This window comes from Xylocopa sonorina, chromosome 12 (assembly GCF_050948175.1).
Source record: "Xylocopa sonorina isolate GNS202 chromosome 12, iyXylSono1_principal, whole genome shotgun sequence".
Taxonomy (NCBI): Eukaryota; Metazoa; Arthropoda; class Insecta; order Hymenoptera; family Apidae; genus Xylocopa; species Xylocopa sonorina.
The window spans coordinates 6,239,225-6,308,872 of NC_135204.1; the positions used below are offsets into that span (position 1 = coordinate 6,239,225).

The 69,648-nt window shown below is 43.6% G+C and overlaps 1 protein-coding gene across 3 annotated transcripts; it reads left to right on the top strand.

Annotated features, from left to right (window-relative positions):
• Positions 1 to 32,401: 32,401 nt before the first annotated feature.
• Positions 32,402 to 60,279, top strand: LOC143429997 (uncharacterized). Of its 3 annotated transcripts, none has more exons than XM_076905925.1 (3): positions 32,402 to 32,600; positions 57,091 to 57,227; positions 57,691 to 60,279. In XM_076905925.1, exons 1-3 carry the CDS (start codon positions 32,426 to 32,428, stop codon positions 60,172 to 60,174), a joined length of 2,796 nt encoding a protein of 931 aa, XP_076762040.1. In that variant the 5' UTR covers positions 32,402 to 32,425; the 3' UTR covers positions 60,175 to 60,279. The 3 variants fall into 3 exon arrangements, with proteins under 3 accessions (XP_076762040.1, XP_076762041.1, XP_076762042.1); XM_076905926.1 differs by lacking the exon at positions 32,402 to 32,600 and adding an exon at positions 41,094 to 41,193; XM_076905927.1 differs by lacking the exon at positions 32,402 to 32,600 and adding an exon at positions 44,366 to 44,522.
• Positions 60,280 to 69,648: the final 9,369 nt, after the last annotated feature.

The following is a 69,648-nucleotide window of genomic DNA, read 5'->3' on the forward strand; positions in this document are numbered from 1 at the left end:
GGTGAAGAGGAATGGGAACGGAAGTGCTTTCCATATGCACGCTGAAGCAGTTGTCAGTGAAACTGAATTAGAAGTCTTTTTTTTTTATAACTGAATGGAATAGTTTTTCTATCGTGAATATTTTGAATAAAGCAATGATATTCCAAGAAAAGAATAATAATAATAATCACACAGAACTGGGAAATCTATATCAAATTTTAGAGGATTGAAAGATACAAATGTGAGGGTTTGTGGATGAAAAATAAAGATGTAAGTATTGAATTTAAAAATCTTCGTACATAGAACAGCATAGCATAAAAAAAATGTCTTTGAATAAATTAAATTTCTGTCACACCTAATTCATAGGTGAAAAGATCAGAAAACGAAAGAGCGAGAAAAGAAGAGGGCAGTCCGCGTATTTCAATAATCCTCGACTCGAGGAAACTTCGTTCCATCGTCACGGCTCCTCTTTTTTTCTGGGGGACGGAAAAATCTCGGTTTATTATTATCACGCTGTCAGGAGACGTGACGATTCCCGTGAAATATTCATCGACACTGGTCGATAAATCCGTCGTCGGCGCAACAGGTTAAACGGTAGAACCTTCTACCCCCTCGGCCAGCCACGTTTTACCCTCTTTCTATCTGAGCGGACGTGACGATAAATAATTAAGCCGCGCCCAGAATCGACGTCCGATCGCGTGAAATAATGATCAGGGGTCAGTTACGTGAAACTGAGACGCGTTTCCGGAATAAAAATCGCGAACGTATCCTCCCCAGAATTTCTTTTTAAAGTCAGTCAGCTGCGATGTTTCGTCGATACTTTTCACGTGGAAGTTAAATTCGTAGACATTTAATAATTTACCTTAATACGCAAAGAAATTACATTTTAAATAATTACTTATATCGATTAATAAAATATAAAATCGTAATGCTTACACAAACAGCAAAGAAACAATGGAATAAAAATCGCTAACGTACCCTCTTCAGAATTTCTTTTTAAAGTCAGTCAGCTGCGATGTTTCATCGATACTTTTCACGTGGAAGTGAAATTCGTGGACATTTAATAATTTACCTTGATACGCAAAGAAATTGCAAAAAATTCAATAGCAAAGAAACAAATAGATAAAGAGGATGGAGAAATCTCGACTTTCTGTTTCGAGCAGAAAACAAGTGTTCCTTTGCTCGAAAAGTACGTTTCCGCGCCTAGTAGATCGAGGGTGGCGCGTTCAAAAAACGCTCGAAAATAAATCTCTGCGTGGAGCGGCGCTCGTTGGGATCCCAGTTCGCGGAAGATAAACTCGATACGATAAAAGGAACGAAGTTCGCCAGCGGAGTAGACGTCAGAAGGAACGCCGATAAAACATCATCGGTGTTCCTCTCCGCGCTATTGTTCTCGATCGGATCCTGAGTTACTTTCGGCTCGATCCCTCTGGGGCCGCGGCGCCACTCCCCAGGAAAGAGCCAGAGACGAGCTACGGAATGGCGGACACGGCTCGAACTGCCGGTGGGTTTTGCGTACAAATTCCCTATCTGCGACGGAATCGATACAAATTTCCGGGACGCTTATTGGATTCGACTGTTTCGGCTTATCCCGTGGAATTTTCTGGAAATTTCCCGACAATTTCCGGGGCACGAAGGCTCCTCGCGGAGGATATCGGTTCGCGTTTAACTTTCGTGGCAGAGAATGCGTTTCAGAGGGTGGAAAGGGGTTAAAGAAGGTGAATTACCGCATGGTTTGCGCGAATTTTAATTTTTAGTAGGTCATATGAATGTATTTCTTCTTTTTTCTGTGGAAAATGTGTTTTATATGTTATATTATTTTATTTAGAAAATAGAGAACTAGAAAATATTGGATAATTGTTTTTAGGTGAAATGTATCTGTGGATCGAGAAGTGTTTTTTTTCTTCTTGGATTGAAAGACGAGTATTTGGTGTTTACTGCTCGCGAGCAGTTCGAGCTGGAATTAAATCGAGTTCTCAGAACGGCACTCTGTTGTTTATTAAAAAAGAGATTCGAGACTGATTGATATTCAAGGGAACTTGTATTTAGAAGTAGATTCCCGCGTGCAATTTCAACGTGGGTTTATTTATAAATTGTTAAGCCGCTGAAAATTAGATTTGGATAGAAGTTGTTTAGAGGGATTAGGTTTTTGAAGCTTTCTTGTTAATGTCAAGGTTTGACGTGAATATCTTGGAAGGCTTCTTGGAATCTCTGATTTAAACGCGTCTACAGAATTTATTTCAGCTGTAATGGACGATTCTTCGAATGGAGTGATTCGAATACACTTTGATTACAAATCACGAAATGTTGCTTTTACCAAATAGTTCTCATACCTTCTCTATTTCAAACTATTTCAATCAAATACGTAAAGAAATATCTCTCATATTTAATTGACCTATTTCACTTAAAACACCTTATAAATCGTTGATTTATTCCCCCCATTTTACTAATATAATCGTGATACGATATTATTTCAAACACTGCAATTTATCACATACACATGTACGCGGCCAACAAAATTGCACCACTCCTTAGAAACAATTTATCAAACACATAAACCAGGCTGCAAACCTTGCACCCACATTAAACTATTTTAACACGATCTTATAATAGTTTTTCTTAATCCAACGCAATAAATACTCGACAAACCAAACAATTACCACGCACAAAATTACCAAACGAAAAACATCCTTATTTCTCGTCTCTCGCGACTGTAATTAACCCTCTATGGGCTGAATTTCTGTTTTAAATCCCAAAAAATTGTGGGAACGAAAAAAAACCAGAGATTATAAACCGATATATGCAAATAAAAACAAATTTTTGCATTTAACAATTTTATTGCGATATATCCACTTTGTGACTTTCAAGTCACACGGGACTATAATGTTTAAATTATTTTGTAAAATGTGGATAAACTAAAGTGTGACCTGAAAGTTACATGGGCCCATAGAAGGTTAATCCGCTAATTAAAATTCGCAAACACCATCCCTCGCGTCCACAATCGAAACGAGCAGTGGTATTACGATGAACCCTCGACCAATCGCTCGAGCAGTCTCTAAGAAAGCACAGATACGTCCCTCTGAGAAGCGCTAGGAGAGAAGTCGTTCGCGGAAGCGGCGAACACGAGCCAGTTCCGCTCACGATGACGCCGTCCGGTTCCGGAGACGCGATAACACGCGTCCTCCGCGTTCCGCGAACGTTTAACGCGCCGCGAGGCCCACCCGCGACGATCTACGACGCGAGACCCCGGTTAATTTGTCGCTTGACCGCCGATTCCTGGCACCCGCGGGATTTCACGGGAACCGTCCGACACCCCATAAGGCCCGACGCGGTTAATGGAGCACGATGCGTGTCCCTCGTCGCGTCCACCCCCTCCTTCTATTCGCGATTCGTCATTCTGTATGGTTCCTGGACGACAGAGGACAGGTGGATGATTCATTCGCGTCCATCGATCGTTTTTGTAACTATTTTCGAGGGTACCATGGATTACGCTGTTTTATTTTAAATGGTACTTTTTGCAGAATTTAAATATGGTTTTTAGATTTGTATATGGTGTTTTTTAAGGCGTTCCGTGTCAACTCATCTTTGCCTGACTTGTTGTTAAGCTCATTTGATATTTTTACTAAAGATTGATATATTATCGCATAATATTTAAGTAGTTCTCTTCTTTAGAATATAATTATTAATTATTGTATATATAACATATAAATAAACTTATGTGTTTTGTTCTATACTGCATTTTGTATAATGCATCGTGTTTCTGGTTGAAATGTATTTTACAGAATTACATTTGTCATAAAGTATGTTTTCAGTGGTCTGAAGAACAAGTTTAACGTGCATCACCAGTGCTACACATGACACAAAACGTGTTAAGGTCAGTTTAAAAAGAGCTGAGGTAATTCTACTTACGTTAATCGATCTCACACTAATTGTCGTCTATTTTCACACAAACTCGGGACACCAAAACTCCAAATCCCAAAAGCTACACTGCGCAGCAGTCACATCTCGGTTCACCAGCCATCGCGCACAAGCACTCCGGCCGATTCCAATTAAAAGATCTCGATTTATCTAATCCAATCGAAGCTCGTTCCCGCGGACGCAATTGGGAAAGAGTTTGCCCGCAAAACGGGGGGACGAGCTCGATTCAGCGATAGAGGAGCACGCGTCGCCCTTCACCCCCATCGAACCACCCCCGTGGGACCCGAATAGAAGGGCACTGGCGTGCTGTACATACGCGCGCAGTTGCGAGAATCGCTCGAATCGCGGCGGCGGTCGTTTCTAGGTCCGCGATGGCTCGCACAGCCTGCCGGGCAATTCGATATTTCCGGCAGTTTCGTAATCCTAGATTTTCCGTGCCATCTGCCACCCCCAGCGGCCGTTGGGGTCGCAGTATTCGAGCCCCTCTCTCGCGCCTTCCTACTTCTTCCGCGGCGATTACAGCGCGAGCGTTATTGGGGCGGTTAGAGTCCTCTCTCTTTCGCGGAGAACCGAAGACGACGACTGAATCGAGAGGGGTGGCCAATCGTTAACGCGGGGACACCCTCGTCGGGTGACGCGAGCTGTAAAATTGGCTGCGGAACTGCGTGGCCTGGTGGATGCCTCCTCGGTTCGGATAGTCGAGTTCACGGTGCGCTTGCTGCCCTGCGAGCATTTAAGGCTCGATTGGCTCCGACTCCGAGTTAATTAAGTCCACGGTGAGAGTTGGACGGGGCTGTGCTCGCCGCGCGTTTAAGCTGTTGATTAATCGAGTTGGTTAACCGATCGTGTTCACTTTTGTGGGTGACTTGCTGGGATGTTGTTTAGTACTGTAGTTGACGATAGTTGTCGCTCGTTTTTTGGTAGATAATTAATTTTGCCCTTCTATCTGAATTATGACAGCTTTGTGCATATTATGTGTGCAAGAAATTCAGCAATCGATGAGTAACAGTAGATTAGGATTAAGTATAAGACTTAATTCCTCTTTTAGAAGAATCTGTGCGAAATTTAGAGATTGTAAAATAATTCATGTCTACCCTTAGTTTAGAAGAAAGATTTCGTTTTCCAAAAATTGTAGAACCACAATTCGACGAAGCAGAGGGCAATAGTTCGACCCAGCGTTCGAGGCATCGTGGCGGTCGCAATTATTAGTATCTGTACAAAATTTAGAGATTGTAAAATTACACGTGCCTATTCTCAGTTCAGAAGAAAGATATAATTTTCGAAAAATGATAGAACCACATTTCAACGAAGCAGAGGGGCAATAGTTCGACCCAGCGTTACCCTCGAGCCAGCGTTCGAGGCACCGTGGCGGTCGCAATTATAATGCGTCGTTATCCTGGCCGTATCGGGTTTATGCAAACATCTCCTCGTTACGTTACGAGCGGAGCATAATGCCCGCGAAGATTCCACCTGAATGGCGTCGCTTGTACGGGGCGACGGCGGTTGCTGACGCGTAGATCGAGGGGCATAAATCTGGATCTAGGCGAGAGAGGTGCGCCACCAAGGGCGCGAGAGGCTCGACGAAATCTTCTTAGAGCAATTTGTAGTACAAACGAGCCGGGCTGCTCGAATAAAAGGGTCGTTTATGAAACGCGCTCGAGCGAAGTGCTCGGCCCGGTTCCGACGCCGCGGCAAAAACGGTCGCAGACGCGTCTTCCGGGAATTCTGTGGCTGATGCGCGGACGATTACCCGGCAATAATTCGAATCCATGGAAATCGCGGCGCAACGGAACGTCGTCGTAAATAATAACGATCGAATTTTTCGTGGCGATGTAGCCTTGAAACGGCGAGGGACCACCTGGGAGCAATTTTATAAATTATTGCATACATTTCTGTAGACATTCGATCCTTCTTTCAGGAAAGATATTGGCTGATTTTAAGCTAAAAATTAATATTTTTTATATATTAATTATTGTATTATTTCCTTGTCTTTTTTTTGAAGAAGAAGAAGAAGAGAAAGAAAGACGAGAGTGTAGAATATAATTTTATCGTTTGAAATCTCGTTTTCAGTCTGGCGAGAACGTAACAGAGAGGAGGCTGTAGACGATTGTAGAAAATTGTAGGATATTAATAGAAACCTGCAGGAAGCTGCGCAAATCGGATAAAAACGGAGCGTACCACCGAAACTGGTAGCGGATCGTAGAATATTGCAGAGAAAAGGGGGATATTGTCGAAAGTGGCGGGAAGTGGTAGAAAACTATGGAGAATGCTGGGGAAAAATGCGGAATATCGCAAGGACGTGGAATGTCATAGAAATTCGCAAAAACTGTGGATAATCACTGAACCGGGGGTTGAAAATCACGGAATATCACGGAAAATTGCGGAGAACTGTGGAAAACTGCGACAGATTTTGCGATATTACCAAAAAATTGCAGCGCGTCGCAGAAATCCACGGAAAAACCGTAAAAAATTAGCAAAAATTTCATACAATCGTTACAAACGAGAAAAAATCACCTGAAACAGCAGAAATTAGCAGAAATTCCAAAACGCATACAAAAACGTCGAACAAACCACCCCTACAATAATTAAAAAGAAAAATCACTACATGAGAAATAAAAAGGAATTACCAAAAATCGCACGATCGTAAAATAGCGCAGAGGATCGAAGCAATGGTTACACGTACGAGGCGATTCCCACGGAAAAACCGTAAAAAATTATCAAAAATTACATACAATCGTTGCAAATGAGAAAAAATCACGGAATATCACCTGAAACAAAAGGTATACAAAAATATCGAACAAACTACCCTTACAATAATTAAAAACAAAAATTACTATATGAAAAATAAAAAAGAATTATCGAAAATCGCACGATCGTAAAATAGCGCAGAGGGATCGCAGCGCAGGTTACACGTACGAGGCGATTCCCACGGAAAACCATCGCGAGCAAAACCCATATAAAAGCGTAGCACTCGCGAGACTGGCCGTGGGCGTTCGTCCAGGGTGACGCGCGACGCAGCCAGCCGCCCACGTCGTTTTCGGAGTCGCTGGGGCCGTGTGACAAGGGCCGACAGAATTTAGGATCAACCAGGATCCCGAGGCACGTGTAATCCGAGCCGGTGCATCGAGTCACGCGATGTAATCGTCGCGTTCCCGTGGCACGCGAATTGAATAAGACTTTTGCCGCGTCTGCCCTCGAGGAGGGACCTTGGTCCACCACGACTGGACGTTACACTGGTGATTCATCATCCCTGTCGCGGTAACGCTCGGGTTCCTTCTCATTCCTCGAATCTCCCCGTCGCGCCTCTTTTTTCTCCACGCTTCTTATTTCTTATTGGATTGCATCCAAGATTGTGATTCATTGTACTTTGAAAAGGTTTGAAAATGATATTATTAGTTTTTTATTCTCAATTGAATTTGAGAGAGTGAGGGATTGCGACTCGTTGTACTTTGAAAAGGTTTGAAAATGATATTATTCGTTTTTTTATTTTCAATTGAGTTTGGCAATTTTTTTATACGCGAATTAAGTCAGAAGTGAGATGGAATTTGAAGGTGAATAAGAATTTATTGAACGTACACCGTTGATATGAATAAATACCAATTAAGAGTGACTTAAGAGGGCTCTTGGTTAGTGAAAGTAAGGTAATGAATTTATCGATCACGTTAATGGACCAGTTTATTGGCAAGCAATTTAATTAATGCGTTCTTCGAGAGCTGGAAAGTCTTTCAATGCGATTCTGAGGAACCGAAATCTTCAGAGGAGAATTTATGCTCTTAGAGTGCTTAAATATTGATGCATCGTAATCACATTGTACCATTCTATATAATACTGGTAATTAGCTAAGAAATTACCATCTTCTCAATAATCTCATCAACATCACTGATAATACATTAATATATTGGAAGATGAATGATCTCAAAATCTCTGAGCAAGCTTCAAATAAATTTTAACAAATCTTCGAAAAACGAAACCTTTTTCTGTACTCGAAAAAAAATATTGAAGACGAACAGTTATCGCAGGATGGTATTCAACAGCTGGCAATTCCGTGCGAGGAAATTAACAGTCGCTCGCAGTAGATCGATCGAACGTTCTTAAAACCCAATCTTCTTGATCGTTCGAAAAGTTCCCCGGGCTGTCGAGCATGGGATTCCAGATCAAAGAAGTTGCCTGCCTTGATTCGTTTAATCGAGGCGCGCGATCTGACGGGTCACGAAACGCGAATTTTTACAGGCGGCACGTAAAAGTCGCGCGTCGACCCCAATTTCATCCGCCCCTCGCGATTATCTTGATGGAAAATGCGCTCTCGATCCGTTTACGCGAATTTTACTATCCGCGCGATTGATCGACAAGCGAAAAGTTTCAGTTTTCCACGAGAATTTTAATATTTTGAAACATACAAAAAATGTTGCGCTATATAACATCTCTTTTGCAAGAGTTTGTACGAATTCGTTTCTGTTCGCAAAATAATATCACGCGAAACTCTGAACGCAATTTCGTGGAATAAATTGCGATCGCGCGGTGCTCTTTTTCTAAAGGAATTGATTAAAAGTTGCATTTTTGAAACGCGAAACGTACGCTCGCGGTGGTGGCTTTTAGCAGAATTTTTTCGTACGAAGTACGAAGAGAAATCTTGCTGTTTTCTCGAAACGCGTTACGCTCGCCGCGCAACTCCCGCCTTCGCTAATTTATTGTTCGTTGTGTGCATTAGCTGAAAGTTTCATTAACCCCTACGAATCCGGGCCGCGTGTGCCAGGCAATTCCGCGTGTCGGGCCACGCAATTTATTTTCCATACAATTTTCATGGGTCCTTAACGAGTTTCGTGTCCGCGACGTGAATCGCAATTTAATTTGTCCACGATTATTGCAAAAAATGTCTCCATTTGGAACAACAACGACGCGGGCCACGCTCGATGGCATTTTTCCAAACGAAATCATTTCTCGAATAGTCGACTTTTGATCAAATACAGCACATTTTCCAAAGCTGCTTAAAAAAAATAAAAAATTCTGTTTATGACGTCGAAATAATCTTCAACAATAATTCACCAGGGACGTGTGACTTCCGTTTCTTAGTATTTACAATTATCAAGACTTTAAATGCAGTTGTAAGAAGCTGAAGAATTCAAAACTCGTAGATACTCGATGCAACACAGAGATTTACTCCTGCGCACTCGAATCTGTCAATTCGAACAAATCTGCGCGCAGATTCCGCGATGATCCCTCTGGTGTCGACGAAATAGGAACGCCATATCGCGGAATACACACGAACAAAAATCATCGTCCCATTTACTTGGTGCCTGTCGATAGCAGCGAGTCTATGGAGAGATTCCCATGGCGGTGCGCACGCTTTGCTACACACGAACGCCCCACAGCCACACGGTCCGCAGGACGAATCCACTTGGGGTGACGAACGTTGCCGGTGGTATCCCCCAGGAGCCAGTGATCGCGTCCGCTTGTCCGAAATTGCTCCGCTTGTGATCGACGGGATATGGCGAAAAAATATTCCCCGTCTTCCAGCGGCGGTTACGCGCGCGTATGCATATGCATAGCGGCGGGTGGTTCACGCGACGAGGCGCAGGGACGCCGACGGGGGCCACCGACGCGCGTCCACGGCGCGCGTTCCTCCGCGTCGCGGGCTACGGCTTTTAATTAACTCGTTTTTGTTTGCCGGCCGTCGCGAGCCGCGCTGGAATTCGTGAATCGCCGCGCGAAACGCGAAATTGCATTTTTCTTCCCAGCCATTCTTCGAGCGCGCCGCCTGCCTGTCGCGAGTTTTCCAGCGGAATAGCGCGCGCGTTTGGAACGACGACGCCAGGCGCAACGACCGTCCGCGATTATTTGCGGATATATTCGAGGGGAGGATCGGTTAGACCCTTTATTGACCCACGGGACCGCGGGACACTGAACGGAATCTGGATCGCGATTCTCGTGTTAATAATGTCGAACAAATACGAGATTTAACAGACGTTTCACGATATCCAAGATGTACCTTGAAGAGCAGTGATTCGTTGATACGAGAAGGAAAATTTATCGATTGATTTTCACTCTTTTGGTTTTGATATTGTTCAATGAATGATATAATTGTTGAAGTCGTGTATGGCGAGCGTTTCACGAGTATTTCATTCGCGACCCCAGTCTTTTGGCAAGTTCTCTAAAGAGACGACAGCACCTCAAATAACTCACAGCGAGTTTAAAATCGCTGTCCAAGTTAGCAGATGTATCTAGACCGATTCAGTAAAAACCAACACAGCATCTAAACATCCTACACGTGGTCCTTCGGAAATGCACCTAATAATAGGCGAGTACACGATTCTTGGCAAAGAAATTCTGTTACTTCGCCCTGAACAGATGCGAATTGTCACTGAAATAGACAACGGATATTAATTTCCATTCGAACATTCTTCTTCTTTCTCGAAAACTCGACACTTATGCCCTAAATCCTCTCTAGACTCACGAAAATCGCAAACTCGTTCGAAATTAATTCTCTAGATCAAAATCTCGAACACAGAACCAAAGAACATCGAAAAAACGTTGCTTCTCGACGCAAGCTCATATTAATTTCCATTCGAACATTCTTCTTCTTTCGCAAGAACTTGACACTTATGCCCTAAATCCTCCCTAAACTTACGAAAATCGCAAAGTCGTTCGAAATTAATTCTCTAGATCAAAATTCTCCTACCCAAAACCAAAGAACAGCGAAAAAACGTTGCTGTTCAACGCGTACTCGTCAGACGTTCCCAGCAACCACTCACACCAGCGAAATCCCTGTTCTTTCACCGACATTCCCCAACCCTAAGGGATCGAACGGCGCCAGGCGACGAATAATGAAGCTGCTCACGGTTCCACCGTGCCGCATACGAGGCGAGCACTTACGCGCCGGCACAGTCCAATTTATAATAGACTGGAACACTGGTGCGTGGATTTAACTTCGAATGTAGGCCACCCAGTGGCATGTGAACGCGCGTTCGGATCGCGACTGCCCTGCGTTTCACGTGGCGTCGCTCGTGGTTCTCTGCTGTTTCAGAGGGAAGAAGCAACGAACAGCGGATACGCGTATCGACTGGCGAGCGTGGGGCGAACAGGTGCGTTCAGATCCGGCTGATTTATTCTTGATACTTGCACGCGTGCAGGGCAACGATTCACGCGGACGGAATTAGGAGTGTCGTAGTTGAACGGTTCGAGTAGCGACGGTTCGAGTTCAACTCTCGAGACCCTCTGCATCGCAGTTTGGTCGCCCGCGATGGACGTTCGACGGGTCGAATCGCGTGGAGGCGATGTTGGACGATCGAGTCGAGAAGGTAATTTATTGTTCGCGAGTCAAAGAGATTACGTTGAGATTCGCGAGTGAGTCGCACGGAATTCTGGAGTGAGTTCTTCGAGTGTCGAGTGCCCGCTTGCTATGAGTTCTCGAGAGAACGTGCTCTGTCGAGTGTCGGGATTAAAATTGTCGAGTGAGCACGTTGAACGCGATGAAATGTCGCCTTTTCGTTGCGATCTTTTAAGAAAAATTACATTTTCACAGTGGATGCACGGTTTATAAATAACCTGAACGCTTCTATTTGAGCGCATTTTGCATCTGATTTAGCGCGAAAGTTATTTAAAATAGCAGAAGCGAGTGCCAAAATAAATTGCAAACGGAATATTCTAATTCAACGTACACAAATTCTCGAACCGTGTAAGTCATCAAACTTATTAAGAACGAAGTATAAATCAAACTGTCCTTTTATTGCGATTTAAGGACAACAAATTTTAATCAATCCGTGCATCAATTATATATATACAAACAGTTGCACCCTGTATATACGAACAGTGACAGAAATAGCCATTATAAAATAAAACAGACGTCATACGCGCCTGTGTACACACAGATCTATCCTCTAAAAAACCCTAAACACATCCGTCAACAGTTTTAACATCGATTTGCCATAATTAACGTAAAACAACCCCCGTTTCCTGCGTCTGTAACCGAGCCACGCGTACCCAGTCATCGTCAAGCGTGAAACGCGCGTTATCCCGTCCATTGCCATTCATAAAAACCCTAAACACATTCGTCAACAGTTTTAACATCGATTTGCCATAATTAACGAGAAACATCCCCCGTTTCCTGCGTCAGTAACCGAGCCACGGGTATCCAGTGATCGTCAAGCGTGAAACGCGCATTATCCCGTCCATTGCCATTCATAGCCTCGATCAACGTCCCCGCGCGTAATTGTAATCATTTCGAATTCCCCGCCCCGCATGTTTATGGATCAATCCCGGGCGCGCAGCACGCGAGCGGCGCATCAGCGGACGCCACGGATCCGACTGACCGTGCCGCGGCTCATTCATAAGTTTATGGCGCGTGAAATGCGCCGCAGGAATTTGCATGCCGCTTCGTAACCGATGCCTAAACGCCGTATCCGCGAGCGCAACCGCCGGAAAACTTGACCACTCGTTAAAAATAACAAACTGCCCGGCATTAACCGAGCGGATCCGTTATCGGATCGCGCGGTTCATTAATCGATCCTGGTGTCTTGTGCCGGGTGTCTGGTTCGGGTTAAACGTTCGCGTTTGGTGGCCTCCTGTACGGTTGTTACCAGCAAAATTTCCGTTTCGATAGAAGACTCTAGGGAAATATGTATTTTTGATAAAGTTGCGATGGAATATGTTTAATGTCTGTAATTGCTTATCAATTCAAAGTGATGTGTTGGACTTGCAATGTCCTTTTAGAGGGCGCATTCGAGTGCAAAGGATTAACAGTTTATCGATGGCTGCTCGATATTTCTTGCACCCCGAGATTGCTAGCAATTAATTTTGGTAGCTTTAGATGTATTTTCATTTATGACCCACAGTGCATTATTGGGTTTATTTTGGTGGCTTGCTGTTCTTTCGCTACCAGCAATAGAAAATTTCCATTTTGATAGAAGACTTTAGGGAAATATTAGTTTAATGTCTGTAATTTCTAATCAATTCAAAGTGATATGTTAGACTTGCAATGTCCTTTTAGAGGGCACATTCGAGTGCAAAGGATTAACGGATTATCGATGGCTGCTCGATATTTCTTGCACCCTGGGATTGCTAGCAATTAATTTTGGTAGCTTTAGATATATTTTCATTTATGACCCACCGTGTATTATTGGGTTTATTTCCTTTAGAACGCGGTGATAGATAAAACTGTCACGCAGCGTGGAAGTCTAGATGTTTGTGTTCGAGGTTAAGAGGTTAGGGGAACCCTCGCGTTGGTGAGGCAGTGTCGAAGGCTGTGTTTATGACAGTTTTTTTTCTTGTCAAAGGAACTTTAAATATAGAGCAGGCTTCTTAAATTTCATTCTTCACTCTTACGATTTTTAGAATCATTTATATCAACGACTTCGTAGATGGAGTGGCAGGGTGTATTTCATAAAACTGTTTTTAATTCAGTATAAAGGGAAAAGAAAATTCTCAAATATGTCTCAAGGAAAACAGACAACAGAAGACCAACAAGACCCGTCTCGCATGCCTCGTAAACCAAATCGCATTCTTCTCCAAACTCAATCATATCCAATTACCCAAGACACCCCCTGACTCGCAAAAGAATCAACACGCGAGCAACCTCAGCAAACAACATTAACAAGCCAACTCCCCAAAACACATTCATCCTGTCCCTCATCGAGCCTCCTCGACCCTTCTCGCTGCCATTCCAATCAACGAAAGAAATCGAACGAGAACCAATCTCGAAAATCCACGTTCGACTGAACATGCAAAACTGAACGCCAAAGCAACCCTCGCGTTTCACTGGTGCGATTAGCCCTTTAGGTAAACACGTCTGATATTTACGTAAGTTTCAGTCGGTTGATTTTGGCTGGCGTTACTTAAGAAAATCGATCCATCGACCCGGAGACCGATCCACGACCACGACCCAGCGATCCTCCACCTGGTAGGAGGGCGGAACTCGCGCGTGCTCTCGCGCGAGGCGCGCGGAAGAGGACGAAGAAGCTCGTTCGCGGCCGTTCCTCGTTTCTGGGGTAATTTTAGATCGCCAAGATAGCGTGGTTCACATAAAACAGTGTGTGTATCCACGTAGACACGCTTCTACGCGTGGCTACATTTCGCGCGCATAAATACCTGCAACCCTGCGCATACACGCACTCGAAACTAACCGTTGTGTACCATTTTTCGCGTGTATTCGTGCGAATACGTGCGCATCTGTGAAGATCTCGCGAGCAAGTACGCTCGTGCACGTTGTACGAGCACGTGCGGTTCGTTTGTGTGGGTGTGGGTGCCGGAAGGAGAGAGCAGACCGTGTCTAAGGGGTGGGGAGGAATAATAGCGTGGAGGGGTGGAAGGAAAAACGAAAAAGAAAAACGTGGCGGCGGAGAAAATCGGGATCCGTCCGCGGGAACTGTTTACGAAAGAGAAAACGAGACGTTCGAGGAAGGGGCGAGGCGCTGAAGGAGGGGACGCGTTCCCGCGGGTGGAACAAGGCCAGAGGCGAACGGGAAGATCAGGGTGAAGATAGCGATGGGACTAATTCGATTGCAGCCGAAAAGAAGCTCGTGGCTGCCGCGGAGACCTAGATCCGACAGTTTAGAATCACTTGGAATGCGACTACCGAGCGTTCTTGCGGGTTTCCCGGTGATTTAGGTGTCGGTTTCGTTGGTGGTGCTGCGTTCGGTGCTTTGGTGACGGGGAAGGTCGAATCTTTGGTCTGTCGAGACACTTTTCTGTTCTAAATCGATTTCAATTATGGAAGATAAGGTATTTCTGGTATATGCGAGATTGAAGTTCGCGATTTTACCCTGGAAAGGCGATACCATTGGTTTTGGATGATCCAACGCAGTGCTACAGGTAAACAGTGAGGGAGTACCAGGTCTTTCGTCCTGGATGTAAGAGTATAAGTTACTAGCGTAATGTCACGCTTTCTTTTCGTTGGAAGCTGTTTGAACAGTAGAACATCACGCGCCACAGTCTTCTGCACGGAATTTATGGCACAGAAAGTAATATTTACAGACATTATCCGCTCTATATCATAACTGTAAAAGTATAAATAATAAAGCTGAGTCCTTCATTCACTATTGGAGCAAACCACTGTCACCCCGATAAGCAGCTTCACCCAAAATCCTATTCTGAAATGAAAAAACCCAAATTTGAATAATCCTAATTGGAATTGACATCGAAATTCTCTGAGAACCTCCATTTCTCGCGTGAACCAGTTCAACAAATCTCAAACCCATCACTAGCAAACAAAGACAGAGACAGAGGTGTTCGAGTCGAAGTGGGACCGCGAAAATGGGTGCGAAAGAGAGGGAGGAGGCAAAGAGGACGGTTCGAGAGGTGGTAGCGGCAGGCTCGAAGGCTCGCTAGAGAAAGAGAGAGAGAGAGAGAGAGAGAGAGAGAGAGAGAGAGAGAGGGACGGAGGCGAGAGGCCACGAGTCTGGGCGCGAGTGTTCTACTCGAACGCAGTTATGCCGGCCAGCTCAAACCGGGTGCCGCCAAATCGAACCCCGGTTCGAATTCCGCACGGCGGTGGCCGCGAGACGCAACAGCGACAGGAGGACCAGGAAGAAAGCGGAGAAGACGAGGAGGATTCAGAGGAGAAACCTCAGAACGAACCTCGAAACGTGTACCCAGAGGAGGGACTGGACAAAATAGAGTCGCGTGTGCCAGTGAGAAAAAGCGAGAAGAAAAAGAGGAGTAGAGCTTAAAAAAAAAAACAGAAAAAAACGAGAAGAGAAAGAGAGAGAGGTACGTCGCGCGAAGAAGCTTCCTGCCTTCCTGTGTGTACCAGTGTAGAAAAAACAAGGGTCCCAAAAAGGGGGAACGCCCGTGGGAGGAGGAGAGGACGGTAGGGTCGCAGTCGCGCTCGACGAGGGAGCAACGAGTCGGGGGGGATAAAACAAAAAAAAAAATAGTAGAAAGAGGCGGGCAAAAAAAGTGAGCAAGAAGGTTGGGCAGCGTGCTCCCGGTCGTTAGTGAGGTGCAAGCAAAAGGAGGATGAAAAAGGCATTGTTGCTTCGAGCCAGTCCACTCGTGTGCGCTTTTTTCCCCTTCCGTCTCTCTCTCTCGTTCCTCCTTTCGTACCTTCCACCCCCTTCGCTATTCTGTTTCGTGTATTCTTTTTTCCTCTCGTCTCTCTCCACGGGCAGAGTGAATGTGTGTCGCGTGTGACGACCCCGTCTTGTCGCGTACCCTCAGGAGGTGGCAGTTTTTTGTTCACCTGCCCCTCTCAGCTTTAACGTGGTTAAAACGACCTTTGTGCTTTCCAGGAGTAAACGAGAAAACGGAGGGAATCGAAGATTTGCACAGTGTTTCCTCGTTTCGTTGTTTCGCGGTGGATTCTGTAAGGGGTGGTTGAGTTGGGGTGGATGCTCTCGAGGAGCGTTCTGGTCAAGGACACCCTGTTGTGGCGCGGATGGTGTCTTTTTTTCTCTTTTCTCGCGAACGTGGAAAACGTGCAGTCGTTCTGTTCCTTCGAGTCGAGGATATTTTCTGCGGCGATGATTCACAGACGGCCCGCGATCATATGGCTCGTATTTACGACGCGGAACGATCGAGATTCGACAGCGGGCTATTGACTGGCTGAGACAGGGAGACAGTGAGTGGAAAAATTGTACGACTGGTTTTTTACGGATTATATGGTACGATTTTTGAATTTCTTTTACCACGGTGGCGAGAAAAATGTTTTTGCGTCAGTTGGCGGGCTATTCGAAATAAACGAACTGGTTTATCTAAATTAACAGAATTAAAGGGACGCGATCATCTTTCATTTTAAATGTTACTCGTGTAATTTCTATTTTTGAATGTTTGCATATTTCTGAATATTACAGCCATTTCGTGCACATTAAAATTTTCTATAAAAGCATGAATATAATTTGATAATTAAGAAGAATGTTGCCAATTATTTCAATTATTTGAACAATTTTTTCAAATTAACGTATGCGAAGAAGAAGAAATGACAGAGTTTCGAGAAACTTTTGATTTAATATTACTTCTGCATTCTGTTCCAGTTTCTTTTCTTTCTTCTTTTTTTGTAATACACGAAGGAGGAACGAACAAATTTAGAATTAGTCACGGGTAATCGTCGGCGCTGGGAAAGAAATTCGCGACACAAAAAAAACGTTATTTCTGTTCCGTCCGCGTGTCAGCTGTTCGACGATTGTCAGACGCGTTGCTGAAAATTTTCACTGTTTTCTTTCCCGCCTATTAATACCCGCCTGTTTGGATTACGAATGGTGGTTTTAGGAATGCACATACGTCTTCCTCCCTTTCGCTCCATTCACCAAGAATTTAACCTTCGTTGGGAAAATTTATTATTTTCAAGCCGCAAGGGTTCATCGTTTTCCGTGTTTTCTACCAAACAATACTTTTTGCTTGCACATTGTATTCCTTCCCCTCCTCCCTTGTGAACCGTGAGCGAATCGAACGAGACTCCTCTTCGATTCGTTGGAAACCCACGACCCTTTATTTTTCGCTCGTATCACAATCCAGTAACGAGGCAGAAATTTTCTAAAGGAAACGCTCGAAACGTAAATTATAGATTCAGCCTGATTTATTTATTTTTTTAGGAACAACGCTTCGCTGTTTGTTCCTTCTTTCGAAACGGGCCACGTGACTAACAAATAAATACCAAAAACATTTATGTGAATTTACGATCGCGGGGGTTTGTTAATTTTTTGGAAATATCTGGATACCAACGAAGTGCTGGCGCGATATAATTTATTTTTCTCCCCAGTATCGTGTAAATGCAATTTTTCTAAATTCGAAATGGCCGGTGCACAATTTTCTGCCCGCGCGTTCTGCTTACAATTTTCTATTTAATTAAATGCTTTACAAACGCAACAAAGTAAATCAAGTTGACACTAAATTTATGAATTCCACGAATTCATTTGAAGAATTTCAAACTTCATGTTGAGTATCATTTTCTAACAATTTCCACTGACACTGATCGATCTAAAATTACAGAGACAGACATAGAGGAAGTAAGAATTTATTGATTCGAAATCAAACGAATCGAAGGTGTCTCAATAAAAATAGACATGCAATCGATGCTTGAGAATTTAATGTTAACCATGCATCTGCATTATGTAAGCATCCTTCGTCCTACACGAACGCTAACCATTTGTAATTTCGCGACGAACAGGAAGAAAAACGATCTCCTCATCTCTCACCATCTATTAAGGATCCCTAATTCGCAAGCCGCAATAATCATCACGCGAGGACACAAATTCCACTTAACAAGCCCTAGCAACCTCTCTCCTTTCACGCCATTAACTCTCGAGGAAGAAAAACCGGAGAAGCAATTTCAAGATCAACCATCTCCCCTCGTCCCACCTCTGCGACCATAAACTTCCACGGACCACTCGAGGAGGGCGGAAAATCGTCGCAGAAAGAAAGAAACGCGATATAAAATTGCCTCAGTATTCGTCAACTGTCCCACGCGAAGTTGTATTACTCCCTGGTCCATCATAGCTGCGTCTCTCGCAGAGGAAATGGATTCTTTCTCAGTTAACCGCGCCACTGCTCTTCATTGCGATCGTCATTGGATCCTCGTCCCTGTAACTTGTTCACCGCGAAATTCGCGGATCTGACGCGCACTCGAGCACGTATTGGGGTACACTGAATGGTTGCAGTGCACAGTGTTGGGCTGGGTTCTTTAGAATTGCAATTATCAGCCAGGCGACGGTTTAGTTGTTGAGTTCGAGTGCAGAATGCAACCGAGCACCGCCCTGTACATCTCTCGCGCGACCATTCGGACAATTAAACCGTTGCGCTTAACTGGAGATTACTGGTCAACTAATTGCAGGTTTGAGGTCGAGGTCCAATAAGAGCATGCATTTTGTTTGCTGAACCCTGTCATTTGCGTGCGCAACTAAACTGGTAATGCGTTTCATCGCGCGCCTCTTCTGTATTTCACGATTAACATGTTACTAATTATTTTATTAAAATTGTAATGCTTTGTAATAGATGCTTCGTCGATATTTTTTGTGGTCGAGGTCCAATAAGAGCTTGTATTTTGTTTGCTGAACCGCGTGTCATTTGCGCGCGTAACTAAACTAATAATGCGATTCATCGTGCGCCTCTTCTGTGTTGCACGATTAACATGTTACTAATTATTTGATTAAAATTGTAATGCTTCGTAATAGGTGTTTCGTTGGCGTTTTTAAATGAACCTTGGAAATGAGATTTCCTCGAAGAAACACTGCTCCATTTTTCCAGCCATTATTCTCCTCGCATCGTGCCCCTAAATTTGCTTGTTAGCAGTTTATTGTTATCGTTATTTTACCGACGCCATTCCGTGGCCCTCGTTCCCCCCGTTACCAGGAAATTTCATTTTCCTTGTCAGCCACGTGAACCAGAAGGGCGACGCGAGGCAAAAGGGGAGGGCTGGCCTCGTCGGGGTAGTTCGACGTGTGTTTTTGACAAGGCTAATTGGGAAGGTCGACGCTCTGGTAGGGGATGAAAATTCCGCTGGCAGTGAATGGAGCGGACTTTGAGACAGTTTAAGCGTTGTTTTTTTCGCTCCCTCTGCCTTTTTTTTTTTTTTTTGTCGTTTTTTCTTGTTTTTGATACGCTGCTCGGTTTAGATTCAAGTTCACGGGACCGATGGGAATTGGGTTTCCACCCGTTTGTTGGGCAGAGGCTTTCGAGAGTGCTGGTATCCGTGTTGGTACTTTGGTTTGGGAAAAGTTTCCAGAAACGAGTTTGTTTGGCCGTTCCATGCAAGTTCGGATTAAAACGGGCCACTGAAAGTGTTTTAAACGCCTTCTAGACAGGGATTTGGATTGAACGCTCTGTGGTGTCTGAATTGAAATTTTAATCCACTGAGAACTTGAACCCATTCAATAATCGTTTTAATTAGTCTTCATGATTTGTGTTTCGAGTGGTTAAACATCTGTTTAAGTATATCGAAGAAAATTGTAAATGCTTAGACGTGAGAGTCTTGAGAAATGCAACTTGCGAGTGACAGTAGTTGCGTCCGTAATTAGTCAGGCAACGTTTATAAAATTACTTCTATCGTTAATTTAGCGAATGATTCTGAATTTCTAATCTATAATCATAATCTTTTAAAATTAACTCAACACTTTTAACAAATTAGCTAAGCAGTTAAAAAAATACTTGAAACGCATTGACTATTTACTGTTACTCTTTAAACTTCCTTATATAAAGAACGTTAAAAAGAATTTTATCACTTCGATGGTATAAATAATCTCTCGAATCAGTGGTTTAAAAAATATTACAGTCGTGGCCAGCTTTTGACGGATCGTCGCGTCGAGTTTCGAAAAAACGACAGAAATTTCAGTTATTCTTTTTACTCGCGCATCCGAAGACAGGGTGTAATTTATTGGCTCGAAAGAAGCCTGGCAGTCGACGCTCGATTTCCAGTCGTTCGAACGGCGTCGCGTCGCGACGCTATTTTAGCGCCGCCTGACAATTTATCAAAAGAAACCGGGTTCGTTTGTCGAGGATCGATCAAGCTTTCATCGCGACGCATTCGGATGGAAAGAAAGCAACGTTAATCGCGCGCTGCGGATGAGAGCTTTACCGCTCTCCTCTCGTTTTTTTTTTTTTTTTTTGTACACAAGTCGAAGCCACTCCTTTATACATTCGATCGTTGCTGACTCGTAAAACAGAAACAAAGTGTCGAGAGAAAGAGAAGTGATTCTTTTTTCGGAGATCGCGAGGTTTGTTTAACCTTTGCAAAGGTTGCGTTCTTAAAGAAATAACAGATCTGAGATTACTGTTTAATCCTTTCGCGATATAATGAAGAGTCGAAAGTTGTTTGAAAAATATTTACAATTCTTTTTCTTTCGTGCACTTTGCGTAATCGAATTTAGCTTCTTATTAGATTTTACTACTTACTTTTTTCAAAATATATGTGATTATTACTTTGAGAAAGGAAGATTCGATTAAAAATACACACTCCTTCGCGAAATAGAAAATTAAATAGCCAGTTACGTACAGTATGTCTTGCAGATGTTGTCCAGATATTTTGAGAACCTTCCTCTCGGTTTCCGCGAACAGAGAAACCAATCCAATTATCCAATTAACTGACTCACCTGAAACAGAAAAAGGAGCACAAAATTTTAAGCCAAATGCACATTGATAAAAAAACTGCTACATTTATATACATATTAATAAAATCCATTATCTTACCCCTCACAATAATCAAACAAAACCTGTAACGATGCACTCTCTTCCTTTCAAAATGCTTAATCAACGATAAAAACCAATTACACCTTCAAAACTGACATTCGATACAAATTAAAAATAAAAGTACCAAAAATCTAGACATCTCCAATGACTCAAATACAAAGCTCCAAATTTCCACCACGTGTTCGAATTACAATAAATACATCAGACACAGAAAAACGTCCAGGTGGCAGAATACTTAATCTAGCAAGGGACGATCGTCGAGAGAGTGTCAGAAAAATTTAAGTACGAAGATCCAAATTTCCAGCGCGTGTTCGAATTACAATAAATAAATCAGACACGGAAAATCGTCCAGGTGTCAGAATACCTGATCTATCGAGGAACGATCGTCGAGAGGGTGTCAGAAAAATTCTCGCCGTCGATTTATCCCGCGTCGAAGTTCCCGCCACGGTTCGACAGGGCGCGGAAAGGAACAGAGGGTGGTGATTCACGGGCGGCGGTGTCACTCGGAGGTTGGCGCGCGCGTAACCCGCTTTCAAGGGCAGAACGATAACCCAAGTTTAAATTGGAGGGTCGGCCACTTAAGATTCAGTTCCATAAACTGGAAAGTTCAGCCCCACTTTCCGCGCTGTGCCCCTCCCCGCCCTTTTCTTGGCTCGACGCTGCAATTAGGCGAGTATTATCGATCGAATTCAATTAGTCCCGGGTACGAAATCGCGGCGACGAAGTTGGCCAGCCGCGTCTGGCTCGCGTCGTGCGTCTCTTTTCGGGCCCAGTCACCGTGATTTACCGCGTTAGGCCGACGAAGGCCTCCCGCGAAGGGATCAGGAAAGTTTCAGAGGGGCATTGTTACGTTTTCTATTTGAGTTGCTCCGGGGTTTTAGGCTGATTGGGTTTTTGCGGATAGAGAATCGCGAGCTGGAGGTGAAGTTTGCTTAGCAGTGTGTGACGGAGTTGTTCAGTGATTGCAAGAAGGATAAGAAAAATTTGGAAATTTTTTCCAAGTGATCTTCAAACTTCCTCTAAAGTAATTTGCGTCAATATTGTGTCCTTATTTTTGTGATTATTATATATCTCATTTGGTTTCTAGATTAGCCGTAGAATTGTGATTTCCCATAGAACAAACTAATTCCAACGTTACCTTGCCAAACGAAATATATCTAATAATCCACACCGCGCATAGACACGGGTACACAAAATTGTACAAACAGAGCAGTATCTATATGTTCAATCACCATGCGCATATGAACCAGTTTACTCTACAGCCCATAATTCAATCTGAAATTAATACACCGTGCAACAGAACGGAAAGTTTGGCTACTACAGCTCTCTGCTCTATTTATCGCTACCCAATACATACAAACCCAAAATCCCCACCCATTTTCCAAAATAATAGAATCAATGAATCTAGAAAAACCAATGTCCCTTTGCGAAACGAAAGAACACTCTTCGCTGATCTTTCTCGTTCTGAAACTATCTTCAACCTCTTCCAGTCAGTGCAATTCCATCTCTCGATCCACCAAGAATTTCAACCAGCCACGAGTTCTGAAAAAGGACAGGCCTAATTTCCCTTTGCAAAACGAAAGCTGACGTTTCCTCGTCCTGAAACTATCTTCAACCTCTTCCAGTCAGTGCAATTCCATCTCTCGATCCATCAAGAACTTCAGCCAGCCATGACTCTTGAAGAAGCATAGGCAAATTTCCCTCTGCGAGACGAAAGCTGACCTTCCTCGTCCTGAAACTATCTTCAACCTCTTCCAGTCAGTGCAATTCCATCTCTCGATCCACCAAGAATTTCAACCAGCCACGAGTCCTGAAAAAGGATAGGCGAATTTCCCTTTGCGAAACGAAAGCTGACCTTTCCTCGTCCTGAAAATCCCCACCCATATTTCAATGAATGTAGAAAAACCAAAGTTCCCTTTGCGAAACGAAAGCTGATCCTTCCCCGTCCTGAAACTATCTTCAACCTCTTCCAGTCAGTGCAATTCCATCTCTCGATCCACCAAGGACCTTCAACCAGCCATTCGTTGAAAAAACACGGACGAAACGAGCGAAGCGACAGGTTTTAACGGGCAGAAAGTCGGGGGCAGCGAACCGTTGGCGCGCGAGGGCGAATAAGCGCTGGTCCTGTGGCGGCGCGCGCGAAGCCAGCTGGCGCTGCTCGACCGCATGTAAATCATTCCCGCAACAGGATCGCCCGGCCGAAACCACGTGTACGCGCACTTCGCCGCGCACTTACGCGGAACGACGCCGATGCACATGTTTAACGTGACGCGGGTAAACGTCGGCAACACGTGTCGCGCGAATAATCCATGGCTTGTCGTTACCTCGGCCCCGTGTCGCGAGCGTACGCCGCCTGCATGCAGTCCACGCGATTCATCGAGGCTCCGATGTACGTTGGACGCAACGCGTTGCAGCCTTTTCAACCTGGCGATCGTGGGTGGCCTTCAGTCCGCCATTGTGGTGCTCGTTTATGAATTCGAGCAGCTTCAGTGGAAGCAATTTGGTACTGCTTTCCTTTTCGTTGGCGTCGTGAGGGTGTTCTTTGGTTAATTCGATTTGTATTTCAGTTGATACCACTTTTCCGGTTTCTATGGATTGATGCAATATAGTTGGGGAGGGCAGTTGGTAGCTTGGATTTGGATTTTGGAATTGAAAGAAGTTTAGTTGAATTGAAGTATTGTATGAAGGATAGACTTAGTGGAAGCAATTTGGTACTGCTTTTCTTTTCGTTGGTGTCTTGAAGGGTTCTTGTTTAATTCGATTTGTATTTCAGTTGATACCACTTTTCTGGTTTCTATGGATTGGTGGTATATTTATGCAGGCCAGTTGGTGACTTGGATTTGGATTTTGAAATTGAAGGAAGTTTAGTTGAATTGAAATATCACGTGAAGGATAGACTTAGTGGAATTCAAGTTATTCAAGTATTTATAGGATAAATACAGAAGCGATTGGACGAGGATCGCACAGTGGCGGATGTAATCAGCCAGCGTCCGAAAGTAAAAGTAATAATCAAAGGGAACTGGGAAGTGAAAATGGACTCTCCTCTGGGAATGAAAGGCTGTGTAATTTCGTCGTAACGACTCGTCTGCTTTACATCCTCGAGTCCATCGCACGTAACGCGCGGCCGTCAATGTGCGTATCGAACTCGCTACCGGAAATCGTTAAATTGCGACCGCCGCCAGGTGGCCATTGGAATGTTTTCTATTTGCAATAGGCTGCTGGATCGAACTCGCTGTCGAATATGTTCGCGATTCAATTTTTTTCATGGTACAACGAATAATTTTGCCACGTCTGCATGGGTAGGATTTGTCGTGAAAATTGTTTGTTACAGAGAAAGTATTATATTATTGTAATAAATTAGAGGCGAAGGATTTTCTCCAGTTTGAAGGATATTTTTTATGTTTTTAACAATTTATGATGAATCTCCAGCAAGAATTTCCTCGACATCGATAATTTAATTTTGAACTTGATGGCGTAATAAAAGTTGAAATTAAAGAGGATGTTGGAAATTTTGCAATTTATCGTTTGACGTTACTCGTTTGATTTCAGTGTTCTGTGACTTTTCACTGGTGACTTCTTATTTACGAACCGCAGGCGCAATTTATTGCTGAGTCCGATTTAATCAATTACCTAATTTTAAACCACAATAAAAGTTCCAAATTTACTTAGAAATTTGCGTTAAATCGCAATTTCGAGGTTTATTACCTGAGTGGTTACATCACGGAAAACAAAATTAATTAAATACGATTAACAATTGTTCGTCAATGCCAAAATTGATAAAACACTTTTACGTAATAGTAAAATTCGCGGGTAACAATCTCCCTACTCTATCCTCGCGATGGAACAATAAACCAATCTATTCGCATGATTCATGGAAACTTCATTGTTCTTGAAACCTTCCAAACAGCAGTAAATTTCAATGTCTCAACGCTACGCCTAAACTCCCTCTAGAAAATATTCATCAAATTACAAATTCCATCGTCTGCCTAGTTAAACGGAAATATTCTGATCAAATTCTCAGTCTAACCTTAGCCTCTATGATTCACCTTCCCATTTATTCAACTCGAACCAAAAGAATTTTTAATTCTTCGAATAAAATCGACGAACATTAATTCTCAATTTTATAAGCAAAATTGATGAAAAGTAGTTTCAAATTTCGCAGGAGAAATTGGTGAACGATAATCGACAATTTCATTCGATCAAGACGAGCCACAAAAAATAATTGAAGCTGTCAAATGAATCAGAAGACTAGCAAAAAAAAGCAAAAATTGGCAAAGTAGTTAAGTGAAAAGAATTGTTAATTCTTCGAATAAAATCGACGTACATTAATTCTCAATTTTATAAGCAAAATTGATGAAAAGTAGTTTCAAATTTCGCAGGAGAAATTGGTGAACGATAATCGACAATTTCATTCGATCAAGACGAGCCACAAAAAATAATTGGAGCTGTCAAATGAATCAGGAGACTGATCAAAAAGAAGCAAAAATTCGCAAAGTAGTTAAGTGAAATAAGACGGTGGACCTTCCTGTCCGTTAATCCGCCTCCCTCCTGGAAGGAGCTCACCGTGACCGTGATAAGTGTCACGCGAGCGCGCCCAGAGCCCTTAACGAGCCCTAAGTTTTTGCCCAGGGGCGGGACAACTTTCCAAATCGAGTTCCCCTCGCGATCCCCCTCGCCCCTGGCATTAAAATGCATCCGCGTTCAAATGAACCTGATTACGACCGCGAATATTTCGTCGAAAGCGGCGGGAAACCGCGAAACTTCGTTTCCACCAGCGCGAACTTCCTCTGGGAGAATGGAGAAAAAATAAAAGGGAAGAAAGGAGCGAGGAAGTTTCGAACTCTTCCTTGATCGTCATATGAAGTCTGTTTTTTTTCTTTTCAACTGCTGGAACGAATGACATTCGCCTCGAATGCAAATTGAAAAGATTGATGTCTGATTCTTTTTTCTGGGGGTTGGTCACGTTTGTTGAAGGACATTTGACGAATTTTAATTTGTATTACAAGTGGAATTATTGTGGCTGTTGACATTTGCGAGAAAGAAATTGAGACTGGTCAGATAATTATATACTTGTTAGTTAGTGGGGGCAATTCATAATGCAATTGTATCATGGAGGATCATAAACAATTATCATAATTCTCTTTGAAGAGCGGAATATTAGTTTGATATTAATCTCTGTTCGCAGTATCGAGTATAACGAAGTTCGAAGCCTGGGACTAATGGATACAAACTTCTGACGACATTAATCACACTCTACAAGTACGATATTCTACGTGCAACGAAGAAATTTATGAAAATATATAAGCAGCAATTTCGCCACTAAATAAGATGTAAGTATAGAAATTACCAATTACAAAATACATTAATATATCCTTCAAAAAGTAAACACAAACCAACCATTTTGAAATAGTCACTTACAAAGCCACATATATTCTTCAATAATATTTAAAAGCAGTTCCATCAATAACAAAAGAGATACAAAATAAAACGATTGAACTTTCAAATGAAACTCCAAGCCACGCGTGAAATATCCGAGTCAAAATGAATCCTCCGCAACTTCTTCGCTATCCTCGAAACCTGATTACTTCCAAGACACCCTGTGCGTAATCGCAAACTGAAGACAGAGGGGCGGAGGAGGATATTGAAACTCACAATATTAGCAATGCACACTCATTAAAACGCCAGGCGCGGAGGATCCTTGAAAATCGGGGAACAGATTTTAATAACCGACGACAGTGGAATAACACCGTCCCGGATCAGACAGGATCCGCGCGCAAACAAACATACTTAAACAGAGCGACGCGAGGCCGCGCTCCTTTGAACAAATCAGCCTTGCTTCCGCGCTGATGCAACAATAATCACCAGACCTGCAACGCTCGCTTGAAAATCTCCACCTTCTCCGACTCCTCTTCCCCCACCTCCTTCTTATACACAGGGACCGTGGAAATCCGTAACAATTAGAGGACGGGGCCGCGAGGGGTGCTGTTTATAAATTAATTACGTCTGTACATTGTCAAAGCGTTTTCTGGTTTGTTGAATACGCTCAAGGATCCTCGTCCTTCGACGTTACTCGTTCTTCTTGCTGTCCGCTTTCATCTTCCTCCCCTCCACTTGCTCGGGGCTGTTTCACTTTTTTACGCGTTCGTCGTGATTTTTAATAATTGATGACAATTATAAATATGATATTATTATCTCTGAAGAATTTTAATAATCTCGATTTAAATTGTACGGTGAGTTTAATAAATTTGATTTTAACGATTTTCGATATTTATCAGGTGATTTTAATAATTGAGTGTTTCATTCGCCTTTCAATTTTGTAATAATTTTAGTAATTCTCTTGTAATGAATTTTTCTATATATAATTCTCCTGAATGAAGCTTTTCTATACGCTTCTTAAATAATTCTTACAATTTGTTCCTTTCACAGAATTCCCCATATCCGCGCAGATAATCCTCGTGCCCTCCAAGTTTAATTCACACTTATTCTTCCCTCCATTCCCAAGGTATAATGCGCACGCCTGTTTGCATCCCCCGCGTTACCAGTGGCACTTTTTTCCGAAATCTCCGACTCTTAATCCCTCTTCATTCGATCCCCCTCCAGCTTAATCCGTGCGCGCGTCCTTTCGAGCACCCCCTTTTCTAGGATTCCACGGCTTAATCCCTTTAGTCTCTGACCCTCCCTCGTTCTCTAGGTCTCCATAGCTGCCCTTCTTAAACAACCCCGCGCCATAGGTGAAGAACACTTCTGCCCTCGCTTTTAATTCTTGCCTATTTAGATCTTTCCTCCAGTGTCCTCCTCAGCCGCGAGTCCTTGTATCTCTCGATCTGCCCTTCTGTAAGCTCTCGTCCCTAATCTTTCGGTCTTTCATTGATTTTCACCCTCGCTGGTTCTTCGAACCTGCTTTTTTCATACGCTTCTCCTCATTTTTATTCTCGCTCGTCGCGTTTCTTCTCCCTTGATTCTTCCAGTTTCGAGAAGAAACTTTTTTCTAGACTCTCTTGCACTTTTAGTTATTTCTTTCTTTGATCCTTCTAGTTTAAAAATGTTCTTACGTGGGTTTTTTAAAATCCGTGTTTCATCTTTTTACATCTTTCATGTTTCACGGATTTTTTAGTCCTGTCTTTTCTGCTTCCAGTCTTTCAGTTATCTTTCATCCTCGTTTCAGACACTCTTTCATACATTTCAACCTCCTCTGCCAGCTGAATCTCCCTTGGCCATCGTTAGACTGGATGGATCCTATGTGAAATGTACACTTCTACGAGTAGTACTGGACGAAGTGAAATTTATATCATTTGGAGATGTAGAAGACACATTTTTCAAAATCATCAGTAAAGTCGCTACAATTGATCAATTTACAATTAAAACGGAAAGTTAAACAAACGAAGCTGTAGACAGCTGCATACAGATGGACTTCGATACATCAATTTTCCAAGAAGAATAAACGAAACCAAACAGTGGCTGCTCGAAGCATCCCAGACAGGCGACAAGAATATTTCATGCCCCATCTAAATTTTAAATATCCCTACCATCAAAGGGTTAACTGACCAGCGCATACTTTGATCGCATTATGCGCGTTTGAGAACGTATTATGCCCGCATAAAATCCACCAGAGTCCTCTCCACCCCAAATTCTGTCGTCATCCCTCGCTTCGAACCCGAAAAAGTAACGCGACGGACCACAAACGAAACGAAACGAAACGAAACTGCACGACGATACGCATCTGTGCTTTCATGCTCTCTGCTTCCTCCCCCCAGCCTCGACGAGACCTCATCCCCTTTGATGTCACGTCGCAGACTCCTGTGTACCGTGGCGCAGAGTGCCAGAGAGAGAGCAAGACAGCCAGAAAGAGAGGCGCAGCCAGAAAACGGTCTTCAAAGCATAGATTTACGTTCCACCAACGCTTTCCGTCGAGAATGTTTTCCTATTCCACGTATCATCCCCGTCGAGGAAACGCGTGCACCACGCCTACGAGGCTGGATCGGCCCGCAGGCGAACGCTTTAATCGACCATCCCCCAGGAGAGACCAAGATGAACCCGCGCGAGGTCGACCTGGATTTCTCTACGCTGGGATTGTGCTCGCCTCGTTGCTGGTTCCTTCTTCGCCCTGAATCATTCGTTTTTAGGGTTGCTGTTTTGCCACCAAGGGTTACGCGTTTTTTTTATTTTTTATTTTTTGGGGTGGTATTTCAGCGTTCGTTGCCGTGGAGATTTGATCTTTTTGGGGTTTTGGGTTTAATAGAAGACGCATCAGGATGGTTAACCCTTTTTATGGTTGATGTTTGAAATTTTGCGGGTGTATTCCAGCGTTCATTGCCGCGAAGGTTCGATTTTTTGGGGTTTTGAGTTTAATGGAAGACGCATCAGGGTGGTTAACCTTTTTTGATGGTTGATGTTTGAAATTTTGGGGGTGTGTTAGTAAAGAGTACTTAAGACTTTGGAATATTCAAGCTGGTTTCAAGATTTTTCAGATTTTCATTATGGTTTGAGGATCCAATTCAAGTTTTACGATTTGTAACATTTTTTTTTGGAAGCTATGAATTTTGTTAGAACTTCTTGGACGAGAAAATTTCATATTTTCATTAATAAAATCTTTGAATTGTATTTGAAAATCTTGCTTTTGGAGGTTCTCTCTCTTATGTGAAACTACCCCATTGCACTTTTTATCATTTCCTTTCATTTTTTAAAAAATTTAATTGGTATTGAAGACTACGCACGGTGGATTGGCGGTGAATCCGACGTGATTACACATTTTTAATTAACTGCGTATATAGGCGATTATTAATTGTTCTCCCGTAAGCTGAAAATTGATGGCCGAGTTTCGTTCAGCCAGCGTTTTACTGGTTTTCAAACGCGTTCGAATTAATTTCGTTGCCAGGTTTATACCGGCAACAATTATATTTTCGACATCAAAGCAATTTGTTGCATTTCTGCGTTTAAACTGATTAGCTGATTTCAAGTTATTCAGTTTATATCCCACGTTTCGTGCTGGCTCTAAACGTGTTGCGTGGCGAGCCGCGTAAATCGAAACGATTCTCCGCCAGTGTTCGATTTTTAAATTTTTCTGTAATAATTTAAAGAACAATTTTTTCACGTTGAAAACATTTCGAGTGTTATAAATACCTTGTTTCATTTCTTTTTTCAGAGACCATCCATCGACTGAAATGCCGTCGAACGCAACCTCGCTTCAATCGAATCCATTTGCGAACAGGTGGTTCTCGTCTCTAATTTCTGAAGAATAATCTCGAGAAGAATTTTTAATAACCACGTTGAGTGAAGACGAAGAGCTGAAGACGTTCTCTTTCCATGATGTTTATGAGACATTAAATATTTCAGCTCATAGCGAAGAAAATATTTGAAAACAGTTATTGATGAGACAAAACTTGCCACAGGATAAAATTTACCCAAAGAAATTCCAAGTTCGTAACAAGAAAGTTGATAAAAAATGTAGAAGAACACAGAGAAATCTGCATTCTCATTTATTCAAACTTTCAAAGCTTTCATAAAAGTTATCACAAGAAAACAGTATGCGATCAAAAGAGATAGAGCAGATAGCTGCGATCAAAAAGCAATCTCGACAAAAGAGAACAAAGCCACCCATTCAAACATTCTTCAAAAACCTAAAAACAATTTCTAACTCAGTTCCAAGCCTACAGAATAAAAAGAGGGAAATATCTCTTACAATAGAAGAAAGCGAGCACTGATACAGAACAACCACCTACAAAAACCATCTTTAAAGTAGACAAAATCAAAAGAAGAAAATTAAAGCACGCATTTAAGAATAAAAAAAAATTCTCAAGAGTAAAATAAAAATTCACAGACCAACAGAAGAGTCCTAAATGCACCTTGAAGAGATCCACAGAGATCTGGAGGACGTGCAGGTACACCTCGAACCAACCACGAGCTTCCACGAGCCGACATCGAGGGGAAAAATTCATCGACGATAAATACGGATCAGTGGCGCGAATAAATTCCGTGAAATCGAGCCCGTTAGGGGGCGGAAGCGGCGTAGGATCTCGCGGCAGGTGAAAATCGCTGGGACGCGCGGACGGGCCGAAAGGAACAGGCAAGGACAAAAGCGTGAACGCTCGAAAACGCTGATAAACGGTTGAATAATGGCCGTGCAAATTGCGCCGGAGGAGGGACGCGTGATAAACGAACGGGCGATGCAAATTGTTTGGGGCGCAGCGCGGACAAGGTTCAACTGGATGAACAGCGCGCCGTTTCCTGTGAAACGGCCTTGGTGATCGAGTCACGGTGCCCTTCGACATCCAACGAGCATTGATTCTCCCTCTCGCTTTCGTTTCAAGATCTCTGCGACCAAAAAATGTTGATCCCTCGACTTGAAAGCTGCTTCTGCGAGTTGCATTCGTTGACGCGACGAGGGGTCGAGGGTGAGCGCTGGACGCGCGAGCACAACGGAGAACGCGCGCGAGTAATTTAAGGGTGGCGCGGAGAAGTAGTTTAAGGAAGTGGAAAATTTTTTGGGGACAGTTTCAGGGCGGAGAAAGGGTCGTGAAGAGCAGAAATGAAATGTAAACTTGGACAGAAGATGGGGGACGAGGAAGTATGAGGAGACCTCGAGATAAAGTGGAGTATCTGCGGAGGAATTAAAAAAGGGAACTTTTAAGAAGATCTGGCAGAGTGAAAAAGTGTTGATAGTGCCTTTAAAAAAAAGATGAGAAGATAAAGCAGGAAACTCGAGTAGACTTCGTAGAAGGAATGATCTACAAACTTCCTGAATTGCTTGGGTTAGAGTTAAGTCACATTTCGACTGCCTAGAAAAATTGTTGGAACATAGAGAAACGTTTGAAATTAGCTCACGATGAACGAGAGATTCGTGTCGTTCGTAATCACAGATTTAACTGTGAGAAAGTGTACGAGTTTCAAACGAAATCAACAGAAACCGCGATAGAGATTGGGTTACGGATGCGAAGGAGTTTGCACCCTGAAAGGGTGCCCCAGGGAGCGGCAGTAAAGAACGAAATCCGAAGGAAGTGGAACGGTGCAGGTGCAATCTAAAAACTTCGCGTAAGATTAAACGGGCGGTTGAACGCGCTACTTGGCCCACCCGGGACTTTAAACTCGCTTCTTAATGGCGCGATACGTTTTAACGCGTCCGCGGCCATCAAGTGAAAGTGCGGGCCCCATCAAACGGTTTGCGGCTGATCGTAAAACCGCCAGGAGACGTGAAACGATATAAAAACGAGCCGAGACAGCCCCCCTCTGATAGCCTCGCGGAATAAACACTTTGTTTTTACTTTCATTGGCGCTCGACTCTGTCGCGAGATGCAAATTGCAAAGGACAGTGATTTCAATTCCGCGCGAGCATAGAACGAATCTGTGATCGTTGAACGATTTAAAAAACCAGTGTTTTTCGATTTATTTGTCTTGTGACGTGGTTTTAATATAATTAGTGAAAATGATGGCTGGCACTGGAGTCAGCGTCGGTGGCGCTGGGATGCTGAGGGCCAGACGGAGGGATTGCAGCGTGAAACCGAACAGGAAGCTCGACCGGAAGTCCTCGAGGGGGATGATTTATGAGAACGAGGAACTGAGACTGAGGACCATACATATTAACGCTGAAGTGGAGCAAGGTAAAGGGCTTTTTCCATGTTATTGGATCACTGTGTTACGAGATGTTGGTATCGCATAAAAACGGAATTTTTCTTTATTTGAGAATTTTCATTTTTCTGAAAGTAGTTTTTACTCGATTTTGACAATATTTAAGAAGAATTCATTGGACGAGCCAAGCGTGAGAGAGAGAAGCGATGTTGGTATCGCATAAAAACGAAATTTCTCCCTGTGTGAGAATTTTCATTTTTCTGAATGTACTTTTTACTCGATTTTGACAATTTCTAAGAAGAATTCCTTCGATGAGCCAAGCGTGAGAGAGTGAAAGAGAGAGAAGCGATGTTCGTATCGCATAAGAACGGAACTTTTCCCTATTTAAGAATTTTCATTTTTCTGAAAGTACTTTTCACTCGATTTTAACAAGTTTTAAGAAGAATTCAGTCGATTAGTCAAACGTGAGAGAAAGAGAGAAGCGATTTCACTAGATTGCTAGGGAGTTTCGCGAAGCAAGCGTGGCGAGCGTGGTTAGCCAGTTCTTTCTCGCTACAAATAGAAACTATCGTCGAAACCGGCAGCGAACTATTTTCGAAACTTGGCCAAACGCGGCAACTTCGCGTCCGGCCGGCAGAGCGCTCGCGGCTCCAGCCAGTCGATCTCTCGAACTTTCAATAATTTCTCCCCCATTGCTCGCGATAAATAAATAACAACGGTGGTCCACGATCTTCTCGACTACGATACGAGTTAACATTTGTGCAGAGAAGTATTTAAAATAGAAAAAAAAAAAAAAAAAACAGTCAAATGAAGAGGAAATGAAAAAGTCGAGATCTTCTCGTCATTCGATCAGTTTTTGTGGATAAACTTTCGTTTCTTTTTTTAAATTGTAAATATCGAGAGTGGAACGTTTGACGTTCGTAATTGTGACAGGAAGATGGCGGACGTGTGACGGATGGATCTAGGCTCGTGATTTTTAAATGGATCTCGTTGTACTATTTTTAAGCTAGACCGATCGAAAGATTTTTGATGACGGTGAGTGCAGCAATTTCTCTACCCTTCGTACGAGCTGGCAGAAATGCACGAACTCTCGAATAACGCTTCCGCTGCGAGTCTCGATGAAAGTTTATAGTATCAATATGGTTAACTGCTAGCATTCGCGGCGTACAGGCGTGCTTTATGTGTTGCCTAAACGTTTTAGACGGATATATATGCTGGCAACGGGGGTTGATTATGTAAACAGCGTTAATGGTGTTTGTAGCGCGAGACAGATATTTTAGTCATAAAAATGATGATTTAAACGTTGCGCGTTACACCGTCTGAAACGGTATGAAATATTCTTTGGCGGAAATTTATCTGACGTTACTCGCCTTTGGAGGACGTTTCCTCGCAAATTTTAATAAAGACCCGAATTTCCAGCCAAGAGAATAAATGCACACGCTATACATTTATATAACGAAAATTAGAAAATTTAAAACATTCATATTTCTAATTAAAAGCAAAAAAAAAGAAAAATAGAGAATTTTCATTTGCAATGACCGTATTCTGTACTTAAAAAAGTGTCGACGCAATTAATTCCAATCTCACGTGCGCGTATATTAAAATACCTGGAGAAGTGTTAGATACGAAAAATACTGGAAAAGAATGAAATAGAAAATGGCGGTTCTCTCGAGGCTGCGTCGAATGTGGGTCACGCGGATCGACAACGCGGAATTCCAGCGCGGGAAGAACGAGGCGGGGGGATCAAAGGACGAGATGGGGGCTAATTCGCAGAGAGATACGGGACGCTAATGGAAACGTTTAGAGCGTGTCGAATATTTTCATACGCGCGGAGAAACGCGAAAGGCCGCGCGGCTATTTTCACCAAATTTGTTTACCCGCGGAGCCAAGAAAAGCCTTTTGTTTTGCCAGCAACTACCGCCCACGGGGACCGTTTGCACTCTCCGCGGCTCTAGAAACCCAGATGTCGTTTCTATACGGATTCGTGCGCTGCTCTGACGAAAACTTTCGCGCATGGTAGATATCAAAGTGGACGTTAAGGGGGTGAGAATCGTCCTCAGGGTTCGCAGGGGGCGTCGAGCGCGCGTATTTTCGCCCAATATTTTCTGATCCATCGGAGACGAAGTTAACGATGTAAACCGTTGAAATTTTCTATTTTCGCACGACCATTCCTGATCATCCGCACGCAAATTTGGCGAATGGATATTTGTTCGAATAATACGCTTCGTTTGATATCCTTGGAACTGTCAGAGATAATCTGTCAGCTTAACAAACGCATCATCTTTCGATAACAGCTACATTCATTTTTCACGTAATTAATATTGAATGCGAAGAGATAATTATTTTACCAATTCTCTCTTCGCGAGCGTGTGTTTGAAACGATCGTACAATTCGATGCGCTTCCTGTTATTTCTGGAAATGAGCAGAATTATACTGCAAATATACAAAATTGCTCGGCGCAATGAAATACTGCGGGGATATAAAAAACAGCCTCGCGGAAGTCGATTCATCTGTTTAATTAACGGTTTGATTGACTGAACCTACACCACCCTCGAGGAGATGTGTTTCGGTAATCATAACAGTTTCACATCGCGTTCAGCGTTCACGCTGTGCAACAAGCGTTAAGCTTGTGAAAACGTCGATCATAATTCTCCTTTTAATCCGCGGCGAGAAATGATCTCTTTTATCATAACAACGAGAACGATGGAAAAAATGTTGATGAGTCAGGAGGATGAAATTCATCTTATTAACAACAATTGCTTTCTAGCAATAAGTTTGATGAAAAATGGTGTCAAAATAATTTAGTACAAAGACACTTTAATCTCTGGAAATAAAAAAATGGAGCTTTCAAAAATAGATAAAATTATGAAATGCATTCTATAGTATAATTAAATTAACTTCCACGCTCTTATGTCGCCATTGCGATTATTATATGATCATTTAATCATTTACCTACATTTTACCAGAAAGATCGAAGAAAAAGAGCTCTGAAACGAACCAATTCCGATAAAAACCGTCGCTGGCACCTTGTTCGTCACAGTTCACGTGAAAAATCATCGCGCTCATGCTATTTTATACCTGTACGGGGTCTCGCGATCTCTGGGCCTGGTTTCAACCATCCACGCTCGGAGCCAGACGCCCCTTGCGTCACGCCGGATTATTTTCAGGCGTTTTTAAAACGCTTGACAGATTACGCTGCACCGTGAAAGAAACACGCCGCGTTCTAATCAACGATTCGTCATCGACCGTAGGAGTTGCGTATTTTCTTTTTCCCCGTGCGCCATTGGGGTGGAGACGCGCGTTACGTAACAGTGCCAAGCCGCCATGCACGAAATCTGAGACCGCGAGAAACTTATTTTTCATCCACGAGAGTTTGCTGCAAGGTGGACGAACCGCTGAACAATTCTCGATTAAATTAGCCAGACATTTCTGTGGAGCTAGTTCGAGCACCTCTTTGCGATTTAAATTGGTTGGCTTAGGTCGCGAGTCGAGTTCGAGTTCTTCAGCGACTTTGAATTTGGGCGGGAAGATTTAAATCTGTGACTTAAATGAAGAATTTAATTGAAAAGGTAGATTTGGGAAATTGTTTTTTTTATTATTTTTTGTTTCAAAGGGGACCAAATGACCACATAATAATAATAATGATAACATAAGAGCGTGAAAGTTAACAGTTAGTTAATTTCATAATTTTATCTATTTTTGAAAGCTCCATTCTCTTATTTCCAGAGATTACAGTGTAATAAATTGTAATAAATTATTTCGATGCCATTTTTTGAGATCGAAAGATTGGAATCGAAGTTGAAGAAGAGCTTCTTCGAAAAAAGTTACAACTGCGAAAATAACTGTGTATAGTACAGAAGTGAAAGAGATGATTCATAAGTGAAAGTTATTTGACATTCGGTGGAATAAGCGATCTTTTTTTAGAAGCTCGTTGGCAGTAAAAGACAAGAATACCTAAGGTACAACGGAGGAATACTTCGAGGAACGATGAGATACTTCGATTGGGAATATCTGGAAGCCATTTACCAGGGACGATCGGTGTGTTCGCGGAAAATTCTGTTACCGTCTTTGCTTGGCAAACAGAATTTTTAATTAAAAAGATTTCAAAGCTTCCACGCGCCATTACTTCGAAGACAAAGCTCGGAAAGGTCTACACAACCCCGGAACTTCCGTTCGCGAGGAAAGATTTTTATCAAGAAACGAAATCAGGATTATTAGAGAAGTTCCACGGAATGTAACCACGGGAGAAGTCTTTGTAACAAAGTTTATAAAACAACGAATTCATTTTTCATGCAAAAATGAAACGGAGTACGCTTTGAATTTTATGAAATTAAATTTTCCCATTAAAGAGTTCCTCGAGATACTCGCAGAACTTTATTATACGAATATATATCGTACAAACTTCCATCTACTATTGTTAGAAGAAAAATAATGGACCAAAATGTCGCAGTATAAAAATTCTAGAAAAATTTGTTTAAACACTAATTTCAAATTAAGTGTAATCCATGAAAATTGATAAGAAAACAAGATTATACTGAAAAGATATTTATTTTCGATCAACGCAACAAAGTTTCTCAGCGAAAAACAATGAATTCTCGAGAAACGACGAGCGAAAGCGAGAACTTCGATAGTAATCGAGACGAGGATTTATAAAATCGTTACGGGAAGAGGAGAATCTCAACAAACAGTACAACTAGGGCTACCAAAAGCCCAGAGAGCCCGTACCCTGGCTGCAAATTTCGGCGAACAGGCTTCGAAGCGCTCAAACCGCCAAGAAGCCACTGTAACCGCCCCTGAGAAGATCCCCTAAGACGACCCTTAACCCTTTGAGTGGCGAATACCTCGAACTTGAAACACCTCCCCATAAACGACATTGATCCCGCGTTGACCACCACTGAGAGACTGAATCCGTGTACGATGTCGAGTAATTACAACGCGTGGATGTATGCCTGAGTCATTCGTCGAGGATGGCGCCATTTGGCGGTTCCGCTTGCTTAAATATGGCGGGACAATGCCAACTGACGTTGGTTCACTTTAGATTAAAATTGTGCAACCGTGTGACGTGCAATCTTTGCGACAAAAATTGATAACATAATGCTGGCGAATCGATGATAAATGTGGCAAGTGTCGTCTATGATAAATCACTTGTACTGTTGCAATTTTAATTTCTAAAAATTGCTTCGATATTTACTGTAAAATCTTCTGCAAAATTCTACTATATTACTTAATGCATTCACAGTGAAGGTATTGAGCTATTAATTAAAATTAGCTCTGATGCAAAGGTTCGATAAAGTGGATGAAACGTTTTTTTTTCTTCGTTTCGAGTACATTTGCGATCCACGCTCAACGATGTTGCCTAATTGACAGAATTGTAGGATTTAAAAGGGGTTGAAGGGATGGGACTCTACGCATTCACAGTGAAGGTATTGTGCTATCAATTAAAATTAGTTCTGATGCGAAGGTTCGATAAAATGGATGAAAAGGTTTTTTCTCTTCGTTTCAAGTACATTTGCGATCCACGCTCAACGATGTTGCTTAATTAACAGAATTGTAGGATTCAGAGGGGGTTGGACTCGAGGGAGGGACATATCGCGGATATCGATTGTGCACTCATCGCCACGTGACGACAGAGTATTCCTCGAAACTGGTCGTGGCCAGCAGCTACTACAAACGATTTAAATAGTCGCGCGCGCGACGGAGAAAGAAGGAGATGGCTGGCGGGCCGCCGTCAGTGATGTAGCCATCCGCGAGCTAGTTTTGTCCGGAGGCTCAAAACGACCGCCGTTCCGGCCTCAATTTCGCGGCAACTTGTCATTTTCCAAAGTGCACTCGATCCTGTGACCCCTCGACTTATCGAAACATCGATCTCGAAAGAGTTGCGCTCGATGGAAGAGAGTTAGAAAGTTCAGCGAGGAATCGACGCTTCAGTGGTTTGTGTTAAAAGTTCAGATAAAATACACTCTCACGGGCGTTGAAGAAAATTGAAGGATGTATTTTTCTAATAGCCTTCTCATCGATTGAAATAGTTATTTTCAAAGAACTTTCTTTTGCGGATAGACTTTGAGTGTCAGTGAAATTTTATGAGTTATTTCAGAGTTTGTAAAGGTATTATATCTATAATGATTTAAACAATTAATTTAAAAAAAAAGTGAAGTGTTTCTTGGGAAGAAATTTTGTGTTAAAGCTACTGTGAAAATTATTTTGAATAAATACTGTTTCGAGTTAGAGAAGAGACAAGAAAAAGTATTTCACATAATAAATATTTAATTGAACAGTGAAACTGCATACTCGATAACTGCACCGTCGATGCAAATTGATTCTTCACCAAGATTTCACCAGCGGAATGCTGTTTCACAATGGTGCCATTGTGAACCTCCAACTGAATTGAACGAGAATTTTTATGAACCACATTGTGACTGACTTAAGCTCCACGTCCAGTCTACCTTTTAATATTTATTCTAAACGCAAAATTAATTCAGTTTTTCAAAAATCATTTGATTAACTCGAGCAACATCAATATTATATATAACAATAATTAATCAATCGAATTCAAGTATTCTGAATCCAATTGAACTTGAACAGTATCTTCACAAAGTCGCAGTGACGATGTTTCTTCATCGCGAACTATAAAAAAAAAAGATCGATACCTGTGATTATATATAATTATTAAATATTACATATAATAATAATCAATCAATCGAATTTAAACATTCTGAGTTCGACTCAACTTGAACAGTATCATCACGAAGCTACAGTGACGATGTTTCTTCATCGCGAACTATAAAAAAAATGATCGATACCCGTATACACGATTTTTTATTATCGCCAGCACGCGTCGAAGTAACAAAGACGGAAGCATTCATCAGCGAAGTCCGCGGCTGATTCGAAGATGAAGAACCTCGACGGTATACTCGAAGCCATCCAAGTCGTAACCAGAGCGAAATTTATGGATTTTACGAAACGTTTACTGCCGGATGCAAGATTTTACTTCTGTTGTAAAACAATCAGAGGCAACAGCTTGTAAACAGTGGCCGCTCATCAAACGCGATCCGACGTAATAATTCGAGGGTAACGGTGTTTGAAAAAAAAATAGAGAAACGATCGGGGGGGGAACCCTGTCACGTCGTGGATTACCCCGGATTACGTAACTCGAGGAATTCTCTGGGAGAGGCGCGTCTCGATCTTCTTCCTGCGGCTATAAACAAGCGCGGAGGCAAAGAAACTCGCCCACCCCCTGAGACGACGAGGAACGAAATTTAATATTACGACGAGGCGGTGGCTACATTTCAAAGTAAAATTAAAATACTCCTTAGTGCGGTCTTAAAAAGTCACCAGAGCCACTATTTCCGACGTGGCCACCACCTTCACGCGCGATTTCAAACTCGTTTCACTGCACGAGCCACGAATAAGAATCGAACACATCCACGGGACGTAACGGTTACTCATCGAAGTTAAAAAAAGATGGCTCGAAACAATCGTAAAGTAAGACCGGAGAAAGGAAGCTAGAGAAGAAAATTGTTTAATTGAAGAGATAACAAAAAGAGAGGAATTAGAGAGGGAAGAGAGGCTAGAAGAGGGAAGAGCTCGGATGGAATTGAAACGAGAAGACGGGGAGGAGAGTAGATTCGATCAACCCCCGCAGGAAATCAATTCCAAGTAGCTGTTACCATCAGAAAAAGAAGAGGAACGAAAATAAGCAGCTAGAGAGAAAATATATGTATGAAACGCAATGTGAAAATAGAGGAAAGGTGGAAAAGCGGTTGTGCGATACAATTGAGCGATTTGGAGCAAGGACGAGCGTCACAAGGGTGGCTCTGTTTCGTCGCTGTGCGAGATGAATGAGTTGCACGTTGCTCGAGATCGGCTATCTGTTAGATCTAGTCAATGCTGCTTCTAGACGATGAGAAAATTGAATCGCATGGTTCCAGTCTGGCAGCTGAACGTTTGTGACATTGTACAACAGCCAATGTCAATTTTTTTCATACCAAATCGAGGGAATTTTTATAATGAACGCTGCAGAGTATCGAGTTCTACTGGAATTATGGTGGTCACTTGAGTCTTGCACAGGTTGGTCAAGTTGCTTCAATTCGAGTTGTCTGAATTGTATAATTAATTAGTTTTAAGTATTTCTTCGATTATGTGAACTATATCGTTCAATGTGAAGTTCAAGTGAACTTAGATAAATGGAAATTCTTTGTGAAAAGTGAGATTACAACCATGAAAAATGATTCAAAATTATCAATTTGAATTCGAACGTTAAGTCAAATTACTTGACTTGTATTAATAAAAACTTGAAGTGAAATTAGTTGAATTTAGATCACTTGAATTCAGGTAACTCGATTGATCCGAACAACAGACTTGGAACAAGTGACGCTGTGCTCGTAAATAAGTTTAGCGTCGGATGGTGGCTCGATCGTGCAAATGACTCTTCGAGGGAGCCAATTCCGGGGTCCTCCTCGACGTGTTCGCCGGACGTAAATCGGCGGATGTAAAATACTGTGATTCGCGTGGTGCGCGTCCGCGACGAAGCGTTTGGGAACACGAGAGTTTTGGAATGGAGAGATGGGCACAAGCGCACGATGCAGAGAAGGGAAAGAGGAAGAAGCAGAGGCGGAGAAAAAGCGAGTACGTTTTAAAATGTCGATTCTTTTGCTGCTCTCCACGATTCACTGTCATTTGCTAGTATTCTATTCGAAACAGTAAAAATATTACGCTCGAAACGCGATTTTGAAATGCACTGAGCAGTGAATTAGAGAAACGATGCATTGTGCTATTTCTAAATAAAAATAATATTCGTTATAATTGAATTTAATTGACAGATATATTTTGTTTATAATTTTAATTAATTTCTATCTACTCCCAGCGTTGGTTGCTGTTTCAATTTTAACTGTGACACCGGAGAGTGGTCATTATAGATACTCTTTAATTTCAACTTTCGATGGTACTTCGCAACTGCAGATGTACCTTTAATTAACTCTTCGAGAGTTGTACCGTGTGTTTCTTGGTCCGCGCGTACAGTCCGTTTCTTTTTATGACCGCCTTTGACGAACTCCTATCCAATTAAATACCTCCCCAATTAATTTTGTTACGCGTTCGATTCGCGATCCTGGTTATCACTACGTAGCCAATTTCCTTAATTAAGTCCCTGCGATCGCGAGCATGCATTCAACAGCTAACCCTTTCGATTACTTAATTATTCACCGTGCGTTTAACAGTTCTTCTTCTTTTTAATGTTACAGATGTATCTTTCGAACAAATTTTAATTAAATTCCCGTCTGAGTTATTGCTACCCTAAATACATATTACAGAGTAATCAAAAATTTTTTCAATGCGTCAACAAATATTCTAATCATTTTTTACTAACATGTCTTCAAGACCAACTCTACTATATTTTACTATTATTAAAAATTTTTCATGTTACTAATCCCTCCAATAGTGGACTCTATCTGAAACCCAAAAAGAATCTCTGAAACCCTAACCAACTTACCCCATTCCAGCACAGAGCTACTCTGAACTATGCTACCCTAAATACATTTCACAATGTAATCAACAATTTTTTCAAAGCGTCGACAATTATTCTAATCATTTTTTACTAACTTATCTTCAAAACCAAGTCTACTATATTTTACTATTATTAAAAATCTTTCATGTTACTAATCCCTTCGATAGTGGGTTTATCCAGAATCCAAAAAAAATCTCTGAAACCCTAACCAACTTACCCCATTCCAGCACAGAGCTACTCTGAACTAACTTCCGCTCTAGCCAGGATCCTCTCCTCTCTTCGGATATCCCTCTGCACCCCCACTAACCCCTACGACTCTTGTAGACCTCGTTTTCAATTACTATTAAAGAGTTTCGAAATGACGAGCCTGTCTTGCTAACCACTCGAAGGCCGCGTAATCCCCGAAATCAGAAGCAATTTAGCAGAAACGCGGCCGCCTCCGCCGGAAACGCTCTAAATTAAATTTTACTATTCCCTGGGCAGCCGTTTCCCGTGGCTCTGAGGCGCGTTTACCCGCGAAAGCCAAAGAGGCGGCGCGCGTCCATTCCACCCCCTGGCTGGACCCGTCAGAAGAGGAAGAAAAGAAAGGCGGGGCGGGAAAATAGAGGAAGGTGCAACGGCGGGAAACCGTACTGAACTAATTCGGAAAAACCTTGCCTGGATACGCTTGAAACTGCGAGGAACCGGCTTTTCATGCTCGGTCTAACGGCGCCTCGCCTCGCGAAGACGCTTTATGGAAAAAGTTTTTAATATTCTCTCTCTACCGCCGCCAACCCCCTCCGTCAACTGTTTCCGTTCTGTTCTTGTTCCGTTCGTTGGCAAGAGAGAGGAGAGAGGGAAGGGTGGGCACGAAGATAGGGTAATGACCACGGGGCACAGGTGGATGTGATTCGCGCTGATAGAATCTGTGTATACCTCTGTCCTTTCTTCAGGGGGGAGGTGTCATTCGCTCGTGAGCGGAAAAGAAATTTTCCCAGGAGAAAATGGAAACGCGTGCTTGAATTAAGGGTGGCGCGATGGGGATGAAATGGCTGGGATTGTTAGTTCTTTTTCTATCGTTTATCTTTTTATCTTTTATCATTTGTCTCTGTGTGTTGTGATGTTTCTTGGGTTGTTCTTCTTTTTTTTTTTTTTTTTGGTTTTAAATAGTGAGAGATGTATTAGTGATTGACAAAAGTACTGTCGCGCTTGAAGAATATTTATTTATATATTTAGCAGCAGTTTTTGTATGTTGAATTTTAATTTGCGACGAGGTTTTAGTCTCATTAGTCGCCTTTTAATTGATCTGGAAAACAGGAACTTTCTCTGCACGTCGCTTTTCGAAATAATACCGGGGAGACCTCCGCGAGCGAGTCACGTTGTAATTATATTAGAGTTATAACGTAATTATCCGCTGCAATTAACGTTATTGGAGTTTATTAAATGAAAAATACTAATAGCAGGTTTCGCTGCCGCGCTCTAGTTTCCCAACTGCATTAAGGAAAACTTATATCAATTTAAGGAAAGAGTTGCGCGATGCCTCCCGGAGGTGCCTCTTCAACTTTTAATTAAACAAAAGTGCGTAGTCATGCTTTAATTATACCCTAATTCATTTCCTACAATTATTCAAATTGGATTAAGAACATTCCTTGTTCTCGCAAAAAATGTCAGAACACTTCAACTCTATACGTCTTGCAGAATTTCCACTGAAATTATTATAAAACCTCCACACTGAAATCCATACTCTCGTTCAATTAACTATAATAACAGTATGAACAAATCATGAAACAAATCACCAACAAAATGAATGGAAATAAAAACTTCAAGAGAGAATCACATCTCGTTAATTGCAATAATATCCACATAATAGTAATAACGATAATAAAATAAATATTCTACCTAAAAGATTATACAAAAAAAAGGTTCAGAAAGGAAAGACCACTGAGATATTCTCATTCAATTAACCATAATAACAGGATGAACAAATCATGAAACAAATCTCCAACAGAAAAAATAGAAAATAGAAACTCCAATAGAGTATCAAATCTCGTTAATTGCAATAATATCCACAAAATAATAATGACGATAATAAAATAAATATTCTACCTAAAGGATTACACAAAAAAAGGCTCTGAAAAAAAAGATTCCGAAAGACACCAGCGTGTAGGTGTAGGAAAAGGGGAAACCCCTCCGCGCGGGTGTACAGACGCTAGTCGAGCGACGCCAGGCCGGTGCTCTCGCGTTGCGAAAGCACGTGACTGCACCAGCAAAATTAGCATACGGGGAGAACGCGATCCCCGGCGCCGCGATCGTCAGAAAACGCGAGTTGACAACGCGACAATGAACCGTTCCCGAGGTGGAAACCGCGCCGCGGTCGAACCAGCCTCCACCGCGATCGATCGATGAGAAAATCCCGGTTTCTTTCAACCGCGCGAACAGTGGGACGCGGTTTCAACTCGACGGATGCAGGACAGTGAGTAGTAGCAGTAATTCGTGAGTTAAACAATTGTTTGAAACAAAAATGGCCCATTTCGTAAGCAGTTGCGAGACGATCGGGGCTTGCGTCGATCTCGAGGGAGGTTTTAGGGGTTGAAGGTGGCGAAGGGTGGATTTTTCTGCGAAGCTTGCGATGAATCGTGGCGCGACGAGGTTTCGACGGATATTTTTAGCTTGTCTGCGGTTTCTGTGCGTACAGTGATGTGCTTTCTTTTGGTTAGGGTAGTGAAGGGTTGTGTCAAGGTTTCTGGGTGTTCGAGTTTTTATTTCAACTGCTGTGAAACAGAGTGCAAATTGAGTAATGTGTAAAAATTGTTAATGATTGTTTCGTGGTGTGGTCGTATAGATTTTTGACTGATTTTGATTGCAATTTTAATTTTTGGGGTTGTAAGTGAAACGAGAGTGGAGTTTGCTGTGAAATCTATGATTTGGGTTCGGATAAGGTTCGAATACAAGTTCTTATTGTTTCTTGGCACTAAGAGGGGATTTGTAGAGTTGGTTTTTTTGAAAATCAAAAAGGTGCAGTAAAGTTGTTGTACATTGCTTCAAATTAGCGTGCAAATTCGATCGAAACGCACGACTTTTCCATGGAGCTTGACCATTTTAACTCGTTTCTAATCTGGGAAACTGGATCGAAGGAAAATCCAAAGGAAACACCGGGGGAAACGTAAACTGCGCGCGACCAAATATGAAAATCGCAAAGCACGGTCGGGATTCTGGGTATTAAAAATAACGAGGACGCGATATCTCGTTTGAACTTGAAGTAGAAGTTACGTCAAAGATCTTACCACCTTATGTTTAATTTTGGAGCTTGGGGAACTTACATGAAGTCGGACATGGTAAAATATGATGCCCAGCGGGACCTCTGAGTCATTCTACTCAGAATTCTTCATTTAAACAACAACTTTCGATTCGTATCCACGGGAGAATTTGTTATCCCACGTCTGCGCGGTTCGACTAATTCTTTCTCCTCATTAAAGTATAACCGCGGAGAACCGACTGCCAAATTTAGAACGCTGCACTTCAGAGCCAGACTCCAGTGGAGACTTCGAGTAGATTGCAATTTTAAAATAGTGTGCGAGTTAAATAAAATAGTTTCTCGTCTGATAATCCATTGTTTCTATGACTTCGAAATAAATACTAGACTTCTTACTTTATATTAATTTCAGATGGAATAGAAATTTTCCAGAAAGAAAAATCAGCTGATCCACAGTGCACTTGGATATTTAATCTAAAGCTTACGACTTTAAATAATAATTAATGCGATAATAATTTCTGGTGAGTGATTCTAGAAAGAGATGATAATTATTTCACACCAATCTGGCTCTAGAGCACAGAATCGTGGAGAAATTAGACACACATATATCGAGAAGTGCGATATTTGAATTAGAACAGGTACTGTTTACGAATTCCATTTCTAAAAATGTATTCGACGGCTGGCAGATTGGCTGCAGCGCACTTCTCCGAGTGGCTGATTAAGTTTTATTAATTGTCCTGGAGGAGCGTCGCGCAGTCGAAGTGAATTAAAGGTCTTTGTAGCCGTGCGCGCAGAAGCGCGGCTGTAATCTTGCCAAGTGCTAGAAAGCGTAATAATATTGTAACGCTGACTAATTTTAGTGACAATGGGAGCGGCTTTTTCTCCTGACGTGACTCCCCCGTTGAAATTGCAAGCTACCAGTCCCGCCTCGAACATTGTTACAACGCTCGTCTTACACAGACACTTCTAACACAAAATTGCATTTGCCTCTCGTGCAACTGTAAACGAACATTTTCAATTTCGCCAGCACGGCTGTCGTATCTTCACCAACGTCCTCATCGTATCTCAAGCGAATAAGCTAAATCTTTTACTGAATATCTGCGAAAGTTTCGTTCATCGAATAATTAAGAAAGAAGTCGCTGAGGATGCGTGATTACAAAACTCCTCGAGAAAGAAAAACGAAATGCAAACCACAAACATGGACAAACTTTACGAAAACAAAAGAAGGAGGGATGGTAACAACATCATTATCGTATCTCAAGCGAGTAAACTAAATCTTTTACTAAATATTTGCAAAATTTCGTCCATCGAATAATAAAGAAGAAGCTTTGCAGTCAGCGGAGAACCAAAAGTGTTGTTGGGGATATGCGATCGCGAAACTCCTCGAGAAAGGAAAACGAAATACAAACCACAAACGTGGACAAGCTTTACGAAAGCAAAACGAGAAAAAGGAGCGATGGTAACTATCGTATCTTCAACAACATCGTCGTATCTCAAGCAAGTAAATTAAATCTCTTACTGCAAAATTTCTTATTAAATCTTTTATTTGCAAAATTTCGTTCATCGAGTAGTTAGAAAAGGTGCTTTGCGATCAGCAAAGCGCTGAGGATGCGCGATCGCGAAACAGCTCGAGGAAGAAAAAATAAATACAAACCACAAACGTGGACAAGCTTCACGAAAAAGCAAAGCGAGAAAAAGAAGGGAATGGTAACTCGCCGAAAAATTTCCACGCAAGCCAACCCCGTTGAACCAGGGCTGGGCGTGCAATTTCAAGAGCGCATCGGTTGCCCATTCGCCGACAAAAGCGGGCAGAAATAACGGTGCGACCCCGAAACCGCGCGTAATTTCCCGGCTCGCCGGCGGAAAAATCGGCGTGGAAAAGCACGCGCGTGCTATTTTCACGTGCCACCCGCCGCTTTCTCGTTACGCGCGGCGCAGAAAGCGAAGCATTCGTTGCTCCGCTCGGGGCGCTCGAGTTGCGACCCTCGACAGCCCTTTTCGCGTTTCGCGACGCCTCGCCGCGGACGTAGCAACTGAAAAACAGAAAAAAACACGCGCGAAACTCGCAAACTGAAACGTTTTTTTCGTTGCGCTCCACGATTTGTGAACGCAGAGTTGTTCGCGCGATCTGCTCGCCGCGGTTTTTCGAATCGCTCTTCAATGGCGCGCACGCCATCTTTGATACCAGCGCGACGTCGTTTATTCTCGTTTCGATTCCAAAGAGCGAAAACTGGGCTGAAATTTCTATCGCTTTTCGTTCGTTGCTTGCATGGAAATCTAGGTTACACGGTTTGAATGTACGTTTGATGATTCGTGGATAGAAATACCTTTGCGCTTTTTTGGCGCGTTTTTTTTGAATCCAAACGCTTTGGTCTAACGTGTACGTTGGTTAGTACAGTTCAACGCACGATACAGTGTTAGAAAAAAGAATTGTTCGAGGATGTTCTCTGAAAGCTCTAAAAGTAAAACGAGCACACTTGAAACCCTAAATATACGCACCCTCCAGCGGGTGTACTGACAAACGCGTAACAGCGAGCGAGTAACCCAGCAATTCGACGGGAACTTCGCCTTTCGACAAGTGCCCTCGCCACTCCGCGAAACGGTTTCGTTATCTCTCAGCGAGAAACCTGGTGCCATAAATTGGCCAACTGCGAGCCTCCTATTATCCCGTCGACTCGCATTTAAACTTCCACCAGTGAACCTCCCGGATGAACTCGAAAACCACCCTCCCCTCGCCATTATCGTTATCATTATCGTCGTCATTATAATCGTTATTATTTTCGAGCGACCGTGTGGCAGCGAATTATTCCGTTCGACAATCGTAGCTGGTCGCGACGAAACTTCGTCCGCGTAAACTGGTTGTCGGAAGTTCGAGGGTGGAAATCTACGAGCGCTCGCGAGAGAGAGAGAGAGACCCCTTTTCAAGCTGGAACACCGTCGAATTTACCGTGGTTAAATTATTTTGTCCGCGTCGAACGCTCGAGAGTCCAATTGGCGATTCGTCGGACGGCTGTGGCTTCCTCTGCTGTCCTCCATGTTTCCTTGCGCGCGCGCGTTAAGTGTTCGACTGTGTGCTCGCGTGGCGCCCCCCAAGAGGAAATTGGGTAATTCTGTTTCGAAAGTGGAGTTTAGGTGAAAGAGGAAAGCCTGGTCGACGCGGGCAGTTTGGTTGCGGGGCAACTTGTACGGTGCATTGTTTTCTTTGGGATTCCGCCGCGTCGCTCTCAATGGACTTAATTGAATAGGTTTCACGCGCCGCTGGTTTTTGTAAGCGGATTCAGGGACACGTGCGAGGAGCTTCGTTGTCCTTTCCTGCGGATAATTGTGTTTTATTGTGCGCGATGATAACAGTTGTGTATCTTCGTTTGTTGCGAGGGGATGTTGGGCTTTAAACTTGGCGCCAAATTACTTGACGAATTGTTTTTGACACGTGCGAGGAGCTTCGTTGTCCTTTCCTTAGGATAACTATGTTTTATTGTGCGCGATGATAACAGTTGTGTATCTTCGTTTGTTGCGAGGAGATTTTGGTCCTTAAATTTGGCGCCAAACTGATTGTCGAATTTTTTTTAATTTCTTCTTGTGCTATCTTCTCATTAATATTATTTCGCATTTAAGAAAAAAAAGAGAACTAAATAGAAATCATATTGCTGAGTTTTCGAATATTTTCGAATTCCTCGCACCCAAGAATCTGTCGTGTGTAAACCATGGTCGTGCATAGTGGCTTTTTTCGCGAAACTTTCTCAGAGGGGGAAAAAAAAGGAGGCGGACGCCATTTCCGCAAATCGTCCGCGATTCCCCAGTAGAGATTAAAGATTCAATGGGAGCCTGTCGTCCCGACATTTTACAAACGCTTTCCGGGAACTACACCGCGAACTTCAGCCGGTTAAAAATACCGGCGATGGTAATTATTCAAAAGCGGGCAAGTGGGTATTTCGACATCGTTATGCCCAGGGACGTCATCGCGCGTCCTATGGAGGTCCATGGCCAGGAATACAGGGTGAGTCACGTGCGCGATGCCAACTTGGCGACTGGCGCATTTTTAGACACAGAAACGCCAAACACGAACCGCAAACAAGTTGTGTACAGCCATAAGAGTCGAGCGTGGAGAACGTCGAGATGAAAGTCCCGTGAAAATCACGCGTCCTTGCGCGCTCTACGTTTTTCTAGTCCTTCGCAAACTATTTTCAACATTTTCAAAGCAATCTTTTAAACTCTTGATTGTCACATTTTAAAGCGAGGCATAAGAAATTCTGACAGATCGTGTCACGAAAATTTGCAGATTTTCTGTCTGATGGATCAAAGAAGAAGAGGAACTCGCGAAAAGTTGATAGAAAAATGGAAAGATCGTGAATGCAGGATGAAATTTTGCCATTGTTGCGATAGATTTAACTGGGGACATAAGAAAGAAGATTTATCTATAGGAGATACCGGCATTTCCTACGGGAACACCCTGTACACTTGTACCAGCGATAATTTAGTGTCGGAGGACTGTAGCGGCTGTAAAACTCGCGCTGGAATACCTCGAAGCCTGTCTGTTCCTCGGAACCATAAACAACGATCTCTTATTTCGAGGACATTCGCCATGACTGTGTTCCACGCAGGTGCAGTCGGGTGCTGATGATAAACTATCTTCGACGAAAGAATATGTTATTCGACCGAGGGTCTACGATCTCCGCCCACGTTTCTATTAAAACCGTGAAAAAATTCGAAACTCGAGAAAGTTTCCATTTACACGACGAAGGAAACTTTCAAATTTTCAAATAAGGATACTATGAAACGCTGACATCCATCATGGCGTTCTCATAGCGAAGTTATTAAACAGATACGAATAACAAATATATTCGAATTAATATTCGAAATATTTGTTAAGATAAATTGAAATAGAATTGCAAAGAGTGTCGTATTTTAAAGTGAGATCCTTTTTCATAGATATCGAATTTGAATATAAGAATACCACGAAACGTTGACATCCATCATGGCGTTCTCATAGCTAAGTTACTGAACGGATACGAATAACAAATATATTCGAATTAATATTAGAAATATTGTTTAAGATAAGATGAAATAGAATTGCAAAGAGTGTCGTATTTTAAAGTGATATTTTCTTTCATAGATATCGAATATGAATATAAGAATACCATGAAACGCTGACATCCATCATGGCGTTCTCATAATTAAGTCCCTAAACGGATACAAATAACGAATATATTCGAAATATTTGTTAAGATAAAATGAAATAGAATTGCAAAGAGTGTCGTATTTTAAAATAAGATCTTCATTGATAGATATCGAATATGCAGGATGAAGGAGTTCGCCAAGTTCGCGAACTAAAATTGTCTTTTCACTTTGAAGTGTCAGATTTCGTAAGTTCGCGGGGCGCCACGTAGGGTAACGCGAGGATAAGATCGATCCGCGAGTAATTCCGCGCGGAAGTACCGGTTAAGTAGGCGTTCTTGCTTTGAAGTTAGAAACATGTAGCACTTCGTTCAAGATCCATCCTCTTGTCCCGGAACTTCGTAGATTAGGAAAGTTATGAAGATTCTGAAATATAACGCCGCGCGGGAGCCACTGATAGGAGTTCCACTCTGAACTCATTGTCGTGGCACGGAATATCGTGTAATAATCTGGCTCGTCCGGGCTAAAACCAAACACGTTAATTTGCGACGACGAAGTTCACGCGAATTCGTCTCGTACACGTGGGTTACTTAATTATTAATTACGATACGAATTTAAAAATTCATCGTTCAAATGAACCAATGAAATTTCAAATTTAGAAAATTGTTAGCAACAAAATTAAAAAATCAGAACAGTAAAAAATTATAAAAGAAGGAAGTGAGAAATTAAAGAACTGTTTGCAACAGATTTTAATTTTGTACTGCTTTGAAAATATTATTCTCCGTCGAGTTAAAGAGCGCTCGATTTCGAAAAATTCCGACACACGTGCGAGACGCGTAGTTTCACGAAAATTGTAATAAATTTGGTGCGACGAGCGTTTCTGAGTAATCTAAAAATGGAGGGAAGTACTTTGGACAGGGAACTGCCACGAGGATTGACTTTAAGGTGGCGCGCAGGAAACGGGACGTCTCCGTGAACGTCGAAACAGGAAATATCGTTTGATTTATAAGCGCTGGGAGTAACCATCGACTACCTGGAACGTTCGTCATTCTGTTCGTGACACGGTTACCCCGCGGCGATGGTCTTTGCATACGCAACATCGTTAAAAAATTTTGAACCACTTACACGACAGTCCGCCGTCGGACACGCGTCGTTGATGAACGATCCGCTTCTTTTATTTTCTGGTAAAACGCTCGAGGAACGGACACTCTAAGAGTTTATCGTCGCAACAAGTCATTTCAAACGCGGTGCGATGGAAATTTTTAAGAGTTTCTTGCGATACGCATAAAATTGGCCTCGAGTTTCACTTATGGTTGAGTTGTACTACTTAAAATTTTCCAATTTTTAATTCCAGCCTCAAAACTCGTATCTCAAACTTCGAAATTGGTTGTAAATTTTCGAAGATGCTTACAGTAAAATGTGAAATATGAAATTTAGTTATTAGCCTGATTTATGATTGACTTGTTCTACTTGAAATTGTATTGAATCGAGTATTTTGCTCAAAATTGCGAGTAGACCAGAGATTCTAAAATTATTTATGCATTGGGTACTTAAATTCTTCCATGTTTCAATCTAATTACTGTGTTTTACATCTGCAATCATAAGTTTGTTAGAAAATTCCCTAAATATTAAAAAATTGCAACGCAGGATTCAATATAAACCTAACTCGTTCCACTCAAATCCCTCAAATATCACTAAATATCTTATACTTTCTCCAGAAATTTGTTAAAAAATTCTCAATAAATACGACAACTTTTTCTTAAAAAATTCACAAAGCCAATGTCTGACCTAAAATTCTACAGCAATGCTATGCAACGAGACATATAACTAAAAACACGATACATCTTTCATATTATCCAAGGCAAACGTATGACCAAAACCATAATCAATCTACTGCGAACCGTAGATTTACAGGAACAACGAAATACGCGACAGTGGAGCGTCGAGGCTAGTCAGGACACGCAGGCGGAATGAAACGCCAATTAGCATACCCTCTCTCGAGAAGCTCGCTCTCGATTCATCATTCGTCGATCTCGTTGAAATATCAACGGTCCGAAGGAATGCTCGCCGAGGCGGATTAATCTTCGCGCGGGAGGCGACGAGTTAATTAACGCCGGTTATAAATACGAAAGGCAATCTGCATTATGGTAATCGGTGGCCCGAGTTCGCCTCGAACCGCGCCAGGGACAGGCGTTCGCCTCGATTCTCTTTAGGCTGATCGCGATTAATTTACACGGGATATTGGCGTGATCTAATTCTGGCCGCTGGCAGACGGTCGTCTCACGTTCGATTACGAGTTTCCCAGTTTACGGCTGGTAGTCGACCCTCTAATTGACCATCGACTCGATACGACTCATTAACGCGATTAAAATCGGCCTCGAAATTATTCAGGCTAACCTCGCGCGGTGGAATTTTCATATTTCCTCGTCTCACCTTTGATCCAAGAAGAACACCTCGCATGCATTTTAATATCGATTAAAAGTTAGCAAGACCTTCGAGAAATTTCGTTACATAAAACTTTCATCGTCGAATCTAAATTAAATCAGCTGGATCTCGTTAACCCCCCTCTCGAGACTCTCCCTTGCGGTATCTAAATTCTAATAATCGCTGGAAAATATTCACCAGCCAGAAATCGTCTCCATCCAAGCGAATCCCCGACTCGTTACCAGCAGCCGGTAAATATGGCGGGGCAAACAGGCGCGAACTTTTCCACGGGGCGCGGGATCAATCAGTTGGGCTCGCGCGATTTCTTGTTCCACGCGTTCAAAGGTGGGCGATGGGGACGAATAGAAGCGTAGAAAGCAGAGAGAGAGAGAGAGAGAGAGAGAGAGAGAGAAAGAGAGCCCAGGGCCGTTTCCTCGGCGTTCGTTTGCGTGCGGGACGCAATTTCCATTTTTCAAAGGGGCCAACGCGGCCCACGGTAACTTGACGAAACCAAATATGCGGCTCGCGCCGTTGCTTTGATCAGCTTCATCTTCGACGGGGTAGAACGAACGCGTCCGCCGCGTTCCCTCGCTGCTTTTCCCCTCTCCTTTTTCCATCGAGCGTACCAATCTCCGAGTTAATGTACGTCGTCTCTGTTTATGCGCCTCTTCCGGGCCAGCGCAGTCGCGCGACCGACGAGACGTTTCCTTGCCCGTGGAAATAATTCACGTAGGGAGGCGCACTCGCGGTGAGCAACCGAGCTTTTTGTTTCACCGTGATTCCCTTGTTAATTAAGCGCGGCTGGGTCGCGTTAATTCGACCCGTTGCCAATTGTGTGCGTCGCTTTTTTAGGGCAGTTTGAGGATAATCGATGTAGCGTCTTGGAGGAAGTACTGAGGTTAGGTTGGAGGTGCTATTAAGAAGTGGGGTCGCTGTTATTGGGGTAATTAGGTGTTCAACCCTTAATTTAAATGATTGGCGCAATTTTTGTTAGCGTGAATGACTTAGATTTTTCAATTTTGAAGTTCTGCAATAGTTGTAATTTTCTTCTATTATTTTGCAATTATGTTTGGAGAATATTGTATTGATTATGATTATAGTTTGCGCGAAGCAAAAGTAATGGAAGAAGAATTTATTAGAAACCCCTAATTTGAAAGATTGACGCAATTTTTTTAGCGTGAATGACTTAGATCATTTTTAAGTTCTGCAATAGTTGTAATATTCTTCTATTATTTTGTGACTATTTTTGGAGGATATAGTATTGATTATGATTATAGTTTTCGCGAGAAAAAGGAATGGAAGAAGGCGATGCACTTGCAGTTTGATGCGTTTCGGAAGAGAGGAAAGATGGCGGAAATAAGGAGCACTCGAGGCATGAAAAACTCATGTCACGAGTCGTGAACACGTTCTTCCGTGTCATCTTTGCAAATATCACCCCCACGGAGCCTTGGCATTTCGCTAACGCGGAAATCCTGCTGAAATAAATAACTTCCGCGAAAGGGCGGCGTTGCGCCACGATATCCGTCCGAACCGGCGCGAAACTCGAGTAGATTTCCAGGCGGACAATTGAAATGTAAATACTAGACCCTGGCCTCCGGTGCCTTTCAAGTATTTATTCTGGCGAGTGTGTAATCGTACTTTTTCACATTTCAACGTCAGAGCATGAGTTAAATCGAGCTAAGTCGAGAATTCGTGTCAAATAAAGTGTCAAAGCACGATAAACAATTTATTAAGAACCTTGCTCGACCACAATTTTAATTTTAACCATCAGAATTACAAAAATTGACGCCAAATTAAATCACTTGATACAAACTCAGCTGATTCGTTGTACACACAGACATGTTAATAACGAATGACTCCTCGAAATGTAGGAAGATGTCCAAAGGGGAGGACAGGAAGGATCGCAGGAAAGAAAACGCGAACGAGAGACAGGGGCGAGCGTTTTAATAGGATCCAAATAGCCGTCGCGGTGTCCAGCGCGGGGAAATCCGAATTTATGAACCCCCGGAAGGATTTAATTTATTTAAATTTCCGAGCGTCGAGCAGCCCCACGCTTTAATCCTGATTTACCACATGGCTTTTCTTGTTACACCACGCAAACGCGAGCCGCGCGCGGCTTAGGCGGCCTGTTATCACGCGGCTGCTTATAAAGCGTGTTCGCGCCGCTGATAAGGCCGGACAGGCCGTTTTCGAACGCTGCAACGGATAACGGAGCGTTCCGCGCGACTTCCGGTACCGACCACTCAGCCATCCTCGTTATCAGTGCTTAAAAATATATTTTTTTGTTTCCTTTAAATTCGACAACTCCTTCAAGTTTTTATTTATTCGAAAGAAAAATGAAAAACTGATCGTTGCGTGGCAGTCCTCTGATTCTCGCAGTGGTTCTCCCTCTAGTGAGAGGGACAGCACCGTTTACAGTTTCCTGGAGCGTTCCGCGGGACTTCCGGTACCGACCATTCAGCCATCCTCGTTATCAATACTTAAAAATATACATTTTCTTTTTTCTTTTAAATTTGAGAGCTCTTCAAGTTTTTATTTATTCGAAAAAGAAATGTAACAATGATCGTTGGGTGGCGACCCTCTGACTCTCGCAGTGGTCCCTCTCTAGTGAGAGGGACAGCACCGTTTACACTTTCCTGAAAGTACCCAATGACCTGTCCTTTCCAATACATATCAGTTCTGATCTATCCTTAATATCCCACCGTCTAAGGCAAGGTCTACTAGGTAGCCACACTGATGAGTCCACTAGCAGGCCCAAAACGAAACGTTCTTCCCCTCTATTTTTCTTCCTCCTTTCCTCATCCATCTCTACAGCACACACAGAAGCTGAGTCGCCTCAGTCGTAACACATAGAACGCGATATTATATATCTAAATAGAATTTGAACTGGAAACAACCCCCGCAGGAAACAATCCCCAAGAAACCCGACTCGACTCTCGAAGACCCGGAATCAGACTCCTCGGGACAATGCAAACTTCCCGTCCCCGACCGCGGTAACTTCCCACTTATCGTCGCAATCCGTTCGCCAGACAAGTGCCAGCAGACTTCCTGCGCACCTGTATCCGCGCTCTGAGCCAACCGACCACCGCTCGCGTGCGTTCCGTTTAAAACACCGCGCTTCCTCCGTGCCTGACCCGATGAGGAAGCACGTCGCATTAATCACGCGAGAGAGACGGAACGCGAGAAGAACGGATTGAGAGAGATAGAGAGTGGAGAAGAGGCGCAAAGGAACCAGTTCGTCTAATCCACGCTGATCTTCCGTCCCGTTTAGGACGATCGATCAAAAAACGCTGCAACCCACCCCTGGTAACCGCGTGTCGGGTAACAAGAAACCGGAGGCTTCGTCGTCGCGAGCCGCCATTTGTTCCCGCGGTGCCTTTCGACGGCGAGATTAGGCGCGCTGGAACTTTATTCGTATCTACCGGTTAAGTAATTGGAAAGTCCGGTCGAGGGTGATCTATCACAGGCGCCTTGACGCGGCGAAAGACGAAGGGTTAGAGGGTAGAGATTGTTGCCAGGTCTGACCAATGATCGATCGTCTCGATAGGTGCGCTCGACGGACCAGTCTGTTGCCAGACCGTGCGAGATCGTGATTAAGTGATTCCCCGCGAGGGGGGGAAAGGAAACTTGGCCGCGGTGTCCGTAGAGTTCCTTTCGAGTTCGAATGTCCCGCGTGGGGTGGAGTTTACGGAGCGGGGCGTGAAGGTGACACCGCGCGAGGGTTGGATCTATCGAGTGTCAAATTTGCCACTGTATCTGCTTCTCGTGTTTTAAGAGGGAGTCGTTGTTGTATCGACTCTAAGGATGGACACGAATCTTAAGTATAGAAGTCCATAAACTTTACTCGACATAAGAATCTTCTTGGTTCCTGTTTGAACTTTGTAGCTAAAAAAAAAAATTGCAATGTGCAAGACGAGGTTTTGAAGTATCTTGTTTGATGAATGAAGCACGCGAGAAATTGAAAGTATTGCGATATGTTTTAAAGAGAGCGATTAGACGAAAGAATATCGATTCTGAGGGTGGACATAAATCCTAAGTATAGAGATCCATAAACCTTACTTGAGATAAGAATATTATTGGTTCCTGTTGGAACTTTGTAGCTAAAGAAAAAAATCGCAATGTGCAGGAGGAGGTTTTGAAGTACCTTGTCTGATGAAATTGAAATTGTTGTGATATGTCTTAAAGAGAGCGATGAGACGAAAGAGTAGGTGTTCCCAAGTACTTAAGTGGACGTCTGTTTCGTTTGCAGGTCAGAACGACATCAAGAAGCTGCGCAGGGAGAACGAGCAGCTGCGTAGAGAGATATGGAGCCTCAGGGACGAGTACGACAAGCTCGAGGAGATCCTGAAGAGGCAGAAGGGCCGCGCAGAAAGCGAAGAATACGAGGTACTTGGGCGACGGAGTCCATGGGTGGCTCCAGACGAAGGATGAATGATCGATGGGTCGATTTTCGGGATTTCGCGCGGCTGATTGATAAGAGGAAGTTTGTTTTTGAAGAGGGATCCGGGTGCGAAGGTTATTGATGGGAGATGGATGATATGGGTGGAATTAGCGCGAACAAGTCTATAAATTTGTTGTCGGAGGGCGGCTTTGAAAAATAGACGCGAGAGTAATAGTGGGAAATGACCATTTAGGGGATGACTCGATAAGAAAGGATGCTTGGAAAATAGCTGCTTATCTCGCTTTGCAGAAGATTCGTTTATTATAAATTTTAAAGAATTTCTATTTGGAGAAAAAATGGTATTAATCGATACGTTTTTAAAAATGAACCACTTTGCCATTTTCGACCACCACAAATGTTTAAGATCGCCATTCAGAGTTATCTATTTCACAGAATTATCCGTTTCAGAATCGCTCCGACGAGGATGACGGACTGCAATCTGACTACTCGTTCGAGGAAGACGAGGAGCTCGACGAGGACACCCAGGACTCCACTAAGGAACCCAGTAAACCAGAGCAGCTAGAGAACTCAGAAAACCAGAAAATGTCCGCGGACAAAATGGCCAACAATAGCCTGCACAGGCTGCACGTGGACTTCGACGACCTGTCGGTGGTCGACGAAGAGGAGGAGCCCAAACGAGACAAGGACAAGAAGGACCTCCCCTCAGAGGACACCCAACAATCGAAGGGCGACAAGACTCCACTTTCGATTCTAAAATCGAGGCAACTCCACGAGAACATCCCCTTTTATCCTGCCGCGTATCAATCGCCGACTTGCATCAGCAGTCCCACGTATTACACCGAGTGTCCTTTCAAATTCCCAAGCACGCTGAACCTGATGATGCCATCCGATGCAGCAGCAATCGTGGGCACACCATGCGGCCCAATGATGGACCCAATCAACGATCAGATACTGCACGCACCCCCAGCAGGCTGGCAGAGCAACATAATGCTACCCCAGACACAGATACCCGCGTTTGGTCCAACCGATATTAAAGGATCTTCGAGCATGCAGAGCTTTACTGGGATTCATCAGGATCAACTGACGCAACAGGCACTCGGTTCGATCGGTGGATACACTGGCTTCCCAAGTATGTTCCAAAGGAGAGGCTCTGGTCTGAAACCGTCCACAAACCCGTTCAACTCGACGATGCTAGGGAACATGCTTCAGAGCACTGAACAAGCTGTCGTCGAGAACGGTTGGAGCGCGAACGCGGATCTGTCGAATTTAGGTCGCGCGAAGGATCAAGGTACGAGCGACGCGAAGAAAACGCAGACTGAGGAGAGCCCTTCGATGCCAGGAATGGAAAAACCCAAACACTTTTTCGCGCCACTACCTTCCAAGCTGAGGAAACAGTCTGAAGAACCTTCGCCAACGACCAGTCAGTTTGGAACTGGCAACAGTTCGAGCAGTGGCAAAACAGGGTCCACGGTGGTCTCGAAGAATCAGTTCGCGTGTCAGAAGGGATCAGCGGATGTGTACGTGAACGGAGCAGTTCCTCACGGTGACAGTTTTCCGGATAATAAGACTGACCAAAGGACGTTCCTGAGTACGGACAATCTATCGATCGCTGAAGTGAAGACTGGCACTGGTAATCAATTGACGAAGTCGATGTCGTGCCAGGATCTGTCCAGCAAGCACCAAACTGGTTCCATCGATCACTGCGAGGGCAGACAACAGACGAAGATGATGACCAAAAGTGACAACACTTTGGACAATATATCAGACTCGAGACCGTACAAGTCGCACCTGGCCGTCACTTTAAGGACGCCGCACGCGATGCAGGCGGCCAGCCCAGGCATGCCAGAGATCCCAAAGTTACCCACGATAGACTACCAACTCTTCAAGAACCCCTTCCTACGAACTTTCGACCCGAACGCGAGCTACATGGACCAGAACAACGTGACCAGACCCCTGTCCGTCCAAGTGACCGACGACAGCCTCTGCTACTACCCACCCCAACCTGACGCGTCCACCTTCAGCAGAGGTCGCCCTTTCGCAGACAGGTACAACAGAGCGGGCCAGTCCGACCAGAACAGGCTCCTGATCCCCTCCAATCAATTGATCAACGGCAAACTGATGTCGCCTACGAGCAAGCCCCAAATCCAGGTGACCTCCTTCGAGAAACCGAGTCCGCACACTCTGATAGGCCCATCGAGTCCCTACGAGCTGAACACCCTGCGCAGGTTGAACGCGAACGCGTACCTACAGGGTCAGAACATCTATCAGAACATGGCCTTCCTGCCCAGAGGTGGAGTGTATCCGCAAAGAGGGATGATGTACTACGATAGCCTGGCACTGAAGGTGCCAGCTCAGACACAGACCTCCATCGACGGCGACTCCCATCACGAGGACGAGCACGCGTTGTCTCACGAAGAGAGCACTCCTAGCACTCCAGGTGGTCAACGTAGAAGAAAGCTAGTTAGAAAGGAGAAAGGTGGAATCGTGCGAGAACAGAAGCCCTTGTCTCCGATTGCCAGATTGAAGAAGCAGAGTAGCGTCACGTCGTCTGAGGTGCCAGAGTCCCCAGGAAAACCGTCTCGAAAGAGGCCCAAGAGGTTCAGCATCACCACAACGACGTCAGAGGGCCAAGAGGATAAGAACGACAGTAGATCCTCCTCGTCTGGCCAAGACTCGCCCAAGAAGGACCAAGTGAGAAGGGTGTCCCTGTATTTCAACGCCAAGAAGAGGCCATCGTTGGCCTCGATGAGAACCGTCAGGAGCGGCAGCCTGGACATGTCCGCGGAGAAGGACGGGATGCTGGCCAGCTCGGAACGAGAGAGGACTAACTCCGTTAGCAGCAGAGAGATTGCAGCCGCTAAAGCGAGGAAGGCGAGCACCAGCAGCGGGAACGTGCCTTGGTGCGCCTGTTGGGGCAACGGGTGTATTTAGGCGCCTCCTAATTGGTTTTATTGGTAGCCCTAGCCGGATCCAATTAGACGATACAGTTTTGTGTATCTTGCGGCCACGACTATCGGCCCACGGAGTTTCATTTCAATCAGCGAGGACTCTGAATTCAGATGTAACGCGGACGCGACGCCCTGGCGAGCGTTTGATTATTGGTCTCGATATTGGGATGACCGTGCATGTTCGAGCAATTAAATACTGCGCTCAAATGAGAAGCTAATTACGAATATTTCCACAGAATATTTCCACTCTGCTAATCGAGCTAATTTCGAACGAAATTAAAAGAACTCCATTGCTGACTGTTCAGAGTGCTCGTTTCGAGAAATGTAAAAACGATCCTCCAGAAAACGGAAAGATTCTCTTCAAATCTAGAACGACCAAATATCGATTGGAAACCCAAATGTTTAGACGCTTATAATATTTTTTAGAACACTCTAACATCTGTACCAACCATCGTCTACGTATAGCAAAATCCAAAGAATTTCTAGTCCAACGTCCACTTCGTTTTTTATCAATCTCAAGTATTCTCCTTGAACCTAGAGAACCGATTTCGATTATGCGTGTACTGTAAAATAAAGTATAAAAAAAAAGCATACGAAAGCTCGAACTTGTTACGAGGAAAATAGTTCGCTTCGAGGAAGTCTCCGAATGTTGGTAGACGAATTGAAAGGAGCAGGTCGACGGAAGTTCCATCTCGGGGGCGCGACAAATTCGGTCGAAACGCGAGCGCAGTGATCAAACGTTCGAGTGGCTGACGGAAATATTGGACAGACAGCGGGAATATTCCAGCAGGAGTCGTATCGACGTTCGTGGCAACTATAAGGCGACCGCTGCAGCCAATGGGTGGCGGGACATAAAACTAGCGGCGACGGAACCGTAAAACCCGTCCAGGTGACAGGCGGCAACAGTGCCGGCGTCTGACTCGAATAGACGCGACTCTACTCTCAGCGCTTAAGGCGACGGTGGATCGAATTAAGGGATTAATATCTAACGAGGTACCAGACGAGGCCAGAGTTCGTCGATGAGCAACCCTTCGCGAGAGTCCTGCGAATCGTCAGAGCCGTATTACTCGTAATTCTCGATCGATCGCGTCTTGGAACCTCGAACTCGTTGATCCCACGGACTTTTCGATCTTTTCTTATCGCCTTGGTAACTCGATCGACAATTCGATTCGAGTTTCTCAATGTCGGGTGTTAAGATAAGAGATAACGTGTCTGTGCATTTAATTAGTGGTAATTGTACGCTGTATATATGTCTGTCAAGATAAAATAAACCCAACTATTTTTAATTTATTCCTTATGTCTAGTGCTTGATTCAAATACGAATATCGTATCAGGATCTTGCTCCTTATTGGTGGGATAAGTACAAGAAATTGCTTCGAAAGCTGCCTTCACCCCCTCCTTTATTGTTCGCGTATAAAATGTGAACTAATTCCGTTCCGCCCCGTTTCGAAACGCGATATTAACGCGATAAAATATTCCACGATTTCCGTTCAATTATCTCGAGAACCGCAGCTCGACTCGAGAGACCGCAATTTCTCCCATGGAGCTTTTAACAGGCCACCATGGCACACTGGGGGTAAATTATAACGGGCACAGAGCCCCTCGTATTTTCGCGGAGTCATTCAACCTTCTCTATAATTCATCGAATTATTGATTATTCGACGCAACTTATTCCAAGAGCCCCATTTATTAATGGCCCCCGTGCTGGTGGTCTTGCGAGGGGTGTCAGAGGGTGGTGGCAGTGGGCGGCGGTGGAAGTTGAAGGCAAAGTTCGCGAGCATCTTCCGCGCAAACTTCTCCAACGTTCTGTTCCCGTTATTCCACGTCGTGCAACCCCCCCGCCCGGTCTGCTGTAGTTTTCAAAGGGGTGGAGAGCGGAGGCGAAAGAAATTTAAAGAAATCGAGAGAAAAGAATCGGCCAGGTAAATTGAATGTGCTTACAATTAAACGCGCCGCTTCTTCTTTCTCCCCTTTCTTTCACTGGGCCCGCGGTACGGAAAGTTTAAGAGCGTCCTGGGGGAGGAAACCGTGGAGAGCTTCGACTGCGTCCGGTGATAACTTCTCCCCGGGAAACGCGCTTTGATTTTCTCAATAAACGCGATTTTTAAACGAGCCACAGCCTCGCGCGAGGCAACTCACATCTGAATGGATCCGTAATTCCGCCATTGTGCTGCTACGGTTTAACGATTCGAGACGTGGAAGAAAATTATAATTGCACGAGGCAGAATACTGGAAACATCATTTTAATCGCGCTCGGAAGTGACTCTAATTGGAACAAGTACTATCTGCTATTTCTTCGAGTACGACTCGCAGAAAATTGCAGATTAACCCAGAAACAAGATCACCGCTGCGAAAACAATCGAAGCAATGGCGGATCGCGATTAAATCCCCTCGCGTCCTCTCTTAGAGTCTCGTCGAAAGTTCAAAGGTGGAGAGAGCGACAATTACACCTCGAAAAAAGACAAGGTGCCCGTGGAAACAAAGCTGCGGGCGTGAAAACGCGCGTTGGCGAAGACGACAGGTCGCGAGGGTGCAGCACGAGCGTCGTCGAGGGCGCAGGGATCGCGCAGGGGTTGAGAGGCGCAGACGAGACTAGACTGGCGCAATTAAAATGCAAATTATCTCTTTTCGCGCGGCCATCTCCCGAGAAGAGGGTCCGGTTCCACGCTCGCAGCGCTACGCGCGCCGTCACCGATTAACTTGCAACTAATTTACTGGGACTGCGTCGCGCGGGGGACAGCACCGCGTTAATACGGGGCTAACGTCATTTGCAAATGTCAGTCGAGGGCCAGGTTTCTTCCAGGCTTCGAGCCACGATTTTCGCCGCGAGAGAGAAAGAGCCTGGCGCTTCGACGACGACGAGGCTCGAGGCTACGAACGCGGCCCGTTCGAGGGCTCGATGCCACCCCCGAGAGGGACGCGGGTCGTTTGAATAATTGATACGATTATTGTGAAACAAGAACGGTGATAAGCACGGAGCACCGGGTGATTATTCACTGTCTGAGAGGAGGAGGATCGAGAAGGGCTGGCGTGTGTACGCTTCGCGCGTGGCCCGCCAAGATTAGGAGGGTGGTTCACTGGGTCAGACTGGGTGGATGGGAAAGTGAAGTTGCGCTGGAGTTACTTTGACGTGGATGGTGTTTTGGAGAACTAATATACGGACCGTTGCGATCACTTTCATCGATATCGTGGATGTCTTCGTTATTTCCGAGGATATCGAACAACTTCGCTGGTAAAAATAGTATAATACGAAGAAGATTGTAATATCGTCTCTCTTGAGACAAAAAAAAATTTTTTTAATCCTGAGACAATTCTTAAAGTCTCTACTTTGATGCGCAAATCGTTCATCCAGTCAAACATTTCGAGAATTGAGAGAAATTTGAGTAAAAGGTAATTTAACCCTTTGCGCTCGACGACTTTTTTGGTCGGGTGGCGCTGCAACTCGAGACGATTTCGCGCGTAAATGAATTTACAGAAGAATTAACGTACGAAAGTGTTATATATTGATATATTATCTGTGTTTACATTTTGCAAGGGTAATTATCGGAGTTCAAGTTCTGTATGATTGTAATATTTTACAAAACACTTACCAAGGCATTCTGAAGTGCCAGGATCTTGTGGATCATCGCTGCTACTTCCGGATTCACTGTCTGTTACACTGATTTTTCTATTTCTCACATCCGATACGTCATTACCGTTTAGACTTGCTCGAAATTAAAAACGAGTGGTGGAAAATTTCGCGATACGCGTGCTCGCTACGACCGTCGAAACTGTACTAACGCTGGACACATCGTATTCAGGACTACAGTCGTAGAATTTTACGTCACAATGTCACTTTCCAACCGAAGATATAAACAGTCTAAGGGACCACGTTCTCGAACCAATACTTCGCATCTATCAATTGGAGATAACGAAATTCAACGTAAATACAGCCGCTCGAGTTGCCACGCGAAACATCGTGGCGGGTGAGAGTCGCCATTAGAGCGCAAAGGGTTAAATTGTTGTCTTGCCTTTCTCTATTTTGTTCAATTGAGAGAAGCGTTGAATCAGCGAAGCCCCCAACTCTACTTTGATATGCAATCGTTCGAACATTTAAAGAATTGAGAGAAATTTGAAGAAAAAAAATTAGTTTAAATCGTTGTCTTGCCTTTCTCTATGCTTTTGAATTGAGAAAAGCATCGAATCAGCGAAGCCCCCCAACGAGCCGTTCGCGAAAGTTCATCAGACTCTTTAAGACGCGTTAACGATCGTTTAATCAATCGAACGTTCGCTGCACGAAGGGAACAAGGCGTGTTTAAGCCGTTAATTACCGCGCCCCGTAAGGATTTATAGTAATTGAGCAACAAACAACCGTGGAGAGATACGTTTATCACGGCCACTTCGAAACAGAGCCGACTATACACCCCACCCTTTGGCTGGGGCCTGATATCGCGCGATACAACCAAGATTATCGGCTGAGAATACTACTCGCTCGAGCCCATGAATTCCAATTAAATGCCTATCGTAAGTATTTATAGACCGAAGACGGGAACGATATCTGCTGTTACAATGGTCGTTTAGATAATCTGCTTTAATTACGCACCTCGTAAAGCCTTTATGAATCCGGTCATGGACGACGACGTGGCGCCGCCGCGAGGTTTCGAGTAAATCTTTGCGCGAGGACATGCAATTACCTGAAACAGAGGAAAAAAAAATAAAAATCGTTAGCACGGCGAGCGTATAGGTCGTTCGATTTTACGAGCACAGGCGAAATTTCCTTTTCAGCTTGAACGCACAGCGTTGACCGATCGTGAATATTTATTCGCGATCAAATGAAAGGTAATGCGCGGTAAAATTGTGTCGTCGAGAAGAGTTATTACAAGACCCGCGATCGCCTGTGTGTAATGAAAACTGACGAGAGAAACTGGCGCGCGTTGGTCGCGAAGAATGTCGTTCGCTTGTTTTACGTTAAACACAGGCGAGGGTTAATTGAATTCACGCGTGAGCCTCCGTGCAACCACCCCCACTGGAAGGGGGTGGAAAGCAGGGAGATGGAACGAAAAAAGGAACTCGTAATCCCATTCAATTTCGTCGCCGTGAAAACACGAACAAGGAGCTAAACGAAGAAACTTCATTCCAGCGGGCGCGGATCTCGCGCTAAGCACAATTTTGCAGCGCGCGGCGTTCGAGCGGGTCCGAGACGATATAACGCGAAATTACGCGGGAACGTAATAAAGCTCGCAGTCTGCCCCGTCGAAATTGGGTGGACGGCTACGTACCCACGCTGGAAGAGTAATGAAACTGCCGCCAAGTGTAATACGGACCCGCGTAGAACGTGAAAACAACGGACGAATACCCGCCAGGCCGTTGGGGACGGGGCACAGTCAACGGAAGTGTTTGAAATTTCTTTACCGCCAAACTTTCAGCCACTTTCGTCCGCGTTTTTTATTGGCCGCGTAAAGGCCCTGCAGGAATACTCGCGTCCCTGGAACTTGCCCAGCGGGTAATTTCGACATTTTTTTCCTCGAGAATATTCGTCCCGCGACGGAGCCCAGCGCGAACTTTTCTTTGTAATTCTTCGCGAAGAGGTTATTGGAAACAGCTCGAGCGCCGCGGCGATGTTTGGAATAAAGTTGTTCCAGAGTTACAGCCAGGGCTGCTGAGAATCCCCAGGGGTAGTAATAAAGCGCTCGTGTAACACCGATAGGGGTTGCCTGACTATCGGATCAACACCATTCGGAAACGCTTTGGCGATTTTCTTTTACCACGCTCGATGTGGCTGGCCGTGGAGATTCGTTGTCGATTACTAATGCGAGATAACTGGTTATCTTTGTTAATTATCGCTTATCTTTCGAAGAAATTTTACTGTGCGATTCTAGCAGATAAAATAAGTCGCAAGTTAAGAATAACAAAATTTCGATCGATGCTTCCTTTCTGAGAAAAATGACTTTGAATATTTTTGGTGTTCGAGTGCGCTAAGAAGAAGCCATGATGCATTGTGAGGCTGCGCGCGCAGTTACGTGGGACAGCAGTGTCTTATGGGACCTTTCCAAAGTATTGCACGCGTGTCTGATGAGTTTTCAAAGTCGTTTCTCTCGTGAACGAAGCTTCGAACGGAATTTTGTTATTCTTGCGTTTCGTTTTATCTTGGATTGTAGAATCGCTGTTCAAAATTTCTTTCAACTGCGGCTGAAGTAACTCTTAGAAACGAACGAAATGTAACGAGGGTGTAAACTTCTAGATCCGAGTCTACTGGGCGGTGAAAAACTTCTGTACGATAGTGTACCAGAGCCACGACGATATGAGCCTGTCACTTGATCCTTGAAGAAGGCAACTGCGACGCTGGCGAAATGACACGGCTTAAAGTACATAGTAACAAATTTGTTTTACTGCGTTACGCGATTCCGTCGAGTTTCTGCGCGGGAGAGACTTCTGTCGGGTTCTACGGAAGGAGCGGAGATAAAATACGTCCTTATGGGAGGAATTTTAATAAAGAATTCCAAAGGCCTCGCTTAAAAATTATTTCGCGAACGTAAACTTCGTCAGAGTCTGAGAAAGCAATTTAGCATCGCGAAAGCCTCAACATATTTGGTTGCAACGAATTCGCTGAATATTTAACAGCACGCTTTCGAAATTGCAACGTCAACCGGATTAATCGGCTCGTAATTTAATAATCCACCGTGTACTTTTCGTATTTACTTTTTTCCTCCGATGAATAATCGCTTCGCCTCGCGATTGAATCGAGAAATTCATTAATATCGCTGGAATTGTCGTTGAAAACCCTGCTGGAAATATCGATCGAGCCCCCAGCAGACGCGTTCCAGCGGAGCGATCGAAAAAAACTTTGTCAAAGTGGAACATTACGTTGGACAAATGGTTCACTTACACGAAGCATCCAATATCCTGTTATGAGCAGACGTATTGCGAGCCGGTTCTCCGGGAACCCTCGCGTTTTTGCAATCCCTCCTTCGTCGCGCAAATATTTGCGAATTGCACGGGCACGCGAAACGAGTTGCAGCGCCGATGGATGAACCCTGAACAAACGAGGCGCTGTCGACGCGTGTACGTACGCGCCTGGTTGATACCTTTCGAGCAGTTTTGCTTTTTGTTTCGAGCCGCGAGCTCGCTGTAATTTTCTCGAAACCACTTGAATAATTTCAAATTACCATCCCTGTCCCGCGCTCGCCTTGTTCCAAGCAAATCGACACCCTCCATCTCGCCGCTTCGATGCAGACGAGCTTCAGCTTCGAGCCTTTGTTTCTTAGCACGTTTCATACAAATTGCATCGATTACCAGATTTCTGTTATTTTGTTATAATATACGTCGAAAAAGGGAGAGAATGTTTGCGTACATTTCTGCTTTTATACAATGCTAATTTTGATAATAAAAATTGTTGTTTCCAAGTCATTTCACGCGTGATACAGAAGCTTATTACGTCACAGTTACAAAAGCTAACTATTTCAGTCAGGCGATACATTTTTCGTCGACGAAGTCGTAACAGAAGATTCTCGATGGCTCGCAGTTTCCTAGCCGAGGCCAAGTTTCTCAGACACCCGAGCGACGCGAGCCGCAATTCGATCGGCGCAGTGAACGTTTCGCCGAGCTTTCGACTTTTATCGCGAATGCTTTTCACTCAGTTTCAAATATCCAGCGCAGAAGCATCCGCGCTCGTCATTGGAGGAGAGAAACAGAGGGGCGAACGAGGGGTTGGGCTCGAAGGCTTGGGGGATGGTCGAGTAGCAAGTAAGCGGATCCGACGCGAAATAAAAAGTTGCCAAGTTTCGAAGTGTGCTGAAGTGTCGAATCCACTTCTGATCGGATCGAAACGCCGTGACATACGAAAAGTTAATCGCTTCGAACTTTGCGCTCCGTGGAATTTAGCTAACTGATTTTCAACCCTCCAAGATCCGTCTTCGACGGATCGTCTCCGACGATCTTTTTTTCTACCAACGATACGAATCTTTCTTAAAAGTTGCTCTAAAATAATTTTAGGTCACAGAAATTATTAGATGAATCAAAAATTTAATATTCTTTAAATCTGTCTATACGAGAAATCATATTTTTCTTGGAATTGTGATAAAAGTAGATTTTTATTTTCGCATAAAACCAGAGGATCGTATTCAGAGGTATCAAAAATGGATGCCATAAAAAAGACGATTATTTTCAGAACAACATTCGAGTGTGCTTCTTTCGAGAGCGATAAATTCGAGGTGTTTGAAAACGATACGATGACGCGACTGCGTTATTCACGAGAGCCCGCGCATTACTCATATAAAATATACTTGCGCCTCTAAATCCAGGGATCGCGAGGCGCTGCGCGGACTCCATAATGAATTCATCCGACTCGCTAATGTACTCACGTAAACGCGCAAATGTGCACGCTTAAGCCGGTGGCCTCGCGAGACGGGAACACGCTCGCAGAAGACGTTCTCTCTCGCGTCTAATTTTGTTCCGTGGATAGTCGCGTCGCTAAAAGAGTATCGAACCGCTTAAAAGTACGCCGGAAATGGGAATTCCTTTCCTGCGCCCGCTAATGGACGCGCGCCACGTGCGATCCCCTCGTAAGAACGCTTTGTCACTCTCGATTCTCAAAACCGTCGTCTTCAACCGCTGCTTGTACATTTCTGCTCATAATTAAGCGCAAAGTTTGCAGAATTTTCACTTCATTAAACAATTCAGAGGCTTGTGGTAGGTCATACGCTATTGAGTACATTTCTGCTCATAATTAAGCGAAAAGTTTTCAGAATTTTCACTTCATTAAACAATTCAGAGGCTTGTGGTGGATCGTACGCTATTGAGTACATTTCTGTGCATAACCTTGCTCAAAGTTTTCTCAATTTTCACTTCATTAAACAATTCAGAGGCTTGTGGTAGGTCATACGCTATTGAGTACATTTCTGCTCATAATTAAGCGCAAAGTTTTCAGAATTTTCACTTCATTAAACAATTCAGAGGCTTGTGGTGGATCGTACGCTATTGAGTACATTTCTGTGCATAACCTTGCGCAAAGTTTCCGCAATTTTTACTTCATTAAACAATCGAGAGGCTTCTGATGGATCGTATGCCATTGATTGATACTTGTAATCTATATTTGAATACTTGTAAATGAAAAATTCTAAATCTTCTAATAACAGAGCCGATCTTTGTTCTCAATTATTCTTTCGAAGTGGCACCCGTTACGACAAAGATAAATTCACCATTACCAGGAACAATGATCGTTTACATTTCCCGGGTAAGCCCAGAGCAAACGACAATACCAGAGTTGGTGTTTATCTGTTTCAGTAACCAACAGTGGGTATAATATGTCGATACTGTTGGGAACAGCTCGCTGTTTCTCCAATGAGAGCACTGGTCCCCGGAACGTAACGCGCGCACGCATTGTTTGGACTGGAGGGACGTTCTGTAACGCAAGCTTCGCCCCGTTTTACAGTGGTAACCACCAGGTGAAGTTCGTTTCGCGAATTATCGCGACTGGCCT

Excerpts from the sequence above, each read along its gene's own strand:
- LOC143429997 (XM_076905925.1), top strand. The coding sequence starts at position 32,426 with ATGATGGCTGGCACTGGAGTCAGCGTCGGTGGCGCTGGGATGCTGAGG. Across the intron at positions 32,601-57,090 it reads TAACGCTGAAGTGGAGCAAG|GTCAGAACGACATCAAGAAG; the intron begins GTAAAGGGCTTT and ends TTTCGTTTGCAG. Across the intron at positions 57,228-57,690 it reads CAGAAAGCGAAGAATACGAG|AATCGCTCCGACGAGGATGA; the intron begins GTACTTGGGCGA and ends TATCCGTTTCAG.